This window comes from Diadema antillarum, unplaced genomic scaffold, assembly GCF_040938485.1.
Source record: "Diadema antillarum isolate AM-2024a unplaced genomic scaffold, OU_Dant_1.0 scf00000057, whole genome shotgun sequence".
Lineage (NCBI taxonomy): Eukaryota > Metazoa > Echinodermata > Echinoidea > Diadematoida > Diadematidae > Diadema > Diadema antillarum.
Genome location: NW_027270946.1, coordinates 2,625,585 through 2,697,673, shown reverse-complemented (window position 1 = coordinate 2,697,673; position 72,089 = coordinate 2,625,585). Strand labels below are relative to the sequence as shown.

The following is a 72,089-nucleotide window of genomic DNA, read 5'->3' as shown; positions in this document are numbered from 1 at the left end:
CATGCGTGCGTACACAGGCTCGGCACATTGATTCATTTACACTTGAGAGTGAGAAAATGCCTATTGGAGGCTGGGAATTATTGTATTGGTTATACTTATATTTCGAGGCCGTGAAAGGGGAAAATTATATATAATATACATATATCTACAGGTTTGCAATTAGCGATGGATCGCAATGACTGGTATACGGTATATAACAATCTGCGTACAAAGTGAGTCAATAATTGCCTTATATAAGATCTCCATAACGGTCCTCTTACTATACCATGACCTCCAAATTGGTACACACTTCCAAACCTGTATGACAAGTGGACGAGGAGTAGTTCTATCGCGTGGGATTCGAAGTTAAAATGTAAAGTTTTGAGGGTTCTGAGCATTATAATGTTTAAACTGTACCAAAAATTTGATTGTGAGTATCCCCATACATACATGTATACCGTACATGAGCAGAACATGATAAGACACAGTTTAACAATCCTGGTCCTCGTTCACGTGAAAGACAGACTACACAAGTTATAAGAGGGAGGGAAGTGCAGGCGAACTCTGCAGCTCCATTGAATTCGTGTAAGGATGTGTTCGCTTTGATGAGTCTTTCACAATAGGGCAGATAAAGCTCTTTCGAATACAAAACAAGAGAAAAAAAATCCATTTAATTTGTATAATGTTTTCACGTAAATTGCATGAATTTGTTGCAAGGCCTCGCATCTCACGCATGAATTCTTTGGTAAATAGCCTTTTTTTTTTCATCAGTCGCAAAAAGTCTTAGAAGTTCCCTGATAGGGGTGATACATACAAACAGTGGTACATTATGCATCAAAATTCCAGGAGTGCAAGACTTCATAATACATCATGCAAACAAAGATTCGCTATGAACGCTCTGTGTGCCGCATTAATTACCTGCACATAGGTTTGTGTGTGAAATTCGTGCACGTTTTACACTCAGTGGCACAGAAGGGGAGAAATGTTATTGCATTTTTACTTAACACAATATTGTTGGCTATTGATAAGGACGTTTAAAGTGTGTTTATTGCTTTAAGAGTCGGGTCGCGGCGCGGCGCGGCGCTTTCGACATTGTTCGATCGAAACTCCCCACCACCCCCCCCCCCCCCCCAAAAAAAAAACACCAACAACAACTGTATGGTGTTTTCAAGGCGACACATCGGAAAAGAGTCCATGTCTGAGGGTAAAAACCGATCGAAAGATACAAAGAGAACTTTGAAAGAGAGGACAACACGGAACATAATGGAATTGGAAGAGAAGAGATTGGAAGATTAAAGGGGAGCAAGATGGAAGAGGAAATGAAAGAAATTAGGGGTTAACATAATTTTATAACGAAGGAGGAACAGTGAAAATATGACAAGATAACATAAAATATAATGAGAGACATACATAAATAAAACGATAAGATAAAAAATATAACACAACTCTCTGTAGGCGTTCTGTTTATCCTACCTCTTCAAAATGACAACAAAATAAAAGTTTTTCAATTAAAGATAGAGGATTTTTCCGTTATTCTGCTTAATAATGGCATTCTTGAGATGTGAATTGTCTTCAATTTGTCTTCCTCTACAAATAAAAACTTTAAGATCGCAACTGCTGATCTGTTACTTAAAAATATGTCGGAGAGGGAAACAAATTGAAGAAAATTCACACCTCAACCTTCACCCCTCTGGTTAGTATTCTCTTGCTTTCATTAATGTCATCCTTATTGATGAATTTCATCATTCTGTAAAGTAATTCTACAATCCGCAAACTGGCCCAAATGGATTGGAGTCAAAATCAAAATCACATAAGAATGATAGAGAACAAAGATCAACAGTCGGGGAAGAAAATAAAGAGCTTTACATCAGCACGGATTGGACGCTAGTATCCCGAAAATGAATACAAAGAAGAGATTTTTTGTTTACAATAATTTATTGTTAAACATTTAAACTCATATTTGATACTGAGTTCAATATCAAAATAAATTCAATATCAAAAAAATTCATGTATTTGAGTTGCCAGGAAACCGATGAGAGAATTCAAAGAGACGTTATACTTTAATACAAGCATACACATCAGAAAAGTGGAATGCTAAAAGTACTGAAAAAATATTACAAAATGTCAGACAATCGAGTTACGAATATAAAGTACCGGGAAGCTCCTTTTGCGATCTTAATGTACAGAATGACAATGAATTCATTGTGTTGTATGATGCGTAATCGGATAGAGTATACCAACCATTTAAATTTTTTTCCACTCATTAATCCACGATCGAAATATATGAGCAATACCGATTCATTTCCTTAATTGAAATTCATTCTCACATGCCATTGTTTCTCTTCATGTTGTAATTTAAGGCCATGTTGTTATTTTTTCCTTTCCTTTTTCCTCTTGTGAGTCTAGAACAAGCTTATTATTGTGTTTATGCCTTTTCTGTGTTTTTTTGTTGTTGTTGTTGCATGTGTTGTAATACTGTATGTATAATGCTTGTATTTTTAATCTGTATGTGTGGACCCCTCTGACATGTCTGAAAACGTCCTTTGGCTGATGAGGGTAGATACACGGTCAATCCACTGTCGAAATATATCAGCAATACCGATTCATTTCCGTATTTGAAATTCATTCTCACATGCCCTTGTTTTTCTTAATGTTGTAATTTAAGGCCTTGATGTTATTTTTCCTTTCCTTTTTCTTCTTGTGAGTCTAAAACCAGCTTATTATGGTGTTTGTACCTTTTTTCTGTTTTTTTTTTTGTTGTTGCATATGTTATGTCTGTAATTTTGTAAGTTTAATGCTTGTATAACTTGTATATGTGGACCCCTCTGAAAACCAGCCTTTGCCTAATGAGGGTGTTCCACCCCACGAGTGGAAAGTAAAAATTGATATATTGATTGTTCACGAATTCAGCACCCTTTTTTTTTGTAATTTCTTTCATCTTCTTTCTGCTGTGTGATACACAAACCACTTTTATTTGAAAGGGTTAAATCATCTTTTACCAAAAGCATTTGGACAAGAATGTTTGGTAAATGGCGTGTGATTGTATAGAAGGTCGGTAATGGGTAATGAGTGAATGAGTAGTATGTTTCCAATAGAAATTAATCTATCAAGTTTTTCATTACAATGTAATATGTTTGGTGATTTTTCCCCCTGGAACTTGTAGATGGACAAGAATGAATGACGTCTAGTCTTTTACATTGATTTAGCTGTCGTGATTTTAGGAAGCAGAAGTGGGAATGACTACAAAGGTATATCAAAAATCAGTAATGACAAATCATAATATCAGTGTTATGTTAAAGGGGATGGCTAGTAACTATGATCAGTGGGATTTCAGTATGAATGCTGGGGATGATTGTTACAATCCTTGTGGAATTCATTGACGGGCCGTTAACGATCGTCCCGTCTCTGTACAAGTATGCTAACCTGTAAACATTAAACTGCACATTACTTGAATATGAGACCATTCTGAAGCAAACAATTTTCACACAAAAATAGATATATAATGTACTCTTAAATGAATCCCGCAAGGATTGGAACAATCATCCCCCAGCATTCCCACTGATTCCCACTGATCAGTTACTAGACATCCCCTTTAAATTATTATTTGATGTTTGTAAACAGAAGAACATTATGTATTATGTATACTTGCAATTATCTTAATGGATAATTTACCTGGTTGTTTATTTACCAATTTCTTGAATAAAGAAATGATTTAATCCCAAAAAACAACAACATAATAACAAATGAGAGCATACAGATATGCCTTTTCAGAAATTTATATAACCCCAAATGTCGTCCCCTCGGGAGTTACATCTCCAATGCGTAACACCTGATAAAAGCATTACCTGATTTAATAGTTAAAGTGGCACTCATTCATACCTTTGCGCTACATGTCATGTTTTGGTACCGTTTGAGTTTGGGTAATAGCCATACAAACTTGCAGTTGTGATCACAAATATCATGCTTCATGTGCATAGCTCATGGTCTAGTGCTACATTTCCAAGAAATCCTTTTGCTCTTGGTTTGTTTTAAAGAAAAAAAAATTCTAGCCGTATAGTACCCAGTTACATTTTTTATAGTAAGTCTATAAGCAACTATACATTCTGGTATTTTCTGTTCAGACTCATAAAGTCATACAAAAGTAGATGACAAAACAAGCGTACGGAAGGTCAGTCAAACCCTACACTGATTTGGACGAGGGTATTGTTATCATTTGATTTTTAAAGATTGTTCTAGTGTAAAAGCCTACAGCTAATGTGTGGCAGGATATGGACGTTTTTCATCCAAAGTTAACCACTTCAAATACACCTGATCTCTCATTAGCAATGGTCTTATATGACACACTAACTTTTCTCCATAGTCAGCGAACACATTTTTCCTATATTAGTCTTCGAACGACTGTGCATCCTGTATCCTGGTCAAATATGCCTAGTATTTTGTTATACTGTTCTTGGGTGACACACTCTCAATAACCAGATTAAATTGGCCAAATCATTGTTTACTTCTTAACTACAACACTCTCATCAAAAACTTTTATGCAATAATTATGTAATAGCGTATGGAAGCACTTGTTATACCAAAATCAATTGGTCAGTCTGGTACCTTTAGGATAACTCCAACTTCATTTGACATGTGGATTGAGTGAATGCAGCAATAGTAATAGAATGCATCAGTGAGAGTTTAAGTTTACGCTTAAGCTTTTTCTGCTGATGTTCCCATGAAACTTTGTTATACACTATGTTACTCCGTTAAAGGGGACCTCCAGATGATTTTCAGACTTACATTTTAACAATTATGAATAAGTCATATCGAGTACAGAATCTCAGAATTTATAGTGATTGGGATGAGGAATAAGAATGTTTTTAAAATCTATAACGAATTGCAATCAACAATTAAGGATGATGACATGGCAGCCTTACCATAAGAACGCCTGAGTTGGGGCTCAGGGAAGTAGAACAAAAGAAGAAATCATGCGTAGATTCCACACAGGTGAACTTGTTAAGCAAGCGGTATTGTGAGAAAATTACACTGCTACATTTCTGAAATATGTGAGGCTCCTATGTCTTCAGCACTATTCAGTGTAATTTGTTTATGATTTTTCAGAGTATTGGTTTCTCTGCTCAAGGGCCACATTAAATTCCACTAATCTATACATGGAGTTGTCTATTTATGTACTACATGACGTGAAATTATAAAATCGTCTGGACTGCCACATTATCACACTGTTTACTGATGGAAGTCTCCTCCAACTGTCTATCTTTGAACACCTTAATTTATACGTATAAAACCTTATTTCTGTAATTTACCTGTATAGTTTGAGTAAATTTAGATATCGACGATTGGAGAAACTGTTGTCTCTCTGGGGAAATATTACTCGCAAGGGAACTTTAACTTTTTGATGACTAATCCCCAGTATATTCGGCGTTCGGGCAGCCGCAGGCGTCTACTGGAAATGCGTGTTATACTAACTTTATAAAATGGGTTCAAGAATGTAGCCAATTGGAAGCGCTGAAATGAGTCACGTGTGCGTGCATTAATTTCTTACTAACATGCACGGCCTGACGTCACAATGTTTACACTAGCAGTGCGCACTCAATCAGTTGTTACAAGTGCGTCGCGCGCTACTATACGCGCTGCCAATCCTGTAAACAACTTCTAGTTCGGGCTGCCGGCCGGCCTTTCTTGTGTGCATAACATGTGTGGCGTACGTATACTCTTATACGTACTTATATGTGCGGGATTTCCGAGTGCGACGTGCGTAAATGTTTGGGACGAACATCTTCGGACATCGATTCTTGAGCGAGTGCTACATGTAGCTGACTGGTATTGACCCACAAAGGTACGTGAAAATGCTGTTAGTTTTCGACCCATTTTATAAAACAAATGATGCACAGGAATTTTTCGTGGCGTTAGTGGAGATGTAGCGCACTCGAGGGTATTTACAATTGTGAAACATGCACGAGGCGAACGCACTCTATTCTGTGCATCATTTGTATAATAAACTCAGCTCAACTCCTTAACAGGTTAAATGTTGTATTACTATATACGACAGACAAGGCAACATACTATACTCTATGGTCTACATAGATAAACATCACTGCATTCCAGCATGCCTTCGGAATCCAGTGAATTGCCTGAATTGATTACAAAGTGTGCACTTAAAATCATTATGACGTCACTGCACGTATTATGACGATTTCAAGTCTCCCTGCATTAGTCACGTATTGCACGATGAAAAATCACTGACCAGTATCTCGTATGTAGACCCCTCCGTTGAATTGCGTCCCCCTCCATAAGTTTGAGGATGTATCCCCATCCCCCTATCCACCCACCTTCCCCCATCCCCTCCCAATCCAGCAACGCCATGGTGCCCATGTTTTAGGGAGATAATGCACACGCTTAAGTGTATCGGGCTTGCTGCGTGTAGGGATTTTCCAGCATGCAGAACAATTTCTGCAGGCGAACAAGGTTTTGGACCAGTTTTAGCTGCCGTCTTACCTGCCGGACGCGTGCTACTTACATTCTACTTGCCTACATTTCGTGTGATTTGCGTGTTGGGTACGTGGGTGGCTCTGTGAGGGCCGTACTATCAGACTATGCCCGCAGATTCAACGCGTGTTCGGTGCATAGGCAGAGATCCAAGTTCAACCTACGTACTTACTGCGGCACCTTCGGCCTCCTACTGGTATTCTGCGTGGACCTCTGCTAGCAATCCCCGCTCCTCACAAGTTTTGAGCGTTTAAAACTTGGATGCGGGTAAATCGGACTTGCCTGCGCACCTCCGAGCAACTACTTGCAACGACGTTTTTATGTTTTTATGTGTGTGAGGATGAAGTCGGACTCTAAGACTCAGTGAGAGAATGAAGGAGGCATGACTGCTTTGCTCTGGAGTCAAAACGCAAGTGTGCTTTATTCATTGTTCTCCAATATATCAATCCAACACATGTACATTTGATGTATCACTGTACACTATATCTACAAAACATGACCTGGTGACTTTCCGGTGTTGTTTACGATATATTGCTGATACGGTGTGATGAGGTGATGATGAATGACGGGGAGAGCGGAAAGGAAGTAGGAACAGAAAGTAGCTGTCGGCGTATCAAAGATCATGAAGAGAGAAAGAAACCAGAGAACGATAAGAACTTAACAGTGGACAAGTGTGGTGGAAGGGTGGCGGTGAGATGGCTGATTATGGAATGAATGAAACATGCTGTTTACTGCTACACCATAGATAGTCACAATATGTCTCGTGCAGACACAATATCCCTTCCCTTCTTGGAAAAGAAACACATCACTAATGATGTCTGTGAGTGAAAGGATAGCCAAGAGTTAAGGAAGAGCAATAGACATAGGAATATACGGAATACAGTTACGAGTGATTTTCAAGCAAAATACGGTCATGATAAACTGGAACAAATTATGTTTTGCATGTCAAACTTCAGTGGAATATGAATCCATGCACTGTTGTGTTATGCACTTTAACATATCAACTCGTGAAGGTAGAAATTAATACATTAAAATGTACTTTATGATCTTGATATGTGTACTCTGCAAGCTTGAATTTTGGTTTACCAACAAAGTTGTATCGCAAACATGAATATACATCGTATTTTAACCATAGAAACAGGAGATAGGTTATAGAGAGTAAAAGGAAGACAGAAGTACTGTAAGGCAAATCTGATGTCTGTTATTCACCATGAATGCAAATATTTTTTTTTTCACATTTGTGAATACTTCTGATAATACGACAATACACGAATGAAATGTCGTACAAGCAATGTAATGTGAATTTCATTACAAGTATATAATCAGGGTTCATAATGAGTTGTCTTAACTTAGTCTGCGAATACACATCTTATAAACATGGATAAACATGGTAAAGGGTTACATTTCGATCACACATCATGATTGAACAGTCAGACTTCTCATTCATATATATTTACAGTTATTTACAGTTATTTACAGTTCGTGTGACACTGATAGTTCTCCGCTGAGTGTTCTTCACTTTTTTTTTTTTTTTTTTTTTTAACGACTCAGGAATTCACTACGGTTTACATGAGTGTTCACATGATTACACCTGACCTGAAGTATGTAAGTCTGTCTGGTGGTCGCGATTGTCTGTGCGATCGTCGAAGCTCTGATCCGTTCTGCTGCGGAGCGGTCTGACGGTCACGCTGCGTGTCATCGTGAAGGTCGAAGCCGGTGTGGTCGTCGCGTTCTCGCGAATCTGGCTTTTGTGGAGCGGGGATTTGGCGTATTTGCGACATGTATCTCATCGCTGTCTCGTTTCCCCTGCGAAGTTTTACACTTCCACCTTTTCTCGCGATAACTACCCACGGTTTGGGGTCGAATCGCGAGGAGAATTTGTCTCGCTTTCTCTGCGTGATGATAACATGATCCCCCGGGTTGACATTCCGTGGTCGCGAGCGTTTCTTGTTGTCGTGATACGCCTTCATGTTCGCTTTGTATCGCTGATCGTGTCGTCTCGCACTGGCGTACGATCTGCGAGTTGGCGTTGGCGTTGACGGCAACTTCGTGCGAAGCTCTCGATTGTATAGGAGCTTTGCCGGTGTCGCCAGTGTTGCCGGATGAGGCGTTGAGCGATAGATGAGCAGAAAAGCTAGCATAGCTCGATGCCAATCACGGTTGCTATTCCTCGCTGTTCTGATCGCTTTCATGAGAGTAGCGTTGAATCTCTCAACTTCCGCGTTTGCTTGTGGATGGTAGGTTGTGACGCGGCGGTGTTCGACAGCGATCGCTTTCATGTATTCCGCGAACTCCTGCGAAATAAACTGCGGTCCGTTGTCCGTCACGATTTCGTCTGGAAATCCATGCTGCGCGAAGATTTTATCTAGCCGCGACGTGATCACTTGCGATGTCGTTGATCTGAGGATTTCAACTTCTGGCCACCGCGTAGCTGCATCTACGACGACTAGAAGCGTTTCTCCAGTCGGTAGAGGTCCACACAAGTCGATGTGGAGTCTGCTCCACGGAGCGCGAGGCATGGGCGATGGCTGGAGAGGCACAGAGGGAGGAGCTGGCATCTCAGCTTGGCAGGCTGAGCAGTTTCGAACTAGTGTCTCTGCATCGACATCGATTCTCGGCCACCAAACTTTTGTGCGTAGGGCCTGCTTCAGTCTCACAATGCCCTGATGCGGCTCGTGTGCGATGTCGAGCGTTTGCTTTCGCAGCACAGTAGGGATGACGATGCGAGTTCCGCGAAGAAGAAGACCATTCTTCGTTGATAGCTCGTCGCGAACTCGTTGATACGCGGAGTAATCGCGGGTTGTCGGGCCACTTGCCTGTATTCACCGCATCGATCACCTGTTGGATTTCGGAGTCGGCTAGGGAGGCTGCGGGTGATTTGTTGTCGCGAAAGTGCTCGTGGTATTGCGTGCGTCAGAATTGCGTCAATGTACTCTTCTGCGATATTTCGATCGCGATGAGGTTGATCAATCGGTAGACGTGACAAAACATCAGCTGGATTTGTCTTCCCTGGCATATGCCTAATCGTGAAGCGATATTGCTGTAGGCGTAGGGCCCATCGTTCAATGCGTGCGTGTGGTCGACCATGCGGGTCCGTAGATGTATAGGAGCGGCTTGTGGTCGGTGTGGAGAACAAACTCAGTTCCGTACAAGTAGAGATGAAATCTCTCACAACCCCACACGACAGCTAACGCTTCTCGTTCGATATTGCGAATACCGACGTTCCCACATCAGAGAGCGTGCGACTAGCATACGCGACTGGGCGTGTTTTCCCGTTGATCGTCTGCGTAAGAACAGCACCGAGACGCGACGGGGCTGGCATCCGACTCGTAGCTCGGTCGGTGCTCTCGTGACGAAATGTGCCATGACTTCCTCGCTTGTCAGGGCATGTCGAAGTCCGGTCGAATGATTGCTGCTGCTCAGGACCCCAAATCCATGGCTGGTCCGCGCGAGTGAGTCGGCGAAGGGGCTCGGCAATGGTGGCAAGATTTGGGATCAGTCGCGCACAATAGTTCACTAATCCCAAGAACGAGCGAACTTCTGAGGAGTTTGTCGGCTGTCGAGCTTCTTTGATGGCCGCTATTCGAGCGTCATCGGCTGCGATGCCGTCTCTCGAAATCACGAAGCCGAAGAATTTGATTTTCGCACCCGGAAGATGCACTTCTCCGGATTCACGGTGAGGTGACGGTCGCTGAGTCGTCTCAGCACGGCGTGGAGGCGGGCATCGTGCTCGGCGATGTCCCTCCCGAACACCACGATGTCGTCCGAGATGTTCTTTACGCCTTCCAGTCCTTGCAATGCGGTCTGTATGGCATACTGATATGCCTCGCTTGCTGATGACAATCCGAAAATCAGTCTCTTATAACGCATCACACCACGATGCGTCACGAATGTCGTTATATCTCGTGAGGTCTCTTCGAGTTCAATTTGGTGGTATCCCCACTTTAGATCCAGCTTAGAGAATACCGCGGCACCGTTGAGTGCGGTAAGGGTCTCGTCTAGGGTGGGGATCGGGTGGCGCTCTCTTTTCACCGCTAGATTGGCTTTTTCGCATATCTACACAGACTCGTATGTCCCCATTTGGTTTTGGAAACTACCACAAGCGGGCTCGCCCACGATGTCGGGCCTGACACAGGCTCGATGATGTCCATGTCGATTAGCTCTTGAAGTTTTTGGTCCACCTTTTCACGGAGATGAAACGGTATCCGACGGCTGGCTGAGCAATAGGGGCTATGTCCGGATCAACATGTACACGCACTTTGTATTCGGTGAGCTTGCCGAAACCGGCAAAAAACTTCTGGATATTGACGCTGGAGGTCATCGACGTGGTGGCTGGCAAGATGAGCGTCAATGTGAACGGCGCTGGCGTTGTGATTTGTCTCTTGTACACTCTCGTCTGCGACTCGAATTAGCTGTAGCGCTGCGGCTGTGTCTCGCCAAGAAGACATCCACTGCTTCCGTGCACGACAACGAATCGTGCTGTCGTGGAAAGTTGAGTCGAGCACGAAGTCCTAGCGCTGAATTCCCCAATCACTGGCAATGGGGTTGTAGCACCGTACGGAAACAGGCGAATATGAGTGGGGGTCAACCGCAGATCAGTCGGTGATGCGCGGCCTCTCATCCACTCATATGTGCGGGCGTCTATTATATTTACCGACGCTCCGGTGTCGACCAGCATGTCGATTTCGATGTCCGCTATTTTGACGCGGGTCTTGTTTCGCGACTGCCCAATGGTGAAGAGACGGTGGGTGTCCGTGGCAGGCGGTTTCACCAGTCTCACTGCCGTTGTCGTGGTGGCTGGCGATCTCGTCGTCGAATGGCTGGAAATTACCGAGTTCTTCAGCCACTGAATTCACGCCTTTCGAGCTGCTGCCCGCGACAAACTCGAGAATAGTGTCCGATTTTATGACACTTTCTGCACTCCTGTCCTCTAGCTGGGCACTGTTGATCTGGAGGTTGATGTCCGTTGATCCCACAGTTAGAACACGGTCCAAAGTTAGATTGGCGCGAGTATTGTGGCGCGTATAATCCTCTTCCTCCTCCTTTGCGGTGTCGACCGCGATTTGAGAACCGCCGACCACGCCTGTCATTAGGCGCTCGATAGCTCTGTCTAGTAGTCACTTCGTCTACGTGTTCAGTGGAGGGGGTCGAGTTCTTCATCTCCATCGCCGAGGCTTGGCGATCGGCTGCTTCCGCAGCACGAGCGATAGAGAGAAGACCAGTCAGCTTAAGGTCCGGCTCTCTCAGCAGTCGACGGCGTAGCGACTTGGAGTTGCATTTGTCAATGAACTGATCTCGAATGTGGTCGTCCTCGTTGGCACCGAATTCGCACGTGGAGGAGAGCGTCTTAAGCCTCATGTAGTACTCATCAACAGACTCGCTGTCACGTTGCTCACATTGGCGGAATGAGTGTCTCTCGAATGCAACGTTTTTCTTTGGCACAAAATAGCCAGTCAAGGCTGACATAGCAGAGTTGTAAGATGTTCCCCCATTCAGCGTGGCAAAAAGCTGCTGCACATCTGGTCCGACGCAGTGAAGAAGAATTGCCCGTTTTGCTGCATCTTCTGTGACTCCCGTAGCGGCAATGTAGTACTCGAATGCCATCTTCCACTTCGACCAAGCATGCGATGCTCTGGCCGAAATATCGAAGGGAGCAGGCGGAGTAAGCATCCTCGTCGCCATTTTTTATGTTTTTATGTGTGCTGAGGATGAAGTCGGACTCTAAGACTCAGTGAGAGAATGAAGGAGGCATGACTGCTTTGCTCTGGAGTCAAAACGCAAGTGTGCTTTATTCATTGTTCTCCAATATATCAATCCAACACATGTACATTTGATGTATCACTGTACACTATAATCTACAAAACATGACCTGGTGACTTTCCGGTGTTGTTTACAATATATTGCTGATACGGTGTGATGAGGTGATGATGAATGACGGGGAGAGCGGAAAGGAAGTAGGAACAGAAAGTAGCTGTCGGCGTATCAAAGATCATGAAGAGAGAAAGAAACCAGAGAACGATAAGAACTTAACAGTGGACAAGTGTGGTGGAAGGGTGGCGGTGAGATGGCTGATTATGGAATGAATGAAACATGCTGTTTACTGCTACACCATAGATAGTCACAATATGTCTCGTGCAGACACAATATCCGTGCTACGAACTATCAGGTGTCAAAATCTGTTGTGAGTGAGTGGCGAGGATATCCCGCAGAGGTCCACGCAGAACACTGTAGGACATCCGCAGCGGCAGCACCTCGCGGGCAACTTTCACGCAAGTAACACGGAGCTTTAAAGCAGGTACTTTACTGTTCCCCTTATGTCGCCCGTTACTAGAACATAAGTACAAAGTAGCACGCGTCCAGCAGGTGAGACGCATGCGAAATTCGCCCAAATCATTTCCTCCCCACAGAAAATAATCATGTATGCTGGAAAATATCTACACGCAACAAGCCCGCGTAGCTTGCACAGAAAGGTGTGACAGAGCAGAGTGAATAGCATCGCGTTCCCCATTGTGCACTTGTGTGTCAAGGGGATTTCCCATGTGATGACTGTCTCTTACTTCTTTGACAATCTTGTGTATTGTCCTTAAAATGTTCAATGACTTGCGTTAGCATTGTTTAGAAAAATATTGGTTGAGCATACAGAAAATGTTTACGCATTCATCATACACATCAGGAAAAAAAAAAAACACTTGTTAAAAATTGTGGGGATTTTTCTTTTGTCTTTTTTTTTTATTTCATACATGGCTGATAGACTAGAAAGAGGTAGTGTTACGAACATTTTTTTTTTCAGGTAGATTTAAAAAAAAAAAAAAAAAAAACCTGCTCACGGTTTTTGAGAGTTGTTTGTGTTTTTCTCTCAGAGCAAAGACTTCTTCTGCACCGGTAAACATGAACAGCATTATTTCTTATGCATAACGTGGCAAGAGTTTAATTTGGACAGATTCGTGTTTGTTTTGGCGCTATCTGCCCACCCCCGTTTGCAAACCCACGAAATAACACAATTTGCTGACAATATTAGTATGCACGAAAGCACTGATCGGACGGTTTACATATTCAATGCAGTTTTATTAACATGGCCCGTCAATGCGGAATTTCTTCTTCTTCTTCTTCCTCTTCTTCTCCTTCTTCTTCTGTTCTTCTTCTTCTTCTTCTTCTTTTCTTCTTCTTCTTTACTTTATTGTTCTTCTCCCCCCCCCCCCCCCCCCATTTAAGGGGTCACAAACCGTCTTGTAGGGGTTCGAGACTGCCCCTCAAGGGGGAGAGGATTGAAGTGTCAATACTACTATATCATCATTCTATCTTACATAAGATAGGTGATATACAAGAGTAAATTTTGTTTGAAGGTTTTGACGTCCAGATCATTGCAGATTGTGAATTGCTTGCAAATGCCAGATCTCATTAATTTATACAAAACTATTTCAAACTTACTAGTAAGGTCGCTTTAAACGTCAGATATTGAGATCACTGTTACATGGCAGATATAAGCACCAAATATGGACAGACGACCCCCTCAGGACCTACTCATTGATATTAGAGTAGGAGCCCTCTGGAAAAAAAAAGATCTTATGGTATAAATGCTACATTTTATTTTGCAGAAAATTTCGCGCGCATAAAGCCAAGATTCTCGAAAGCAAAATGCGAGTGATTCTAAACAATGCGTTGAATGCTAGTGGCAAATCGCGGAAGTTTCATGCAGCGAAAAAGACTGTCGGCTACAATTTGCGAAAATGTTTATGTCGCGAAAATAAAACTGTATGTATGTATGTGAGGATGGATAGTAACAAAAAAAAACTGTAAACATATGCAATTCAGCCTTTGGCTACATGTGTTTTAATAAAAACCTGTTCAATTCAATTCAATTCAATTTGGTGCTTTTATCCGCCTAACGTGTAACGGTTTAGGCCTACAGTGTGTTCAATTATACAGGTTACGACGACTTGTGTTACTATCGATGAAGAATTGGAAAATGATATTCAATAGAAAGTGAATGGAGGGGGATTCTTTTCGTAAATGCAATTGAAATCTTTGAAGAGGCGGAATATAAAAGAGAGAAGACGCTTCCGTATTACACTGAAGTCTATGTGGCCTTACAACAGTTTGTTTTAGCTTGCATAGCACAACACGGGCATAAAGCAATGCTTTGTATTAGTACAGAACTATGATAATACGTTTTGTCGCGATCTGTTTGGAGATGTTCTTCAGTGGTTGTTGTTGTTGTTTGCTTTTTATGTATGACTGTTTTGGGTTTTGTTTGTTTTGTTAATTTTTTTTTTGTTTTGCGTTTTGATACTTAATCGTTCAATGCTGGCTGATACAATGTGGATATGACACTGCAGAGCCCATTGCAATAGTTACAGGAGCAATTTTCACTCACCGTGTGGCTATGTAGAGCTGCCGAGAAGCCGCCGTGAAAGCTTCCCTGATCTCGTCCAGAAGCTGCGGGAAGTAGGACTCACTCACCCCGGGTTGATGGCAATCAACAGATCCTGGTAACCACGATCGGTCACGTTCAGGTATACCCGAGATGATGATTCCAACGAGGACACAGACGAGATGGCAAAGAGCACAGTGAGGCTGAATACAGTAATTGTTGCCATTTCCTTTTTGTATTAGTGAGTTGTTTTCTTTTGTTTTGCTTTGTTTTTGAAGTTGTTGTTGCTGTTCTTATTTTGCGAACGAATAGATTTGACAACTCCAGAGCTAATGATATTTTCGTTGATTGGAAAACAGTCTTTGACTTCAAACGCCGGACACGCAGACAATGGTACCCAATGCAAGATCACCTTCTTTCACCATGCGTCTTCTGATGTAGGCCTAATCATACCTAGTTTCCACAAGGAGTTTTTAAGAAGCTAAGAAAGGCCTACCAGGTATCTCGGATACAGGTTGTTGCTTCCACGTAAATCGTGAAATGAGTGCCCACGAGTGCCGTTAATCGTGCAATGTCTAGAAGCAGAACACAGCTTGAATGCAGTATTGAACTCGATGGAGCGTCATGACATTCAAGATTGGTGGAATGCCGTATATGGTACTGATTTTTTTTTTTATGCTTTTCTTCTCATGTTTGCTCCGTGCTTGATCTGCTTGAATGATTGTAGAGTATGTCGCCGAAATAATACATATTGTGTAACAAACACTGGGAATTTCCATTCTTCAATACATTATAAAACATGTAAACACGCGAGTCGTACATCGTAGCTGTGCCCCACTTCAGACGAAGACCCCATTCACATCCTCGCTCAACTCACTCCACATGGGTAAATCATACCGTAACATCCTAATGCTGATTGTGAAGACACCAAGCAAAAATGATTAAACGTTTGTGTCTCACCTCTTCTTCAAGAATCGATCGCGTTCTGACGAATCCATTGCATTTGGGGTTGTTTTATTATCAATTTTAATCTCATTCTATTGTCATGAATATGCATTTTGTACAAATCACTACCACCAATGAAATTAAACTGAAAGTAACGAAAACTTTATTCTTCCCTCGCCTCACACGGCATCGTCCCAGTCTCGATGCATCTTTTTTCATGTGTGCCAAACAGGTCACTCCCACTTTTTACAAAATGCATATTCATGACAACACTATTCTTCACGGTTTTTTTTTTCTTTTTTTCTCTCCACTTCTTCAATCCGTGTCACTCGTTCGAACCTTTGTCCCATCCTTGATCTATGTTAGCTCCATACATGGTCCTTCTGAATGAGTTGCTTGAAACAGGGTCCTTATGTAAACTCATGAAGTTTCTTTAGATCGTTTTAAAAACCACCGTCGTATAGCCAAGGGAGGAGGAGCGAAGGAAGTGGTCCCCCCCCCCCGATTTGAAAGGCGAAAAAAAAATTAAGTTGCGTTTATATACATGTGAAGGTGAAAAAAAATAAGTTGCGTTTATATACATGTGAAGGTGCTCCCTTTCAATCTTTTCTAAAGTAAGATTATACTGTCCAAATATTTCACCAAAAAAAGTGTGCACCAGATCGTAAAATAAGATTCTGAAAATGCAAAATCTCTCTTGCTTTAGAGGGGGATACGCTCTCCCACATCATCCCCCTTTGTCCACCTTTCCCTACCCTTAGTACATTTCAAATTGACCAAAAAAAAAAAAAGGTTGCAAATTCATAGACATCGACCGAAGGTGGGCTTCATTTCCTCGTGATATCTGGTTCAAATAGTAATTTGATAGTATCGGTGAGGAGTTCAGTGATAATTATTAAGTTTGCACTTTTGCAGTGAATGAAATTTCTAGTATGATGTCAAGGTTACTCACACCATTATGATAGTTTTCGAGCTATCAATTTTCCTCCTCACTATAACTGTACTGTTTTTTGCAAGTGAATGACGCGAAATATCAGGTAGATTCATTTTTATTTGCTTTGTTTTTCCAAATTGATTAAATTCTTCAGTCGAGTTATTTTGTCATTGCTACTATTAAAGCACTGATCAATGTAGTGCTTACTTATTATGTTATCAATCAATTGCAATAACAGCAACTCGACACAAGATTTCCATTCATTTGAATAATTACGCAGTACCCGCTGCATGCAGTAAGGATTAATAAGAACAGCACTGCATGGCTGTGGGGCCGAAGCTGGGTAATCTAGTGGATGATACCCCTTTTCCGGTGATTGGGAGGTCGTGGGTTCGAATCCTGCTCGAATGTGTATCACACACACATACACACACACACACATACACACACACAAAGGCCATTGGCATTTGATATATGAAACACTGAAGACATTTGATGCTGACAAATAAGTACATGTATCATTGTTCCATATTATAATCTTCCTTTCCGTCAGTGTCGGTATTATTTCCAGGTTGAAAGCAATTCCCTCAATGGAACGGAATATCGGTACTGTGGACAATTGCTTCAGAAGATATTCTCTTTGCTCCCTCATCAACCAAGGGTTATTTGAAGCAATGTCATTAAAGTTGGATGTTCGTGTGTGGCATTGTTGAAATTGGAGCCATTTTACAACCATTATCATACTGTCTCAAAACGAAAGGCTGTAGTTGGTTATTTGGAGGAAGTCGGGACACTCTTAATAAAAAAAAAATACATTATTTTATACGTCTGTTTAAACCAAATAGTTGGAACTCTTCTGAATAAACAGCACTACGAAACAACAATCATTCAAAATTCATGCCATTTCTGATTCATGCAACCTCCCAGACAGCCTGATCATAATCAAGCATACAACATGTATATTTCTATCTCTCTCTCCCTCTCTCTCTCTCTCTCCACAAATATTATGTATGATATGTATTATATATATTTATTTATTTTATCTACTTATTGTGAATCTTTATACAGAGTGGCCTGATTAAACAGCATAAGATGGACAAACAAATTTCAAAACGACATAAATTACACACACACCAAGTATTCAAAATAAAATAAATTTTAAATCATGCAGATTTAAGATAGACTAGCTTCCGGTCTTCCTCAGGGCTCTGTTTTTGGCTAAAATCCATTGAACATGAACAACAACAGCAGCAGCAACAACAACAACAACAAGAAATCAATTTGTTTAAAAATAGATATTCGTGGCAAATTAACAACGGGACACATATTAAAAAGTGAACGTACATGTACAAGTATCTTGAAATACGATAAAACAAAATAAATGAACATAGAAACATCTAGAAAAAATAAAAGAAATGATTCAAAATCACGTATGGCGACTGCACTCGAGCGATTGTCACGCTGTTCAAACCGCGAGAAAGTGAGGGTGTCTTATGAACAGAGGGATCCCCTTAATTGTTAGTGCAATGATTTGCCTTCAACACATTTTAGAATCCGTTCATTACATCGTGCAACATCTGCTCCTTACAGAGATAATATGTTTGCTTTCTTTCGAAATTGTGGCCGAAGCACGTGTGCTTTAGAGAAGAGATGGGAGAAGAGAGGTGATGAGATACTCAAAAAGTGGGTGCTCGACAATAGATCAGAGACAGGGATTAAGCAACCCCTTTATGTGTGTTTAAGGTAGTATCTAAATGACCCTATGCTGTTTCTAAAGCAGGAAGGTTCAGGGATCTTGTTCCAGTTTTCTGAGACTGTATAAACAAACGATTTTTTATAAAAGGCTGTACGACACTTTGGAAGTCTTACAAGGAGTCTATATCTGTGCTACTGGTTGCTCTTGTCGATACATTGTCAACAAATGAGAATGTCTAATAAAGTATAGCACGAGACAGTTTAGAAACACATTTGTACATCAAACAACAGGAGGACCTGTGAAAAATTTGGTGTAACTGGGGTCAAAGTCTTATAAAGACCTCCTCAGAGCGGGTTTCCCATGAACAGTTCGCTATCACGTATGCTGCTCTTTTGTGCAGCCTGTTTAAGATATCACAGTTAGATTCTGATCTGCCAGACCATACATTGCATCAATATAATATAGGGGTATTATTTAACCCCACTATAGTCTCATCAATTTAGAATCATTAAAACAGTGTTTAATTCTGCCGATAAGCCCTAGATTTTGTTTCATTGTTTTGGCTAAAAACTCAATATGTTTCTTAAAATCTAAATAATGATCAATTACCACACCACGACATTTGACTTCATTTAGGCATTCCAATGCATGCCCATGCATGTCCATTGATAAATACTGATCAGGGATAGAATTCAATCTTTGCCTTGACGCAAGTAACATTGCTTTCGGTGGTTTTTGTTTGTTTGTTTGTTTGTTTGTTGTTTGTGTGTTGAAGTTCAAAATTAACCTGTTTCTTTTTATCCATACTTGGGTTTCATTTAATGCCCGGGTGAGTTTACTCTCCACTTCTTCCTTAGATTTGCCTGCGATACTGACAGTGGTTGTGTCATCGGCATACATGAAAATTGAGGCACTTGGGACATGATGTGGAAGGTCATTTATAGTGAGAACAAAGTGGGGGCTAGAATGGAGCCCTGTGGGACAGCTATGTTTGTTTCCTTTGTTGAGGATTTTTCTATACCAACTGAGACGAACTGTTTGCGGTTTCTTAAATACGATGCAAACCATTTAATATTGTGTGTAGTGCAACCACATGCTTTCAAGTTTAAAGCCCCCTCACACCTGAGCGAATGTAGGGGGACGAAGGGGGACGAATGGGAAAAACGCACGAAATGCGCACGAATTCAACGATTTCAAATCATCCGATTATAAACTAAAGTCAAATATGATTAACGAACGGTAAGCGAAGGATAAATATTACATGCGAAGGATAACGATTTTTCGGTTCACTTCTTTGAGTGAATTGCGGCCGAAGGCGAGCGTAGGGTTGATATGACCCGATAAGACGAACGAACAATGAGCAATCGTTTGATATGGCGTGCGATTGGAAACGAAGACGAAAGAATAGATCAGGCGTTCTAGTACGTGTGTGTGCGCTCCTCGGGGGGTATAAAAGCGACCAGGTCCGTCCAGATTTCAGTGCGGCCAGAGAAATCATCCATGCAACATTTACATTTAAAGGAAGACAAAGATAAACGGTAAAATCAGCCGGAAGATTCCAGTATTGTTGGCACTGTAAACATTGATGTTTTTTTCGCAAAAATTGTGCGAGTACGTGGAAGGTGATAGTCATCACGATGACGAGTTGGGTAGATTATGAAGAGAGTTATTTCTTATGAACATAGCATATTATGTGCAAAAATGTCAGGAAGCTCATCAATTGAAAATTTATACATAAAAATACCAACATTATCATGAAACAAATCAATCAATTTCAGATTTTTGCTTCTACACAAAATATCATTTGTGTGAAATAAATATCCAATATTATTAATTATACTTAAAGCACGTTTTTGAAGAAGAAAAAGGGTATCAAGCAAAAACTGAGATGAATTGCACCAATTGCTATCATTTTAGCAAAAAAAAATAAATATTGAAACAGTAACAATGGAGGTGAGGTGGTAACAAATCTGACGTACCCCTAAATTGACTCGACCTACCCCCTTTCCCCTATTGTATCATACCTACCACCAACATGTACCAGATAAATTTGTAGTCACAGTCCACTATAACCAACGGGATTATACTGAAAAAGCCCTTGTAGTTGCAGCATAGCGAGCCGGGCAGAGGAGGCTTTCTGATGGCCATTCATGCTTGCTATCAATAGCTGCCACACAGTGGGGAAAATTCCACCGCTTGTAGAATCCACCAGCAAGTTGTTTCCATCCATCAGGGGTTGAAGGGGCTGTCATGACTTCATCTGCATACTCGCCACATACGGCCTGACACACTTCCCTGGCCACTACAGATAGGGTGTTTTCAGGCACCCTCCACCCATACTGCATGTCGGAGTACTTGGTGCCAAACACAAGATGACGGAGAGTAGCTGCCAACTTGAGACCTTCTTCCAGCGGCTCCCTGTACTAGGTGTACTGCCTCCTGATTCTTCCTCTGACCCTCTCCAGGATTTCATCGTAGAGTTCAGGGAGCATGCAGAGAAATTTCTTGAAAGACGAAGGGTCTTCTCTTCGGAGCTCAACCAACAGCTGGTCGTAGATTCCAAAAGCCCTTCTTCTGGCAGGGTTCAGGCACGTCCTTCTCCAGATACGACGTCGTCTGAAGCCTCGTCTCCATCTGAATCGGCCTCTGATGAACTGGTGTAGGTTCAGCTGCTGATGTATAGGGCCTAATATAATTCTGAGCCATTGCCAGTAAATACTGGACTCTGAGGCGGGCTGCATCTTCCATTTTTCTGAAGAAACTTTGAAACTTTCAGGTGGAATGTTTATATATGAGTAGCATGGTGAGTGGCTGGTCACAGGGAGCAGCTCAGCATTCGCCAATTATTTCGTCAGGTCATTCGCTCGTATTCGTACCACTTCGCAATCCATAGTTTGTCATGATATCTCTTAGACTTGCCTTCGTGTATGCATCGCCTTTCAAATTTAGTAAAAGTCAATCTTAGTTTCCCTTCGCATAGAAGATGGCAAGCGAAACTACGTTTGTCATAGTATCTTCGTTTCTATGCGCAAGTCATATTTAGTCATCGTGTTGCTTCGTTTAGGGTTCTTTCGAGATCGGTCCACCTTGGCAAAAGCGCGATGAGGGACTATGCGTGACGATAGCATACGAACGATAAACGAACGATTACCGCAGACTAAATAAGAGATGCAAATGACAGACGATTTTTCAATTCGTCGGGAAATTTTAAACATGTTCAAAAATCCCGTGCGAATTTGAATGATCGCAACTGTTAGTTCAGAAGGTGTACGAACCCAAACACGAAGGGTAAATATGACTTACTATCAATTACCATTGAAAACGATTTTTCCAAAAATGCCTTTCGCCAGCCATCGCAAGTCATATTTCAGGCAATTCGCTCAGGTGTGAGGGGGCCTTTAGCTAACAAACTAGAGTGATCTACGGTGTCAAATGCACGGCGTAAATCAATGAAAGCAATTCCGTTCATGTTCCGTTGGTCTACCTGGCGAGACCATTTGTCAACCATACAAAGTAACGCTATCTCACAGGAGTGGTTTGGACGAAACCCAAACTGATTTGGTGATAATATATCATGTTTTATCAAATATTTAAGAAAGCTCGAAGTAACAGCTTTTTCAATAATTTTTGAGAGCAGAGAAAGAATTGCTATCGGTCTATAGTTTTCCACACAATGTTGATCAGCTGAGTTTGGAATGGGTTGAACTCTTGCTATTTTCCAGTCTGATGGAGTCAATAAAATGATAATTGAAACATTCTTCAACATCGTTGGGCTCGGAGAGATCTTTTCCATTTACCGTCATAACTTTGCTTCCTTGTTTATTGGTGATACTCTTAAACGATTTCCACATTGTATTAGAATTTCACTGATCATCATTTATAGGAGCTTCCATATAATGAAATTTTGCTTTTTTGAGTTCACGTTTCACTGCTTTTTTCAGTCATTTGTACTCAATCCAGTGAGATGGGAAGATGTTCCCCTAGCCTTTCTATGAAAATGATCACGACGGTTCATTAAGGCAGTGATTTCTACGGTAATCCAGGGGCATGGATTGTTTCTCAATTGTGTCCTCTTATGGGATGTGCTTATTAACAGTTTTCATGAGTAAGGCATACCAGAGTTTCCATGCTTCGTTTGTTTCACACATACTATGAATAGTACTGAAGTTTTCCTCAGACAGAGTCTTATAAAATTCTTTACTGTTTAAGTTTTTGTAATCTCTCCATACAATGGTATTTTCAACTGATTTGGGGCTCTCGTCCCCATACACAGTGAACACAAGGTAATGATCACTAAATGACGTAGTAAATACTCCTGAAGTACTGTGATTATCTGGATCAGTACAAAATATCAAATCAATAATAGATTTAAAGGAATGTGTTATTCGAGTTGGGATATCAACTTAACTAATTGATAAAACAAAAATCCTGACATTATCAACTGCAGATTATTTGAGGTATTATCATTCCTGGATGGGGTCATATCACAGTTGAAGTCACCAACTATGATAACATCATTATGCATTTGAGTTACAATATTGCCTACTATATCACTTAATGAGTCAATTTGGCGGTCTATAGACAACACATACAGCCAGTGGTTTACTACCTTTTATTACCCTTTGTATGCAGATTGCTTCAATATCACTTTCAACGTTGTTAACGCTTTTAATAACCAATGTATCGCTGACGTATATGGCTACTCCTCCGCCATGTCTGTTGCGGTCTTGAAATCATTTATACCAAGCTCAAAGTCAACAAGGAAAAGTAGAAATTACGCGGTGCGTAACATATGTCCCCGCCGGAAGTAGCATTTTGTAACAAAATGTGCAATATAGGTAAAAAATCAAGGTCAAAGGTCAAAGAAGTCAAAGGTCAAAATTCTGTGTAGAAGTTTTGAAGCCCTCACCTAGTGCCATCACATAAAGCAAATGGAATCGAAATTGGGTTAGAAATGGCGGAGTAGCATTTTGTAGCCAATGTACAATATAGGTCAAAAATCAAGGTCAAAGGTCAAAGAAGACAAAGGTCAAAATTCTGTGTAGAAGTTTTGAAGCCCTCACCTAGTGCTATCACATAAAGCAAACGGAATCGAAATCGGGTTAGAAATGGCGCAGGAGTAGCATTCTGTAGCAAAATGCACAATATAGGTCAAAAATCAAGGTCAAAGGTCAAAGAAGTCAAAGGTCAAAATTCTGTGTAGAAGTTTTGAAGCCCTTAACTAGTGCCATCATATAAAGCAAATGGAATCGAAATCGGGTTAAAAATGGCGAAGGAGTAGCATTTCGTAGCAAAATGTACAATATAGGTCAAAAATCAAGGTCAAAGGTCAAAGAAGTCAAAGGTCAAAATTCTGTGTAGAAGTTTTGAAGCCCTCACCTAGTGCCATCACATAAAGCAAACGGAATCGAAATCGGGTTAGAAATGGCGAAGGAGTAGCATTTTGTAGCAAAATGTACAATATAGGTCAAAAAATCAAGGTCAAAGGTCAAAGAAGTCAAAGGTCAAAATTCTGTCTACAAGTTTTGAAGCCCTCACCTAGTGCCATCACATAAAGCAAACGGAATCGAAATCGGGTTAGAAATGGCGAAGGAGTAGCATTTTGTAGCAAAATGTACAATATAGGTCAAAGGTCAAGGTCAAAGGTCACGACTGAAATTCTGTGTAGAAGTTTCAAAGCTCCCATGTAGTGCTATCATATAAAGCAAACAGAATCAAAATTGGCTCATAAATGACAGAGAAGTAGCAAATTGAAGATTTTGATCACACACGGACGCACACACGGACACACGGACACACGGACGGACGGACACACGGACGGACACACGGACACACACACGTACGGAGCCCGTTTCATAGTCCCCTGCTCGAACTCGTTCGGCGGGGACAACAATTGTACTATTATATTTGGACTCACTTATAGCAATAATATCAAATGGTTTATTTTTTAGATTGAATCTTAATTCATCAATTCAATTCAATTCAATTCAATTCGTTTATTCATCTCATTTTCGTATAAAACAATACAACAGTATTGGATTTTACAATACACAAAAGGATAATCAATCATTTACATATAACAGTGAAAATGAAAAAAGAGAACTTGAGAAAAGCCAAAAGGCCTTGTGAAGTAAGTTCCCTTACGATTATGCACAAAATAATTGATTTTTAAGGTACAAAGTGTAGACATGGACAGAAAACCAACAAATACACCAAAACATAACATAACAAAACAAAACAAAAACATAAGACAAATGATATTATAAATTGACTATGACTATGTGTGATTTGCTAGAAGGTACATTTTCAAAAATTTCTTAAATGAGGACAGGCTATTGCGTGAACAAATATCTCTAGGAATTGAATACCAGATTAACGGAAATTGGTGACGTACGGAGTTTGAAACCAGATTTGTTTTTACTACCCACATATGAAATCTATTGCAATTTCGTGTATTGTATTTATGAATTGCATTATTAGTTGAAAACATACATGAAATATTATGAGGTAACATATCTTTGAAATAATAAAATCCCAAAACAGCGGTATTATAAGTATACAAATCAAATATATTCAAAGTATTAAATTTACGAAAAAGAGGAGCCGAATGAGCAAGATAATCACTACCAGAGCATATTCGTAATGCTTTTTTCTGCAATTTATGTAAAACTTCTATCTTGGTTTTATTATATTTGCCCCATACAGATACACAATAATTAAGATACGGAAGAATAAATGTATTATACAGCAAAAAAAAGTGCAAACTCTGGAAGAATATTGTTCAATCTATATAATATACCTATACATTTAGATACCTTATTTGCTACATTCGTTATATGTACATCCCAATGCATATTACTCTGAATATAAACACCAAGAAAATTTACCGAATCAACTTTCTTTAGAGGAACAGAATCAATAGAACATAACACATCATCAAAAATATAATTATCATCACAAACATTACGGTGAAATATAACATAATTTGTCTTAACAAAATTAACAATTAATTTATTTACTTTAAACCAATTACGAACTTTATCTAACTCCTGATTAACTTTAATCTCAATATCAATCAAACTTGGATGAGTATAAAACAAAGTAGTATCATCAGCATACATCACATACTTAAACATAGTAGAACTTTGAACAATATCATTAATATAAATCAAAAACAATAAAGGACCTAAAATAGAACCTTGCGGAACACCACGGGTTATTAATGAATAATTTGAGGAACAATTCTTAAATGATGTATATTGAAATCTATCAGACAAATAATTTTTAAACCAGAGTAAAGGTGTCCCACGTACCCCATAATGTTCTAACTTATATAAAAGAATAGTATGATCAACAACATCAAAAGCTTTTGACAAATCCATAAATATTCCAATAGCATATTTGTTAAGGGTTAGAGCAGAAATAATCTTGTCTTGTAAATCTATAACAGCATGAGTGGTTGAATGATTTCGTCTGAAGCCATATTGACAATTAGAAAGTATATCAAATTTTATTAGAAAAGAATACAGACGGTTATATATACACTTTTCAAGTAGTTTTGATATGACAGGGAGAACTGATATAGGTCTATAGTTTTGTAATAAATGCGGGTCATCTTTCTTGTATATTGGAATAATTTTTGCAATTTTCAATTTTGTTGGGACATCACCAGAACTTAAAGACAAATTAAATATATAAACAAGAGGTTTAACAATGGAAAATATTATTTGTTTCAAAATATTACAACTTAGATTATCAAAACCACAAGAATACGTTGTTTTTAAAACATTACAAATTTCCAAGAGTTCACTCTCTGTGGTAGGGTTAAAAAATAAAGAATGGAAAAAATCACATTGGAGATAATCTTTAAAATGCATATCAGAACTAGGTTTTGATAAAGATAATAATGTTTCATTACAAATATTTGTAAAATATGAATTAAAATTGTTTGCAATTATTTGAGAACCTGTTATTTTTTCGTCATTTCGTAGAAAAAAATGTAGGCATTTCATTTGGTGATTTATTAAGCAGTGAATTTATAACAGACCAAGTTTTATTCACATTATTTCTATTTTCATTTAATTTACTACAATAAAAATTTTTCTTGGCGTGTCGTAATAGATTATTTACTTTATTCCTATAGTCTTTATATTTCTTTTCATTTGTTAAAGATCTATTACATAAAAAATTCTTATATAATTTATGCTTCTTATTTATACACCGAAGATGAAAAGGAGTTATCCACGGTTTGCGAATCTTTTTCTTTTTTACTTTCATTAAGGGAAATATATCATCATATAAAAAATTCAATTTCGCAATGAATATATCATATGCTGCAGTTGCATTGGAAGTATCATATACTGCTGACCAATCTGCACTAATCAGTTTCTCACTCAATAAACAAATTCCTTCATCTGTTATTTTACGGGAATAATTCTGATTAATGTTTTTATTTTTCCTTATCTTATTCAACATTAGAAATATAGGTAAATGGTCTGTAATATCATTACTAAATGTACCACAACATAATTGACAATTCATAACATTTGTGAAAAAATTATCCAAAAGAGTTGCACTGTTTAAAGTAACGCGAGTTGCACTCTTTATAAGGGGTTCAAACCCAAACGAAAAATTAGCAATTAAAAACTTATAAGCACCTTGATTTTCTAAATACTTAAGGAGGTCTACGTTAAAATCACCTGTTATAAATATATTTCTATGTTCCTTCGTTACAGTACATAGGGCTTCAGAATAAAATTCTATGAAATCGTCAACATTTGAGTCCGGTTTTCTATAAATGACACCAACAGTGTACTTGGAGTTATCATGTACAAAATCAATATACAAATACTCACAAATACCTTTATCAATTTCACTTGAAAGCAAAATATCTGATCGAATTTGAAAAAAAAATATCATTCTTTATAAAGAGACCAACACCTCCTCCACGACCAAAAACTCTATCTGAATGAATGAAAGTATAACCGGGTAAATTAAATGGAATCACAGGGTCTTTACATATCCACGTTTCTGATATTGCAATTATACTAAAAGAGTGCTTCAGTGAGGACAAAAATATGGATATATCTTCAAAATTCTTCAGGAGACTACGGGCATTAAAATGAATCATACTAAGTTCTGAGATATATTTGCAATGCACATTAAATTCATCAGAGGTAAAACAATTAAATGAACTGTGGGTATTAAACAAGTGAAAATCAGGATCGATGCTAGTGAATGGATTATTCATGTCGCACAAGATTGAGTTGGTATATCTCCAATGAGCGGAAATAAACATACGACAGCATTGTTGTTCTGGCAATAAACTGAAAAAGCATAGTACAATTTGTATTGATACACTTTACGTTATATACCGATTCAAGAATCATAACACAAACAACACATCTACCATCCTCAACGTGAACAAACATGGAAGAAAACACACACATAAAAAAGGAAATCATACAAAAGAAATCTTACAGAAAAAACAAAACAAAAAACAAAAAACAAAAACAGGAGAGCGAGTGAAACGTGCAAAGAGAGATGTTGGAGTCATTACACATTTTGAAATTATTAACTCTGTAATCCATATCCATTTGAATTTTCAAAAGTAATACCTATATGTCATTATAAAAGAGCTTTTATCTTGTGTAGGTATACATCATGTGTGTTCAGTTTCAACAGGCTGACTGGTCTTCAGTTCAAGAGACAGGTAAGTTATAGGTAGCTTAAGTCTTCAGTGCAGTTGATGATTTTCTTCCTTGTTTTCTGGCCATTCCCATGCAGTATGACGAAGATGCGTCCATCCACAGACCATGCAGCCTGAACCTTCACATGTTGCTGTGCCGCCTTCAGGAGTTTGCTGTTGTACTCGGTGAGGTCTTCCTGTATTCCCATGCCGGTATTCTTCAGCGACTTCCTTTTTGTGATCAGCATCTGACGATACCTGTAGCTCGTGAGCTTCACGATGACAGGCCGTGGAGGAGCGGGTCCACCCGAATCCTTGGGATTCCTCTGCTTTCCGATCCGGTGGCTGCGATCTATGTGATGTGGTTGGAGATCAACACTGAGTTTTTCCCTCGCCATCTGACACACTAGGGAGTCAGTGTCTTCGTGCGGGCTCTCCTTGATTCCATAGACCCTCACGCAGTTCCGACGGGAGTACTGCTCCTGCTTGTTGAGATCAAAGGAGAGTTTCCTGGTGTTGTTAGTGCTGGACTGCAGTTGAGTCTCAAGCTTTTTTACCTGCTGTTGGGCAGCATCGAGCTCGCACTGGATGTCATGAATGACGCCATCTGTAATTGTTTTTCAATGTTTGACCTCAATTCAGCTAGTCTGGTATCAATAGCATTTGACACCAAGCCAGCAACAGCATTCAGGAACTCGTCATCCTCAAGTAATTCCCTGATCAGCTTTTTGTTCGACCTGGCAGTCATTTTCAGTGGTCTCTGTAAGCATACACGTAGGCAAAGCAACCAGTTTCACAGTCAAGTCCAGAGGTACACAGAAAAAAGTGTTTGGGACTGAGCTATCCTCGGGCTACCAGAGATATACTCACAGTTCAGATTTCAGCATCACAAATTCAGGTACTATAAACACACAAACTGGTGTACATGACTCCCAAGTAGATCCTTGTTGTGTTATCCCATGATAACTGTAGTCAAGTGTTCACAAGAGACAGTAAATGTCAGCAAATTGGAGTCAAATTACACAATTTATACCACCTTCGTGCTGCTCTCCCTCTATCACAAAATTTCAGAATATATATCAATCTTTGCCGGAAAAGAGTAAATATTAATATGTCCTATTTTAAGACCACGACCGGGGATACTAGGGACAGATTCTTCCTCAAGATCATAATATTTACATAAAGACCCAGATTTTTTTTTTTTTTTCAGTGAAAGAAATTCGATGGATATTTTCTATATGGTCTCTGGTTCAGCAGCCTGTGAGTGGTTATATACACGTATATACTGCAATATATATATATATATATATATATATATATATATATATATGTTTCTAATTAACATTAAATATTTAACATACTATTTTTACTGTTCTAGATACGCAAGATAACACTGATTGGCACAAACAAACTGGAGTTGTCTTGCCAATCTCATATTAGCCGGGCAGCCCAGATGCTTTTGATTAGACGAACGAGGTACCAATATCTGAGTAGTGGGGCTGCTGGACCATGGGATCATCATCGGAGAATTGGACAAGATTAGATATCAAAAGTATCATACCACGTCAAACCGGTTAGAAATAAAAGAGCTTATTTTGTAAAGTTAAGAACAATTTCTACAAGATAACAGGACTGAAATTTGGGCCTCGATCCGACAAATGTTTCATGGATAATGCAAGTTTCTCAATAATACAAAAGACAAAGAAATAGTAAGACAATAGAAATAGTAAAGAAACAGTAGCAATAACGTCTCCCTCATCCCCCCTTTTTTTCTCTCTCTCTTTTGAATCACCCTCCCTAATTCCCACTATTAAGTTTGGAAACATATCTTTCTATCCATACCTTTTCGACCCTTTCACTTATTCTCTTCTAGCCATGCTTTGCAACACTAATGCTACTGCCATTATCGACACAAGCCTTGTACAAAGCGATCTATTGTTTCTAATAATTTATGCGCAGATCTTCCTGTAATGTCAGGCTCCATGTTTAAATGGATGTTTTCAAAGTCACACACATGTGCACTCACAGTTCGACACATGTCGTGCAGGACAAGACTTTGACAACTCCTTTTGAATATGTTCATTTGAGAGCCCAGATTATTAATTTACGTTAAGATATCTGAAAGGGACTAGACATCACAAGTATTATTAGACACTTGTCAGGAGTACAGAATTTCTTCTCTGGATCATGGTTGTACAAGGTGTATTCAATGATGTCAGATATCGCATCCACTATGGCTGATCAAAATCCAACTACAAGTACAACCAAAGTAAACATTAATTGTTTTCTAATGTCTACTATGAACCAAAGTAAACATCAATTGTTTTCTAGTGTCTACTATGAATGACTTTTGATCACTATCTAGATTTGAATACGCCTTATCCATCTACTGTTTTTTTATATCTTTAGCATTTTAGCAAAGTAAAACTGTACTTTTGATTTTGAGTCATAAGCTACAATAATCATTAAGAAAGTATAGACGATAGAATCGTTATAATATTAGAATTTTAGACAATTCAGGTATTTTTGCATAAACTGTCCATAAATGGTGCAATAAGATAAAAGGATATTTCTACATTATAATGAAATTGATAAAAGATATGAGCCATGCTCAGATTTTATGATATTACGGGGGGAGGGTTCCCTGACCCATACCTGCCTATTGATGGTGATGTCTCCAGAGAAAGAAATCAAGGGTCTTAGATAATGGAGAAAAAGTGTATGTGCAAGAAGCACCTCTCTCATACTTCTCGGTAGAATGCATTATGAGTCTTATTGGACACTATTTGTCAGGTTCTTGATATTCTATTTTCACAGAAAATATCAAACCTAAATTTAGATATGAAATTCAAATATGCTGGTGCGTTTCTGTTTGGTGGAAACATACATATGCACCATCAAATACTATTCAACTTATCAGACTTCAAACACACAAGTACCTGATGGGGACAACCCCTGTGACAATAATCACTGCAGTGTTATTGTAGCTTTTCATCCCCTCAATGAAAGGGATATGACTTCTAAAATTTCGCAAAGTGTTAAATGACGATTCTGTTCTGGTGACTTTACGGACAGAACTTAAGAATACTGTTTTTCTGTATGCTTGTGACATTTGAAGCTATATCTTCATTTCATATTCAGAAATCACACGTTAGTTTTGAAAATGTTATCGTGTGTGTTAAAAACTTGGATATCACAAAGTGTAGACAAGAACATTAGCATATTAATGTTTCATCCTAATCATACTTGTAACATTCAGATCGTAAGAGTGAACAAAATTCTTGGCAATTAGAATCACAGATTAAGTAGGTGTCAGATCACTTCTATGATGTTCAAGAGTTTAAGCCAAGCACAGTAGACATATCAATAACCTGACATTTTCTATTTTAAATGATTCATATGCAAAGTTTCATACCGATGATCAAAAGATTGACAATGCTTTTGTTTTCCCGGTTTCACCTTTTTTTTTCATTCAGAGAATAAAGGTAACTTATTTCAACACATGTGTAATGTACTTTTATTACATTTGTCCACCATTTTTTTTTTATTCCTTTAGGTTATTCTTTTGCAGGTATCAGATTCGTTACAATTTGATGGAGTCAAGATGATTGATATATAGCTTATATAGCTCTCTCTATGGAAAGACTGTGTTCATACATTCATTTCTCATGGAGAGTAGATCCATGCTACTATTGTTATAAGGAGAAATTTCTTATGCTTGAACCATTTAAGTGTTCAATATGTAATATACATATATACTGCATATGCGTGTGTGCAGGTACAATGTGTATACACGTATAGCTGTTACATAAATGTATGTTTACCTATTCTCCTTTTGAATGAATTCCACCCTAACCTTACTATAGTGCTGTCATGTAAAAATATGATTTTTATGTAATATTAGTAGTTACGCTTTGTTCATCTGAATTTTAAGATACGCGTGATTTTCGTCCATTTTGTCCTTTACTGTAATCGTCTATTATCATCCATAATGGTCAACGCGTTGACCTAATGCTGTTACTCAGTGGCAATATCCATTTTTGTTACAGCAAATTTAATGATCCTGGCAAATGATCTTTCAGTTGTTGTTTTTTTACATTCTGTCTGTACAGTACGCTAATATTTCATATGATTGTCATATGAGCTCATGTGCAAGTGAAGATGATTGCAGGATCTTAAGATTCTAAGATCTCAATATAAACTTTGAGAAACGACCTGGGAATTTTACATCTCGAATACGATAAAGACACCTAACAAAAAAAAAAGTGTAAATAGTTTTGCCCCCAGCTTTCCACGACAATCAGCTGACAACTCACAATGGGTTCATAGATTTTGGGTCAGCAGTATAAATGATTTACCGTGTATGAAACGTTGCGAAAGACATTTCCATTAACATTATTGTTTTTCGTCTTTCAGGGACAAGCTAGAGATCTGAGTACAGCAACTGGAATAATTTATTAAGACATTATCACAATGCTGTAAGCGAGGAAAGTTATACGACATATGTTGGGTTTTGCTCTCCAGATGCATTGGCAGGGGTACCTCCGGACGTTCGCCGGCACCTGCAAGCGATAATTGTGATCAGTATCATTGCCAACACGAGACCTGCAACAACTCCAGCGATGATATACACCAAGAAGTCTTCCACGGATGATGGGATAAGAAGCGATCCGGAAGATACAACGAGATTTGATCGCTCGTTGCGATTCCCGGCGTCGTCGAACGCGACCACTGCAAACGTGTATGTGATCGACCCTGGTGATCATAAACAAAACGAATGTTTTAAAGGTTAAAACACACTGTAGTCATAAAAAAATTATGTAAGAAAGTAACTATTCATTGCTTATTGTAGTATTGTATTGTAGATATTACAGGGCTGAGAAGAAATATTCAGGTTTATCGGTTGACATTCATGGCAAATCTGGAGGCAGTATCTCATAGAGATCTGACTCATTTCTACATACAACGAACACATAGAATAGCAGGAATGATTTAATTTGTCCCCGGATGTAAGCATCGGTTTTTATCTCCCATCACTAGGAAAGTTTCTGCTTGGTATTAAAATATTCAGGTTCATCGGTTGACATTCATGGCAAATCTGGAGGCAGTATCTCATAGAGATCTGACTCATTTCTACATACAACGAACACATAGGAATGATTTAATTTGTCCCCGGATGTAAGCATCGGTTTTTATCTCCCATCACTAGGAAAGTTTCTGCTTGGTATTAAAACAGTCGTGCTTTCACGTGATTGACTGCGTCGCGCGGCCGCAAAGTAGATTCGCTTACACACAGTTCTCCAGCCTTTACGCAACACACGAATGCGGCATTTTTTTTTTCTTTTTCACGTAGAGCAGTAGATTTATTTTTGAGTATTCCCAACATTTTCGAAGTGTTTTGTTTCCACATTTTTTACTTCATATGACTACTTATCTACTTTTTATTGCACAGTTTTAAGGATTATACCGTCAGTGGTATCTGTCTTGCTGTGTACCTCACTTTTCCATAATAGTACGACATATTTTATGGATTGGAAATAAAATTTGTTGAAAAGAAGAAAAAAATCGATTGAAAAATGAAAACGACCTCGAAGGAGGCATTAATGTATAATATTATATAGGGCAGATGAAAGATATAAGCCTGTACAACCAATTATGCACTTACAACGATCATAAATATGTCCATATTTCCATATGCAAGTTAAAACACACTTTCATATGCATGTGTACGCTCACCTGAGGACAGACAAACAATGATGAATAAAAGTTCTTACACGGTACACAAGTAAACATTTGACCAATGAAAGTAAGTTTCATTACCCGTTTGATTGACGCGGATAACGAAGAGTTCCACATGACCAGCCGGAGAGGGCGCGAATACGTCACCGAAGACAAACCAGTTATCGGGCACTGTTGGACTCTCTTCAAAGTTCTGACGCAGGTCCGTGAAATTTGTGGAATATCTTATTTCATAATGCGAAACTGCAAAGGGATAATCAATAAACAAGCTGATCGGTATGCTCGTAGCAACTTAAGGAGATATTTTCCCCAATGCACATGTGAACTGAGTGAATTAAGAAATCATAAGTAAAATACAGTAATACGTCAGTGTGAAGTTTGAGAAAAATCGGACGATCCGTTCAGAGGTTATGAATCTTTATAATGTTGGTGCCCTCATTCCTGAATGAGATGGCTACCGTAGCCCTGACATCATGGAAGAACAACGATACAAAACAACCCCTCCCCCCCCCCCAAAAAAAAAAAAAATGAAGAGAATTCCACAAATTGTCACGTCTCCGAAAAGGACACATTCCGTTTGCTTGTTACTGGCGTACTTATGATAAGGGTATTCTGCTCTACTTTAGCAAAAGGAGGAAGTGAAATCGAGTACAAATGAAGAAAATATGTTTTTGGGTAGGCCCTTCAACATGAAAATTTGTGATGAGAAATAATGTCGGTATTCGTGCAAGTCATATAGTGATGCATTTATGAAAATTCGAAGAATTTTGATAGTCCCCCAGAAACTCATTATTATGTAACTTGTTTCTTTTTGCCAAAGTGTTATAAATTAGAAGCAAACATAAAGAATTTGCAAAAGGAAGCAAGTGACAATCATTTCATAAGGCTGTTACTTGCTCCCTTTTGCCGAAGTATTCTAGATTGTGTGCAAGTACACTGTATAAATGACTTGGCTAAAGGAAGCAAATGACAGCCATAATCATGAGTGCTTCCTTTTGCCAAAGTATTTCAGATTTTTAGTAAACATGAAAAATCTGGCAAAAGGAAGCAAGTGACTATCGATTATCATGAGAATGTTACTTACTTCTTTTTGCCAAAGTATTATAGATTTGCAGCAAACATGAAAAATGGCAAAAGGAAGCAAGACACATTCATATCATGAATACCACTGCATACCACTGATTCTTGAATATCATATGTGGCTCCAAAGGACAAGAAACTTGAAGTAAAACCTAAGCAGATTTGCCGATGTCCATACCATTTCCGACTGAGAGGTCATCTCCAGGAGCAGTGAAAGTCAAGTTGACCGTCTGCGTCACTGGGTCAACATGGGTTCCTGAGAGGTCAACAATTCGTGCTGGCGGGTAGAGATCGACCGCATCTATTAAAGTTATAAAAGTGCAGATGTTTACATTTTTCCACTTTCTGTGAAATCCGAGTTTAATTCCACTTATAATTTAGTATGAGTTATAACCGTACTATTATTTTTTTCTTCGGATAAATCTCTTTATATAAATTCTAGGAAACAGTTTTCCGACTGAATAGTGCCGATGATGAAGAGAACATGATCTAGCCTTGATTGTGAAAGACGAGGTGTCCCCTTTATTGAATAATTAGGGTCAGTTTTCAAACCTCAGACTTCAGTTGAGACTGTTGGCATGAATATGTATTTATGTAAATTAGAGTAACATGTTGAGCCCACGTGGAGCAGAAAATCAGAGAGGATTTTCGGACAGACATGGCGCTCGAGGGCAAGAATAAAGTTGAGTTGCTGTTACTCAAAGAAAGTCTCGTGGGGATCTGTTTCGTGTCATTGATGATACGTGTGACGTGTTGATTTGCCACCTTCTTTTCCTCGGGCCCATAACACTGTGGACACCTGAGTTTCTCTCCATATGGATATTGGAGAATAGAATCATACCTGCGTCACACGTGGCTGCGTTCCGGCACTCAAAGCTACCGCCAATCGTTTCTCTGTTGAAATTTCCAGTCTGCTCGTACAAGATTTCCAGTGGTTGATAGACGCCGCCTACAGCGGGATTTGCAGGTGCCGGTGCTCCGGTTGTCACCCCTACCAAGACTCGTGTGCCGTCTTTAGCCTCGACTTCAATCTGTGAAGAGAACATGTGGCAGTTATAAGCACACACGCGACCTCCATTTTATATCCTATCCGAGGGGAAGAGTGTTTTGCCTCTTGCTAGAGAGGACGGTATGATTACACACAACATTCAGCTGACATATAGCTCAGTGAGACTCGGGTATCGAACTCGGGTCGCTTGTTTCGAAGGCAGAATCTTGAATGTATCTTTGTTATTTTTGCAGTCCGAAGAGACCGTTACCTGAATTCTTTTTGATGCTTCTTCATAATGTTATGAACTCGAAGGGGTGACGTTTTTAAAATGCCCCTTTTTTGTGTTAGGCTTTCCAATAGCCAATAAATGAAATTATATCTCTTTGAGATCTCCAAGACACTTGTCTTCGATTAACATTATAATGCGTGCGCACACAAACCTCGACGCCGTAACGCCCCGATCCGCTAAATTCAGTGAAGTACGCGGAGTAGGTCCCGTCATTCATTCTAGAATCGGGCTCGGCGCCGTTATCTAAGGGTCGCAGGACTGTTTTCCCGACGCCACCGGCCAAAGAGTTAAGGGTGACAGTTGCTGTGACGTCAGCTACAATGACAGGTGCCGAACCTTCATGGGACAAACCATAAAGCCATGTGTGATAATACGCTGTATTAAATGGAAATATTTACATAACATTGACTGGCCTCGAGGGAGATACCAGAAAATAATTATTGCCCAAACTGAAAGAATATCTATCTGGTATTTCCCTCAAGGCCAGTCAATATCATAATTATTACCTATCCCCTAGGTAAATTAGGAAAATATGTGATTACGGCTATACGCTATGATATAGATCAAGCCACATTTGACTACCTGTACATCATCACCAACATGTCGAATAATTGACAAATTGTTCATCAATGTATGTCATTCAACTCCAACTTCAAAGATACATATGTAGTTGTAACAGGCGAACTTCAAACATCTGAACTCTTTTACACTTTATTTTTGCTTCTGTTTCAATTTGGAGAGTTGTAATAACTGATGGTCACTGTTATTGAGCACAAATGGACTAGTGCCGCTGGAAGTGGTCGACCTTGTATGAGTTGATTTATCGGCGTTCTTCTGCAGTGCGTGTAATCGACACGCAGCGACCTCCTTGAATGTTTTCTCTCCGCGGTCGATCGGAATGTTTACATGTAAAGCAGGGAGGTTAGATTCCACTCCTTCTCTTCCCACCTCCCTGTTTTGTAGTGCACTCCCGTTATAACGAACACGGTTATAACAAAATTCTGGTTCTAACGAAGTAAAAATTGGGGCTGCAATGTCATCCACTCTATGTATTTCTGTTGTTTATTTGCTCGGTTATAACAAAATTCCGATATAACGAAATAAAACTGCCGGTCCCGAGGATTTCGTTATAATGGGAGTCCACTGAATATGTAAAAACCCGGATGCTCGTGATATGCTCTAATGTCGCCCGCTGAACTCCACGACCCTGCAAAATACCAACTGTAATTGCCTCGCAAAACTACCTCGTATAGGTAATAATAAGGATTGTTTTTTGATGGGGACGTTGTGAGAAAAAAAACTGATCTGCGCATGCGCAAAACCGCTTATCAAAATCGATCTCGGGTCCTCTGACTCTTCACGTCGGTTCTGGGCCATTTTAGCGTCCGCTCAAATTCAAGACGCAGAGAACTACTTGATGGAAGACAATATTGAGGGGTGCCATTTTACTTTGCATAAGTTCCGTCTTCGCGAATCTAAGGCACGAACATAAGGCTACTTTGCAGCAGGACGCAGGGAGAGAGGAGACAGGCCTACTTCGCAAATCGAAAGCTCCCTATTCAGGTCAAGTTGTGCAATTGACTCTATTAGTACATGAGTTTGTAAATTGCCAGTTTTGTTTTTTGTTTTCCATGTGACAAGATGGCTGAATGGTTGGTGTTTGTTACGCAAATAAATAAATAAATAAATAAATGAAAAGTAATGTCTCTGTATATCGCCGCGTAACGGAGTTTGATTGGCAAAGCTAGCATTATAATGGTTGCTACTTGATTTCACGAACCCATTACGAATATCATTAACTTACAGAGACTGCGTTTATCGCCTCAGTTCAGAGATGATCATGACATATTGCATGGGAGCTGCTTATCTTTAAAGGCAGATTTATAGAGGAATATTGTTGTGTTTAACATTTTCTCACTTATTTGCTTCTGAAGTTTATTTTACCGAAATTATTTCTCACGATCGCATGTCCATTCTCTCCCTGTGAATACTTCCTCTAGCATTCGTTTCATCTCGCACCATTTGGTTCGAAACGATAAACGCACCGTACATTCAATCTGTAGCTCTAGATATTTAGGCCGATTGACAGATCTTTATCATCTGCATTGATATTTTTTTCAGGTTGATATCATGTCATCCTCCTTGTAAGAATAAACTATGATTATTAACATCACTGAAACATTGCATATGCTTCAGTCGTACCTCTGAACACCATCACGTAGAGAACCTGCTTCTCAGGCGGTGAGACAAACGGTAATGCCCACGCGCTGGTGACTTCAATGGGGGTGGCACCCTCTAGAACTTTCGGCTGGAAGATCACGCTGAAATCCCTGGTGTCTTCGTCGTCGTTAGTAACTTCCAATTCCCACTGTCCGGACTACAGTTATGAAAGTAAGTTCAATAATTTGAAATGGAGTGGAACATAGTCAAAAGATTTTGTCACAGTACTCGATTGATGAAGCATAATGGACAATTATGATACCAGTAACAACGATCCGTGATCTGTTTTGATCTCACCAGGCTCAAAAGAAAGTGAGACCATCTTAACAGCTGATACTATTCTAATTTGCAAATAAAATCGTGATATTAGAGAAGGTGCCAAGAAGTTTATTGAGATGAGAATGTTAAGGGTTTTATTCTTGTTGTAGGAAACACATTCCCGTCAATCCCCCGATTTGGTACTGATATATGTTCAAGGTAGTATTAGTCCCCCTGCATGCTATCTGAAAGATTTAAATTAAGTGCTCTTTCGTTATGCTACAGTGGTTTTCTGGATATCACTGTCCTGTGATGACGTCGCGAATTCCTGTTGTCGTCTCCTCCAGCGCGATTGGCACCGAAACTTTAATAATTCGTAACTTTTGAATGGAATGCCCAATTTTCCTCAAAATTAACTTACGGAGTTCTACTGACAACGCTGCATTAACTTAATCTACATAATATTGCTTGTTATTACTCCCCTCTACGTGATGACGATACAAATCTTGAAAATGTAACACTGACATTATATACAATTAACAAACTTTCACTATTCCCAAAGACTCTACGAAGAAGGCTCGACAAACCCAAAATTGCAGGAAAAGATTTTAAGTTGTAATATGTTATAAAGTCATATGACAAAAAGTCGATAAGAGACAAGAGGTTGATGTGTTGTATTTGCATATCACATAAATATTCAGAGACATAGGTATACAACTTATGCAAATGTGTTCATGTGTGACGTATGTGTACAAGAGAATGGGGGCGTCACTGTCCGGAAATTGAACAGAGATGGGCACACAATAAAGGAAACTTTCACATTCGAATCTGATCATAATTACAGGCTTCCTGATATTCGTGAGGGTACCTTATGTCATCGTTTGACTTAAGTTTTCTCGGCTTCGGCAGCAGCTTTGTATTGGGAGGCAAAATCTTTTGCAGGCCAAAAATAGCAGGAAAACCTTGCAAAGCTTCATCTGAAAGATCCACATCTTCATGTAAGCTTCTAGTATGGTCCGGGTGTCATCGTGTGGCCTTTTATAGGCATCGTAATCACTCCGGCTCTTAATTGGCTATTGACCAAGTTCAGAGCCAACTTAATACGAAATTGACAATTTTATATTTTTCCGTCCCTCTTCTGTCAATTTCGGGACAGTCCGAAAGAGTGGCTTCGTGTACATCGCAGTTAGAAAATGATTCAATACCACAGGAATAAGTTTTCTTGAGTCACTGATATTGTCTGGATAATTCCTTACTGTTGTGTCCTCTTCTTGGATGTCAAACTGAATTTGTGTGAAGGATGGATTTGCTGTGATGACATCCGAAGAGCTGTTATACATTACTCCTGACGGACTGGTGAGGATCACGTCGTCGGGATTCAATTCTCCGGTAGTAGAGCTTACAACAGCTGTTAATCCGCCAGTCAGAGCAGGCTCCACGTACGACACTGTTTTGTGGCTCTCTCCACCAGGGATTCCCACGAACTCGGAGCTCGTCGTAACAGCAGTCGGCGTAGCTTGATGGACATAAAGTGAATACGTAGATATAAATTTTCACGTCGGGGACGTTCAGAGGAAAAAAAATGGTCTGAGCATGCGCAGAATCGCGTATCAGACGCGATCTATTTATAGCTCGCGCGCCTGAGTTTTCACTATGCGTTCAGGGCTATTTTTACGTCCGCTCAGTTCACGACGTAGAGAGCTACTTGATGCACCGATCAATGGGGGCGCCATTTTCTTTTTTATACGTTGCGTCTCAGCGTAATCTAAAGCCCGCCGCACACTACACGATTTTGCCCCGATTCACCGGTCTTAAGACGCACGACGCAGGGAAGAGGATTGAGAACGTCCAGCTCAAGCGTTGTCTCAAACGTCCGCGCTGCAAATCTAAAGCTCGTGTCATGCACGGAATCATTGATATAACTAAGTGTTGCTTCCTTAAAGTGAGGCAGTCCTCACGAATTTCAAAAAAAATATGTTGTTGTTGGTACCTCCAATGAACTACTTTCACCAAAAACAAACTTTCAAATCATCAAATAAGCTCGTAAATTTTGATTGAAAAAGTGTGAATCTGCATGATGAATACGCTAATGAGCAAGTCTTGGCGGAGAGTCAGACGTCACCGAGGCACAACTCTTCCCAGCCGTGTTCTGCTCGTCATGCGTACGCTCCCTAGTTATTTATGAATACATGTTTACTATTTATTTTTATATTAATTGTATATATAAATAAGCTTGAAATATTTTGTTTGAAATAATAAAACCACATATTGTCACATTTCATTAAAAAATCAGATATGATCATTTTGAACACTTAAACTGGTTTTCTGAGGCACAGCTGTCAACTTGAGAGTAGGGCATCAATGACGTTGCATCTTTTGGCAGGCTCTTACACGATCGCTTGCAGGAATTTTTTTTTTTAAATCGCGTACAAAGACAGTGTTTGCTTTCCACGTGTATAAATTGGTGAAAGGTTCTATTTTTTACTCTTCTTAATCATCATACAGTGAAAATTCTCAGGACTACCTCCCTTTAAGTAGAAATTTGTTGTCATTGTATTGTATAAGAAGAAGACATATGGTACACTGACTATAGCTGAAAGTATATTCATCACCATCACCCCTACACCTTGGCTAGTAAAGGCCCTCGATCGCTGCAGGATGGCTATAATGGGCGAGCGAAGCGAACTTAGCCGAGAGCGACGCCCACTAGGCTGGGCTCTCTTCATTAAACAGAAGGTCGCTACAAAAGAGTACACCTTGCCTCGAGGAGGTGTGGGGAATAGATACTTTCACCTTTTTTCTTGAGCTTACGGGGGATTTCACTCCTCATATGGGAATTCAGCTAAATCAAAAATGTATAATGTATAAGTTTCGTGAAACAGACTATGAACCTCAAAAGACAGAGTATTACAATAGTGTATAGTCATCCTGAACTGTACTTATACTTAACCCAAAATATCAATTTTAATGAAAGATTTGTAATTGATAACAGAGCATCAAGAGGTAAACACCGAAACTATGCATGCATCATGATAGCGGTTTACTAGGACAGGTTTGGGTCGTCAAACAGTTGGCACTGGTTAGTCGTTTACTCTTATATATCAACACACAAACACACACTCACACACACACACACACTATATATATATATATATATATATATATATATATATAATTATGTGTACATATAAACTCGGTTTCATAAAGATTGACGAGGATGTATGTTAGTGCAGTAGAGGGACACACAACAGGCAGGGCACAAGGCTTAGAAATTCGAGGTCAACCTGAAAATGGAATGAGGATTTGTAAATCAATGATTAGGTACACAGTGAAATTGTGATTGAACTTGTGCTTGAGTACCGTTACTAAATATTGGAGCTTACCTCCGATGTCTGACGCGCACTCAATGAACGACAGAAGGATGCCACTGGAACTATCCAAGTGAGAGAAATGTTTCCCATTTGTCGCTGTTGCCAACTCTTCCAAATCTGCGTCCGCATTTGGACCAACGGCAACAGTGCACACGCGCACGTTGGCAGCCAGAACCTGGACATAGATCAAGAAATCGACTTTACCGTTACCACGTCAAACAAGCTTGCGTTTCTATTTTGATTTCGCATGCACTTCCAATTCGTCCAAGAGCTCGAGCTAGTCAGACATGAATCAATCAATTTAAGTGTGTGGCGTGTTTTAAATTTTTCAGAATCACGTGTAAACTTCATATAACTTTTCTTTTCGGACTAAAGGGAGAGCAAGGCCATTAAACTTGCGAATTCATCACTTTAGAGCATGGCCACAAAATGTGCAAAGACTGGTCGCCGATCTCCAGCAGCCACAAATTTCTGGCGACCATCAACAAGCAATGGAAGACTAAACCCCAAAAGTGTTGATCGGCGACTAGTTCCTCACCAATTAGCGATGAGCGTTTTGCTAACGTTTTGCGGGGGAAAATAATGTGACTATTTGCAGAAAGGTTGTAAATGGTCCCCAATGGTGGGCTACCTATGAACACCACTAAACATTGGCGGTCGATCGGTTGATGATTTTCGTGCAACCTAGCAGGGGAAGTTAAGGAATAGAAAAAGCACCCAAGCTCAAGTTTGAGTCCGAGAATTGGAAATCTAGTGATGTTGCACTTAAGCTTACCAGTTCTTGGATTAAATTGTGACGAATTATAACAGGGAATCATTGCTAATGACATTGCTGTCATTACCTCATCCATGGCGTGTGCAATAGTGACACTACCGGTCTGTTCGCCGTCGGTTATCAAAAAGAATCTTCTTCTAGAGGGCACGTCATCTTCTAGGAGATCAGTTGCTTCCCTTATTCCTTTACAAAAAAAAAGAAGTTACAATGCTATCAGCTTGCAGTCACATTTTCTTTTCAGATTGTCAATTTTCAGAAATGGTATACATATTCATATTTAACATAAATAATAAAAATATGCAGCATATCAGCTGCTATTTCTCTTTTGAATGCTATATCAGTTGCATTACGGTACAAAACTTCGTGTTTCTTATTGCCGAAGATTCGAGTTATCATTTTCTGCATTATGGTACTATTTCAGCACGAAATGGACTTGTAAAAATCTACGCTGTTATCGGAGAATGAATCTTATTCACATTCACAATCGATGGGACATTTCTGGAACTGGCTTGTTTATTTGCTACTTACATCTAATATTTGGGGAATATGGTTGAACTGTACACATTTTCTTGGGTTTACATATATATGTATATATGTATGTATAATACATATATATACATGTATATATATATATATATATATATATATATATTTACATGATATTGATGCATTTTTATCAGTAATATCATAAACAATCTGCTTAAGATTGCTCAACTAGCTTTTTAAGAATTTTAAAAGTAACTCTACGAATTCTATATTGAATTGTAACGATGGATACAACAAAGGAAGTTATTGTGGGATTTGGCAAGCGTATGTGCACTCCTACCCACGCAGTTCAGTAGGAGAGTCTCATTATTATCACGCTAGAATCATTTTTGTCATCATTTCCATTCGCTGCTACACCACCAATGCGAGAAACAAGATGTGAGCAAATCAAGAGCCCTGTTCCTTTTTGTCCAGTTTATTTCGTAGGAGTTCTCGCTGCCTTTGCTCTTTAACCAACGTTCCATAAATGCGAAGTAAAGTACATCCATCTCATTTTCAGGTTAAGTGCGTCTACCACTTTCCTTTGACTGGGGACACCATATGCAAAGTCTGTAGGCCTATTATGACTTATCTGTAAAAATCTTATGAAAGGAAATCTTAACTTATGATCATATTATAAGTATGGCTAGAATAATCTATGAAGTGTTGCCAGTGCTGTGCTCAATACCCAGACTCAGCTGTTTTACACTTAATTCTTATTTTCAAATACACTTTATTTGAAAAGTTCTATGTACAATTTCAAAACAAAACAGAATGGAAGAACAGCGAATGATCTGCAAGTTGCAGGTACAGAGTTGTAGTCCTTGCGTAATTACAACTCGAGATTTTTTTCTCCAGGACAGATCGATTCATGATTATCTTAAATTAATGAATTATAAATTTTAGTAGTGCTAGACACGTATAGCTCACCTGCTCCAATATTGGTGCCACCTGACGCTCTGGAAGGGAGAGCATTCTCGAGAGATGTTCTGGTTTCGGTAGAGTCAATCACAGTAATGGGCTTCAACACCGAGGCGCCCACAGCAAACCTGACTATACCTACTCTGGATCCATCGGGAAGCACATTTCTGATGAGGTATGAGGACGACTGGCAACAGAAAAAAAAAATAATGATAACACATACTGTGCTCAACCTGCAGGCTAAGGCCTCCCTTCCACATGGTTACCACGAATAACTGCAGTCCTACAATCGACGAATTCTTTTATGTCATGCACCTCTTCCCCCGTCTGTATTTAAGGAACATAAAACTATATAAGCATTCGTCAAAAGTGACAATGAACCATCCGTAGGACAGTTTGTTATTCACGTGCCGGGCATTCATGCTGATTTACGCACTGTGAGCTCTCATCTTCTGTACGATTGCTGAGTCAATAACCACTGCATGCCAGTACTGATCGTTTCATCAAAAAAACCAGTGTTGACGCATCGCTACGCTCCATTTTGTCAAAACATATATTCTGTGGTCTATTATGTACTTCCTGATGAAAACTGATTCGTATTATTCGTGGTTTATACCCAAGTACGGATTACAACTGTCAGTCACCATTTTTCCAGTATGTGTGGGACCTTTACACGGAGTTTTGCACCTCCTCATTGTTCTGACTCGTATAGGCCTATGTATCTTTCTTAGTAGACGTCAGCCGTACCTGTCTCAGAAGTTCTAGTCTCTCCGGATTATTACTCATTGAACCTGATGTATCCAAGATTAAGATCGTCGTGGTTTGTGGGCTGTCTTTCAAAACGATGAATTCAGGTGTGGTGTCATCTCGTAATACAGGGGCAATATCGTTGGCTCCTTCGAAATCCTTGTGTTCCATGATAACCTTTCGAAGTAGTTTGAAATGAGGTGAGGTGAGGAAAATAGATATCTCATTAACGTGTGAAGGTCAGGTGATTGTGCTTGCAAGTAACGGTTATGTAAGCCCTATTAGTACTTACGTAGGGGCCTAATATATAGTATCACCCGATTAAGTGGGATTGCATTTGTCATTGTCATTACCATACGTTATTGTCCCCGCCGAGCGAGTTCGAGCAGGGGACTATGAAACGGGCTCCGTACGTGTGTGTGTCCGTGTGTCCGTCTGTCCGTCTGTCTGTCCGTGTGTGCGTCCGTGTGTGATCAAAATCTTCAATTTGCTACTTCTCTGTCATTTATGAGCCAATTTTGATTTTGTTTGCTTTATATGATAGCACTAAATGGGAGCTTTGAAATTCCTACACAGAATTTCAGTTGTGACCTTTGACCTATATTGTACATTTCGCTACAAAATGCTACTCCTTCGCCATTTCTAACCCGATTTCGATTCCGTTTGCTTTATGTGATGGCACTAGGAGAGGGCTTCAAAACTTCTACACAGAATTTTGACCTTTGGCTTCTTTGACCTTTGACCTTGATTTTTGACCTATATTGTACATTGGTTACAAAATGCTGCTCCTTCGCCATTTCTAACCCGATTTCGATTCCGTTTGCTTTATGTGATGGCACTAGTTGAGGGCTTCAAAACTTCTACACAGAATTTTGACCTTTGACTTCTTGACCTTTGACCTTGATTTTTGACCTGTATTGTACATTTTGCTACAAAATGCTACTCCTTCGCCATTTCTAACCCGATTTCGATTCCGTTTGCTGTATGTGATGGCACTAGGTGAGGGCTTCAAAACTTCTACACAGAATTTTGACCTTTGGCTTCTTTGACCTTTGACCTTGATTTTTGACCTATATTGTACATTGGTTACAAAATGCTGCTCCTTCGCCATTTCTAACCCGATTTCGATTCCGTTTGCTTTATGTGATGGCACTAGGTGAGGGCTTCAAAACTTCTACACATAATTTTGACCTTTGACTTCTTTTGACCTTTGACCTTGATTTTTGACCTACATTTTATTGTACATTGGCTACAAAATGCTACTCCTTCGCCATTTCGAACCCGATTTCGATTCCGTTTGCTTTATGTGATGGCACTCGGTGAGGGCTTCAAAACTTGTACCCAGAATTTTGACCTTTGACTTCTTTGACCTTTGAACTTGATTTTTTACCTATATTGTACATTGGTTACAAAATGCTGCTCCTTCGCCATTTCTAACCCGATTTCGATTCCGTTTGCTTTATGTGATGGCACTAGGTGAGGGCTTCAAAACTTCTACACATAATTTTGACCTTTGACTTCTTTTGACCTTTGACCTTGATTTTTGACCTACATTTTATTGTACATTGGCTACAAAATGCTACTCCTTCGCCATTTCGAACCCGATTTCGATTCCGTTTGCTTTATGTGATGGCACTCGGTGAGGGCTTCAAAACTTGTACCCAGAATTTTGACCTTTGACTTCTTTGACCTTTGAACTTGATTTTTTACCTATATTGTACATTTTGCCACAAAATGCTACTTCTGGCGGGGACATATATTACGTTAAAACTTTTCCTGGCCCGACTATCCTTATCTCAATCAAAACTATACCATCCCTTTAACAAGTATTGGACGAGGCCCTGGCCCGACTATGTGTATTGCTTGATACTACAGATACTAGGAATCCCTGTAAGAGCTTTCTCTCAAGTCTTTGGTGCTACTCCAATCTCTTCCGTAGCAAAGTCGACAAATAATGTCATCAATGCATTCCATCGCAGTTTTCCTTGATTCAATGAATCCGCGGCCACACCATTCCTTCCTGTATAGTTAGCACTGCAGCGTTGAGCTACATCAGATGTAGCCCTGTGGTAGCAGAATTTCCCCGTTCCCATTCAGCTTCTGCTACACTTCAATTTGATGCTTGCACAAGTTTGTTGAGCAAAATATTCCCTTAGCGAAGTGAAAACTTTGAGAATTGAAACGAAAAACTCCACATGTAATTAACTTTGAGCGAATGTGTTCGCCGTCACTGGTGTAAATATCAGGGTGTCACAATCCTGTTCATGCCCAGAAAGGGCAGAGTTAGATCAATTGGGCAATGCCGACATAGGGAGACTTTTATTCCGTATTTGAAGCTTTGTATGGACTCAAGGTAATTTTGTTTCTTTCTTTCTTCTTTTGCCTATAGAGGATACGTGTTTGAGAACAGAAGATAACAATATCAAATAATTAGACATATCTAAAATTCTAGTAAGTATAATTCGTTTCACAGGGAAGAGAATGGCATTTTCGTCAATATGCGATGGATCATCGCTTACCTCCCAAACGCTTTTTTCCATGCACAGCCTATTCTGCCGGTTAGGTGCAAAAGCGTTGTGCTGGAACTCGTCGACGTCACTGTTGTCACAGAAGTGAACATTCTGCTCGGAGGGTATTTCAACATAGAATAAAAGAGAGAGAAAAGCGGTGGTAAAGATGCGAAATAGTGATATAATATCATTAGCTGATGAGATAGTGTGTAAGCTGTATTGATTGACCTCGATTTAAACACACCTCCTCTATAGCTAAAATAGTGGCCTTAGTTTCAAAGATTGCACTAGTTTCTAACCAAGTTCACAACCTTTCGACTGGTAGTGCTTCATTCATGAATATTGAAAACATAACAATTATACAAGTTAAATCTGCTAAAACATTTTATAAGCATTCTTCGAAGCTTCCAATTTGAATGATTAGATGCCGTAATAGCAAGCCAAACGAAATAGCAAAAACTTCTCTTACTATTAAATGGTTGTATCAACAGCAACAACAATACCCCCCCCCCCCACAAAAACACACACACAAACAAACAAACAAACAAAATTTTCAACATGACACAAAGTATGGTCAGGACGAATATAAATGCGAAGTGTAAAATTATTGAGATATTCTGTACGTCGTCGGGCAACATTCTAACGGCGAAATTGTCGTAATATATAGGCATTTCAATAGCTCTGTTGAACTTTGAAAACTTTCTTTTCGAAGTTGTAGGGAATTTTGATAAAAATAACGGTAATGATACAACAGTAATAATAACGATAATGATGATAATAAAAGTAATATTGATGATGATAATAATAATCGAATAGGAGTCTAAACTAAGGTAAGGAAAGACAAAATAATCCCACATATAAATCAACTTTACCGAAACAAATGGATGATAAGACAAAAACACTTTAAAATACACCGGAAGTGGAATTTATCAAAATTTCATTTCATCGATTCCCCCCCCCCCCCAAAAAAAATGACTTGCAAATTTTGAAAACTTGCCCTTCTGTCTTTTATGTGTGCTCACTCGTGCATTATCTAATAAATCGTGCTCACATTCACACCTGTGAGGTTAGTCAGTAAAGGCAGGACACACATTCACCTGTGAAATTATTCTACTCAAAACTTCTTTGAAAACTTACATATGTTAGATTTGGGGATGCTTTTCTCATTTTATACAGCTGTTTTGAAATGATTAAAGATGAAGCTAATACGAGTCGAAAATTACGTTACTCACCCTTGGTAGATATGCTTTGTACATGAGAGAACCCTGATCTCGGGTAGCTGCGTCTTCGACAAACCTGCAAAGCGATGGATCGGGTAACCCATCGGATCCCACCGAGTTGCAATCCCGGCCATTGAAAACATTTTGTATACGTCCTGGATAACAGATAAATCACTTATCATTACTACTCATAATACGGGTTGTTGAGACTGGTTGATAAGACGGGTTGATATTTATGGCATAAGAAAGTTGCACTTGTCAAAACTATTTCCGATGGCACTGAATATGTACAGTGTCTCTTGATTGCTTACACGCAAACGCACACATGAACTAATTTCAATCTTGCTGAATGATAATGCCTTGATTGATCATTGATTGATCCTATCTTGAGTTTAGATTTACCAATCACATCACCAGTAACTAGGAACAACAAAATAAAAGTCATCAAGTTCACATTCATGTTAGCAACAATGTAAAACTGTTCTTGTTGGTGTTCCCCAACACTATACAAAAGATGCAGCTGGATTAGTACTTTGTCTAACAGTAATAACGTATTTCTCGGAACAAGATGCCTGAATCTAGAAAAAGAATATCTACTCCCGAGCAAATTATTTTCCCAAAGTTTGATGTGTCTGTACATGTGGTGTGATTATCAATCATCTTTCCGACAAAAGATATGTCTTATCCTTCTTAAGTAATTTATACATCCCGATATCTCAAGGGTATCTCACATGACTATGGGAAAAACCGTATTTGCTTCTTTTTTTAACCACGCCATTAGTTTAGGAAGAAACGGTATAGAGAGGTACGATGGAACCTACTTAAAAGCAAGCTTGTTGTGTGTAGGTCCCATGCAACAGAAGCTTAGTATGAAGTATGGGATTAGGAGCGCAGGTACAACTTCCCAGCAAACACATAACGTTTTCAGAACGTTTCCTCAACTTTTTTTTGAAGATTTCGTACGTCTTCGTAAAAAACGGACATTTCTATAAAATACATATATAACATTATAGTTTGGACTTAGCGTTTACCGCAAAGCACAGTTTTATTTTTATTTTTATTTTTATTTTTTTTTTTTGGGGGGGGAACGTTTTAGAAATGTCAATAGAGGTTAAAAAATGTTTTCATCGTGTCTGTTACGTCTTCGTCATTCGTTTTTGGTTTGTTTTGTCTTTTTCTTTTGCACAAAAAAATTAGGTCTGCAACGTCTCTGCCTTTCATGAACATTAAAAAGAAAAACGTTTTTTTTTTTTTTATTTTTTTATACGTCTTCGTAAATGTTTCGATGTATATCCATGGGCGTCACGGGGGCGGGGGGATGGTGCTCGGGTTGAACGCACCCCTCCTCCCCCCCCCCCCCCCCCCTTCAGACCCTTTAAAAAAAACAAACTTCAGTCTGCGAGCGACCTCAACGCTGGACTCTAAATGATTGTTCTTCTTTATTATCTTTATTATTATCATTATTATTATTATTATTTTGCACCAGGGACAAAAAGAAATCGCATCCCGGGCTCTGGCAGCACTGATGTTACTTTACTGTGTTTACTCTCTATCGACCGTACTGTATCCGTACGGTAATTCACTCACTGTGCAACGGATTATTGAATTTCAATTCTGAAAATGCAAAAGCTCCTTCGCGTGGGAGGGGGATACCCCTCCCACACCCTCCCCCGTTAGGTCTCCAACCATACACTTAGCAAACTTGGGGGATTGACAAATTTCAGAATATTTCATCAAAAAGCATGTTTTGCATGATACTTGAATTCAAATATATTCAAAAGTTCCCTCATCCTCTTTGATTTATGTTTCCCCCGCTCGGTTCCTACCCACAGATTAACAAGACTCGACACATTATATTATTATTACAATCATATTTACTGGACCCAGATATTGGCATGACCTCCCTCAAGATATTACTTCTTCCTTATCTCTATTCACTTTTAAACGCAAATTAAAACAGTTATTACTTAGTGGATATACACTACCAAGTTTTTAGCAACGTTTATTTTTTATACTCCCAGTCTTTTGTCCTTGTCCGCAGCACCAAGTTATCTAAGTTATTTAATGGTACCGATACATTTTTAAATATATAGCATTCTTTTTCAAACACCGCGAGATCCGCATACAGTCTGGTTGTGCGATATCTATACATGTGGTTCATTAGTTTATTCTTTATCGATATTTGTACTGGTATAATTTTATTTGGTCATACAAACATATCCGTTCTCCGTATAATTATATGCCTACAGAACCTACAGTTTAACAAGCGTTAAAGCTTTTATGTAGGCCCCATCATATTTCCGATACTTACTTGTGACTTCTTCATATGATATGACCAGGTACATTTGTGTATATGATCGTATATATTTTGTATTCTTGTTTTATTGTCAATAATTTTGTAATTTCATCATTGAGAAAGTGGAAATATGAAATAGATTTGAACTGAACTGAAATTTGGGGACTGTCAATTTTTCGGAGTACTTCAAAGAAGTGTGCATCAGATTGTTCTATTTCAATTCTAAAAATGCAAAAGCTTCGCCGTCTGGGAAGGGGCTATACCCCTCCAACACCCTCCCCCTGTCAACTTCTATGTATTACTAATGCCTACATAGTCATGTTCCACACGTGGAAACAAGGGCTGAAATGCCGCGAGTTATTAAAGCACTTATTTTTTTCCTCTCTTTTTTGATAGAAAAAAAAAAACTTCACCAGAAGTGTGCACTAGAACGTTGAATTTCAGGTCTGAAAATGAAAAATCTTCCCCTCCCACACCCTCCCCCGCCCGGTCGCTCCGCTCCCTCGGGCTGATGCTATATTCTACCTTCACGTTTTTGCCTCCCCCCCCCCCCCCCCCCCCCCCATCATGAAAACGGATCGACGCCGTTGGAGTGGATTATGCAGAGAAAGTCATGTGCTAAAATGTGTTAGAATGAAAGGTTCATCATTGATTATTGTGACAATAATCATTATTAGGAGAAATAACATTTAAAGAGCGATCCTTATTCACTAAAAAATCACGATACCAATTAGCAGCCACTTATACTCTGTGTCTGGAAACATCATCAATGATTTCTTGTTTAAATAGTCAATAATTTGTAAGGGCAGTATGCATGATATGGGGTGCCCTTTACATTAGCGTATCCATCTTGCCCCCAGAACCTCCACGGTTAAGAAAAAAAAATCATATTGATGTGTTTTGTTTTGTTTCTTCGTTGTATATATTCGTTCAAAAGTCGAATTCCCTTAAATCTCCCTCCAGTTTGTGTGTGTGTGTGGGTGTGTTTGGAAGCGCATGGGGGGGGGGGGGCAGAAGGGGCACTTGCCCCCTCCCAATATTTTTTGTGCCCCTGTAACTAATAATTGATTGATTATTTAAAGACCAAAATGAACAATAAAGGCACTTTTCTCGTCTAAAAGTTGTCAATTTCATAACTGAAAATGCAAATTTTTTCGCACATAACAGGGCGAATAATACACTAACACTATACATTATTACATCTATACACTAATATTTAATTGAGTGTTCTATGGTAGCCTCGCGTCCTCGAGTGTGCCCCCTGAAACATACCTTTAGTAAACCTTAAATTTTCCTTTCCTTCTATGCTTCTATGCTCATATAAGAACAAATGGTATTGCTCGAACAATACGATCAAGTTTAAGCTTTTAATGAATACATTTCAGACGAATGGCAAAGTAAAAGTAGCTCGCTCCCCCTGCCCGTACTTAGTAAAATGAAAAGTTTTCAAAAGTTATGATCATAGTGCTTCGCAATGACTTTTTACTATGTTTTATTCCCTAGAAATTTGATTTTAAATGCTCTATAAACGCGACTTTTACACTCTGTTTTACTAAAAGTCCCTACCGTGGGAGGGGATATCCCCCCTCCCACACCCTCCCCTGCTCGGTCGCTTCGCTCCCTCGCCGAGGATCTCACACCGTCACATAATGTACCCCCCGTATATTATAATCATATAGTCCTTCACAGCGATTTGTTTTTACTGTGTTTAATTCCCTAGAAATTTGATCTAAAATGCTCTATAAACGCGACTTTTACACTCTTGTTTTTACAAAAAGTCCCACCGTGGGAGGGGGTATCCCCCTCCCACACCCTCGCCGAGGATCTCACACCGTCACATAATGTACCCCCGTATAGTCCTTCATAGCGATTCTTTTTTTAACTACGTTTAATTCCCTAGAAATTTAATTTACAAGTGCTCTGTAAACGCGACTTTTATACTCTGTTTTTACAAAAAGTCCCTACAGTGGGAGGGGGTATCCCCTTCCCACACCCTCCCCCGCTCGGTCGCTTTGATCCCTCGCCGAGGATCTCACACCGTCACATAATGTACCCCCGTGTGTTACAATCATAGTCCTTCACAGTGATTTTTCCACTATGTAAAATGAATAGTTTTCATAAGTTATGATCATAGTCCAAGTTATTCATTCATTCATTCACTCATTCATTCATTCATTCATTCTTTATTGGTCTATGTCAGACATAGAAATTTGGCTTCCATTGACATTACATTGTACCAAAATGAACATGACAATACAAACACATTTTGCATAACAAAAATAATTACGTCTATAATAAGCACAATGAATACAAACAACACCCTACAATATAGGGCCTACATCTATATACAATATATCAGTTCTTTATAACCCCATATAACTCAAACTACTTCAACCCTTCTCAGCAACAATTTTCATAACAACCAGCAATGTCAAACATATCATAACTAAATAAAACCCCCTGAGGTTTCCTATAGAATTAAATAAGTACATCAAATCACTTATGATCATAGTCCTTCGCAGTGATTTGTTTTACGTTGTTTAATTCCTTAGAAATCTGATTTAAAATGCTCTATAAACGCGAATTTACACCTTTGTTTTGACAAAAAGTCCCTACCGTGGGAGGGGGTATCCCCCTCCCACACCCTCCCCCGCTCGCTCGCTCGCTCTCTCGCCGAGGATCTCACACCGTCACACAATGTACCCCCGTATAGTCCTTCATAGCAAAGATTCGTGTATATTAGTATACAATCACATGTATAATATGTACAATGTATAGCGTATATGTAAATGTACATGATGATGCAGGAGTCAATAAACAAAATATAAAAAACACTCACAGGTTACATTTAGTGTCAAAACGCACCCCCCCCCCCCCTCCCCTTGGAAAAAAAAAAAGGTAATGACGCCCCTGATATCATGTTGTGCATTTTTATAAATGTTCAAGAAAGAAAATCTAAAATTTGAAAACTAGTGAAAATAGGTAAAATACACGAAAATTTCAAGTATCTATGCTGGGTTCAAACTTTGCTACTGTGTTAATGATTGTACTTGCGTTATGTTCAGCTATTCACAATTTCAAATTAAGTTACGAAGAGGTGTTTTCATATTTTAATTGTTCTAACTAATATGTGTGATTCAATTTCAGCAACCGTCTGTTAATTCATTACAACATTTTGCCCGGTATATAAAAGAATGTGATACATAAACATTAGTGGGAATAGAATAGGATTATATATAGGATTAGAATTAGGATTAAGATACATAAATCCCAGATTGTGCCTATGTTTTGTCTTAACTATATTTTTTCTAATGCACAATACAAATCCACATTAGGCATTCTTAAAACGTTTTTGGACATTCTAGAATCTAGACGGTTTTTAAAGGCAATCTGGACGTCCACAGAACGTCCATAGAACGTCCACATAACGGTTTAAACATTCTTAAAAGGTCTTCTGACCTTTATAACGTCCAAAAGGTTTTCAGCAGGTCCTTAAAAATTGTGAAAGGTTTTGTGTGTTTTTTTACGATAAAAAAAAACTTTTTAACGTTCATTTGAAATGCTTTGAAGACGTCGAAAACATTCCATAAAAAGACGTTCTGACAAAGATTTGACAAAACGTCCAAATAACGAAGTTGTAATGTTTCAAGAATGTTCAGAAAACGTCCAATTGTTAGCTAGGTTAAGACCAAACTATGTAAAATAAAAAATACTACTCTGAATACAAAAGATCCTTCTTAAATACAATCAATGGACTTTCAAAGAAGATGCAACCCAAGAACAACAACAAAACACAACAAACAACAAACAACAAACATCGTACAAACAAAAAAGAAAAGATATAGAAACCCGCACGTAGTTTTGATAGCCTCAATATTCGGCGCACGAGTTTTACGACAAAAAGCTTAACATTAATAACAACAACAACAATCAAAGGAGAACAGTAACTAATAACCACATCCTGCACACACATAAGCGGTTGGTATGATAGCAGTATCAGTAATAGAAGTCACAGAGGTGTAATATAATGTGATAGTGACATGAACTATACCATTCAGGCTCCTGTCGAAAATACAAGGGAAGTGTTGGAAAATGAAAAACATTTACCACCAGTTCCTATGTATGATCTTCCAACCAACTGCATGCAGCGAGAAAAAGAAAGAAGGAGAAATAATGACAGCATAATGCCGCGCCCCGAAATCTTCAAGTGGAAGGGAAACACTAGCGGGCTGGAAGAAGAAAGTGCAAGCAACTGCATATGTATGCTCAAGCCTGTTCGCATGGCAACAACCGAGCAGTGCAGCAGAACATGCTTAAGCATAACAGAAAAGAATATGAATGCACTTGTGTGGTGTAAATGTGCCGTAAATGTTGCCTGAGTTTACACTTTAATGATGGTGATGACAAACAACTTGTAACTTCTGTGGGGAGAATTTTCCAGTATGTTTCAGTCCTGTACACATAATTGTTTTTAGCGAAAATTGTTCGAATGCGTGGAAAGTAATAGGCGTCATGTTGGCATGGATAGTGGGTTGGATAATGATGGACAGAATTGTTTTCTGTGAATGTTTGTAGAAAAATATCAGGAAGATAATTCAAGGAAAATTTATACATAAAAATACCAATCTTATAGTTAAAGAAGTCTGTCATTTTGACCATTTTTGAGGATTTTTTTCGGAAAAAGGTAATGTGGAAACTACCATATCTTGTACCCCACCTGATATGCCTATGGCACACCTCGTAGCTTCCACTTCATCAGTAATAGGATTAGTGTAGAATTCGTGATCGTTGCTGTCGTCGGCATATGCGTGCTCGTCAAACACGCCATATCGTAGATGAGCCCATTCGTGTACTATGACCTCCAAAATAAAAATATGAATGTATCTTTTCAACACATGATAGTGCTGTGATCAAATTCCTTAACTTGGATAATCAATTTGGCACCCCTTATGTTGACAAGAGAAACGAAAGTGACCAAACGAAATAGATGAGATCAGTCATGTTGCTCCGAAATGAAGAGAGCTACAACTATTAAGAAATTTAAACAACTAAAAGAGTATAAACAGATGAAATACATAATTATGGTAAATCTCTAAATTTGTACACTTTATAAAATGAAAAGTGAAATATATAAATTTCAATGAGTATTGTTGTATCATATAAACCAAAGATGAGGATTTTGCTGATGAGAGAAAAAGGTGCAAAGGATCATTTATTATAACTAAAAAACAACAACATGTGACCGAAATAATAGTCCTGTACGTGCATATAATTTGCAATAGGATGAAATTTGTCGAATGAATACTTTGCACTATGTATAAAGCCCTATCCGGAAATTAAATGAAAGGAAATAAAGCATACGATTATATTAAATTGAATTGAATTATATATCATACTCGTATATTCATGTACCTGTCCAGGAGATCCATATCTGTTAGTGACCTCTGAATTTGTTAGATAAGATGGTGACAGGCGCATGTACATGCCTGGTTCCCCGCACTGGCCAGGTTGCTGTGTCTCGGGCTGGTCATTGCCATCACTATTAATTCTGACATCACTGGTGTCGTAGGTCTCCCACGTGACCTGTTGGTATTCGGCTGAGTCTGCCCAATCAGCAGGAACTAGGATCCGAATTGTCTTGAAATAAGCAAGTCGCCTGTTTCAAAAGAGGTCAGTGAGCTTTCATCGTGACGAATTTTTCAGATGTACAAAAATATTGACCAAATTGATTATTAGAAATAGACCACGCCCTCAAGCATGAACTTGATTGTGAAACAATGATTGCAAATCATTGTCGGCTGAATCAAAGACGTGGTATGGTAATAGAAATTGTGATTAGAGTATAGTGTGAGTAGAAAATAAATGGTTCAGCAAAAAGTGCGTATATGTGCGTGAGTATGCATGTGTGTGCGTCTTATACTCCATGTGTGTGCGTGCGCATGCGTGCGTACACAGGCTCGGCACATTGATTCATTTACACTTGAGAGTGAGAAAATGCCTATTGGAGGCTGGGAATTATTGTATTGGTTATACTTATATTTCGAGGCCGTGAAAGGGGAAAATTATATATAATATACATATATCTACAGGTTTGCAATTAGCGATGGATCGCAATGACTGGTATACGGTATATAACAATCTGCGTACAAAGTGAGTCAATAATTGCCTTATATAAGATCTCCATAACGGTCCTCTTACTATACCATGACCTCCAAATTGGTACACACTTCCAAACCTGTATGACAAGTGGACCAGGAGTAGTTCTATCGCGTGGGATTCGAAGTTAAAATTTAAAGTTTTGAGGGTTCTGAGCATTATAATGTTTAAACTGTACCAAAAATTTGATTGTGAGTATCCCCATACATACATGTATACCGTACATGAGCAGAACATGATAAGACACAGTTTAACAATCCTGGTCCTCGTTCACGTGAAAGACAGACTACACAAGTTATAAGAGGGAGGGAAGTGCAGGCGAACTCTGCAGCTCCATTGAATTCATGTAAGGGTGTGTTCGCTTTGATGAGTCTTTCACAATAGGGCAGATAAAGCTCTTTCGAATACAAAACAAGAGAAAAAAAATCCATTTAATTTGTATAATGTTTTCACGTAAATTCCATGAATTTGTTGCAAGGCCTCGCATCTCACGCATGAATTCTTTGGTAAATAGCCTTTTTTTTTTTTCATCAGTCGCAAAAAGTCTTAGAAGTTCCCTGATAGGGGTGATACATACAAACAGTGGCACATTATGCATCAAAATTCCAGGAGTGCAAGACTTCATAATACATCATGCAAACAAAGATTCGCTATGAACGCTCTGTGTGCCGCATTAATTACCTGCACATAGGTTTGTGTGTGAAATTCGTGCACGTTTTACACTCAGTGGCACAGAAGGGGAGAAATGTTATTGCATTTTTACTTAACACAATATTGTTGGCTATTGATAAGGACGTTTAAAGTGTGTTTATTGCTTTAAGAGTCGGGTCGCGGCGCGGCGCGGCGCTTTCGACATTGTTCGATCGAAACTCCCCACCACCCCCCCCCCCCCCCCCCAAAAAAAAAACACCAACAACAACTGTATGGTGTTTTCAAGGCGACACATCGGAAAAGAGTCCATGTCTGAGGGTAAAAACCGATCGAAAGATACAAAGAGAACTTTGAAAGAGAGGACAACACGGAACATAATGGAATTGGAAGAGAAGAGATTGGAAGATTAAAGGGGAGCAAGATGGAAGAGGAAATGAAAGAAATTAGGGGTTAACATAATTTTATAACGAAGGAGGAACAGTGAAAATATGACAAGATAACATAAAATATAATGAGAGACATACATAAATAAAACGATAAGATAAAAAATATAACACAACTCTCTGTAGGCGTTCTGTTTATCCTACCTCTTCAAAATGACAACAAAATAAAAGTTTTTCAATTAAAGATAGAGGATTTTTCCGTTATTCTGCTTAATAATGGCATTCTTGAGATGTGAATTGTCTTCAATTTGTCTCCCTCTACAAATAAAAACTTTAAGATCGCAACTGCTGATCTGTTACTTAAAAACATGTCGGAGAGGGAAACAAATTGAAGAAAATTCACACCTCAACCTTCACCCCTCTGGTTAGTATTCTCTTGCTTTCATTAATGCCATCCTTATTGATGAATTTCATCATTCTGTAAAGTAATTCTACAATCCGCAAACTGGCCCAAATGGATTGGAGTCAAAATCAAAATCACATAAGAATGATAGAGAACAAAGATCAACAGTCGGGGAAGAAAAAGAAAGAGCTTTACATCAGCACGGATTGGACGCTAGTATCCCGAAAATGAATACAAAGAAGAGATTTTTTGTTTACAATAATTTATTGTTAAACATTTAAACTCATATTTGATACTGAGTTCAATATCAAAATAAATTCAATATCAAAATAAATTCATGTATTTGAGTTGCCAGAAAACCGATGAGAGAATTCAAAGAGACGTTATACTTTAATACAAGCATACACATCAGAAAAGTGGAATGCTAAAAGTACTGAAAAAATATTACAAAATGTCAGACAATCGAGTTACGAATATAAAGTACCGGGAAGCTCCTTTTGCGATCTTAATGTACAGAATGACAATGAATTCATTGTGTTGTATGATGCGTAATCGGATAGAGTATACCAACCATTTAAATTTTTTTCCACTCATTAATCCACGATCGAAATATATGAGCAATACCGATTCATTTCCTTAATTGAAATTCATTCTCACATGCCATTGTTTCTCTTCATGTTGTAATTTAAGGCCATGTTGTTATTTTTTCCTTTCTTTTTTCCTCTTGTGAGTCTAGAACAAGCTTATTATTGTGTTTATGCCTTTTCTGTGTTTTTTTTTTTTGTTGTTGTTGCATGTGTTGTAATACTGTATGTATAATGCTTGTATTTTTAATCTGTATGTGTGGACCCCTCTGACATGTCTGAAAACGTCCTTTGGCTGATGAGGGTAGATCCACGGTCAATCCACTGTCGAAATATATCAGCAATACCGATTCATTTCCGTATTTGAAATTCATTCTCACATGCCCTTGTTTTTCTTCATGTTGTAATTTAAGGCCTTGATGTTATTTTTCCTTTCCTTTTTCTTCTTGTGAGTCTAAAACCAGCTTATTATGGTGTTTGTACCTTTTTTCTGTTTTTTTTTTTGTTGTTGCATATGTTATGTCTGTAATTTTGTAAGTTTAATGCTTGTATAACTTGTATATGTGGACCCCTCTGAAAACCAGCCTTTGCCTAATGAGGGTGTTCCACCCCACGAGTGGAAAGTAAAAATTGATATATTGATTGTTCACGAATTCAGCACTCTTTTTTTTTGTAATTTCTTTCATCTTCTTTCTGCTGTGTGATACACAAACCACTTTTATTTGAAAGGGTTAAATCATCTTTTACCAAAAGCATTTGGACAAGAATGTTTGGTAAATGGCGTGTGATTGTATAGAAGGTCGGTAATGGGTAATGAGTTAATGAGTAGTATGTTTCCAATAGAAATTAATCTATCAAGTTTTTCATTACAATGTAATATGTTTGGTGATTTTTCCCCCTGGAACTTGTAGATGGACAAGAATGAATGACGTCTAGTCTTTTACATTGATTTAGCTGTCGTGATTTTAGGAAGCAGAAGTGGGAATGACTACAAAGGTATATCAAAAATGAGTAATGACAAATCATAATATCAGTGTTATGTTAAAGGGGATGGCTAGTAACTATGATCAGTGGGATTTCAGTATGAATGCTGGGGATGATTGTTACAATCCTTGTGGAATTCATTGACGGGCCGTTAACGATCGTCCCGTCTCTGTACAAGTATGCTAACCTGTAAACATTAAACTGCACGTTACTTGAATATGAGACCATTCTGAAGCAAACAATTTTCACACAAAAATAGATATATAATGTACTCTTAAATGAATCCCGCAAGGATTGGAACAATCATCCCCCAGCATTCCCACTGATTCCCACTGATCAGTTACTAGACATCCCCTTTAAATTATTATTTGATGTTTGTAAACAGAAGAACATTATGTATTATGTATACTTGCAATTATCTTAATGGATAATTGACCTGGTTGTTTATTTACCAATTTCTTGAATAAAGAAATGATTTAATCCCAAAAAACAACAACATAATAACAAATGAGAGCATACAGATATGCTTTTTCAGAAATTTATATAACCCCAAATGTCGTCCCCTCGGGAGTTACATCTCCAATGCGTAACACCTGATAAAAGCATTACCTGATTTAATAGTTAAAGTGGCACTCATTCATACCTTTGCGCTACATGTCATGTTTTGGTACCGTTTGAGTTTGGGTAATAGCCATACAAACTTGCAGTTGTGATCACAAATATCATGCTTCATGTGCATAGCTCATGGTCTAGTGCTACATTTCCAAGAAATCCTTTTGCTCTTGGTTTGTTTTTAAAAAAAAAAATTCTAGCCGTATAGTACCCAGTTACATTTTTTATAGTAAGTCTATAAACAACTATACATTCTGGTATTTTCTGTTCCGACTCATAAAGTCATACAAAAGTAGGTGACAAAATAAGCGTACGGAAGGTCAGTCAAACCCTACACTGATTTGGACGAGGGTATTGTTATCATTTGATTTTTAAAGATTGTTCTACTGTAAAAGCCTACAGCTAATGTGTGGCAGGATATGGACGTTTTTCATCCAAAGTTAACCACTTCAAATACACCTGATCTCTCATTAGCAATGGTCTTATATGACACACTAACTTTTCTCCATAGTCAGCGAACACATTTTTCCTATATTAGTCTTCGAACGACTGTGCATCCTGTATCCTGGTCAAATATGCCTAGTATTTTGTTATACTGTTCTTGGGTGACACACTCTCAATAACCAGATTAAATTGGCCAAATCATTGTTTACTTCTTAACTACAACACTCTCATCAAAAACTTTTATGCAATAATTATGTAATAGCGTATGGAAGCACTTTGTTATACCAAAATCAATTGGTCAGTCTGGTACCTTTAGGATAACTCCAACTTCATTTGACATGTGGATTGAGTGAATGCAGCAATAGTAATAGAATGCATCAGTGAGAGTTTAAGTTTACGCTTAAGCTTTTTCTGCTGATGTTCCCATGAAACTTTGTTATACACTATGTTACTCCGTTAAAGGGGACCTCCAGATGATTTTCAGACTTACATTTTAACAATTATGAATAAGTCATATCGAGTACAGAATCTCAGAATTTATAGTGATTGGGATGAGGAATAAGAATGTTTTTAAAATCTATAACGAATTGCAATCAACAATTAAGGATGATGACATGGCAGCCTTACCATAAGAACGCCTGAGTTGGGGCTCAGGGAAGTAGAACAAAAGAAGAAATCATGCGTAGATTCCACACAGGTGAACTTGTTAAGCAAGCGGTATTGTGAGAAAATTACACTGCTACATTTCTGAAATATGTGAGGCTCCTATGTCTTCAGCACTATTCAGTGTAATTTGTTTATGATTTTTCAGAGTATTGGTTTCTCTGCTCAAGGGCCACATTAAATTCCACTAATCTATACATGGAGTTGTCTATTTATGTACTACATGACGTGAAATTATAAAATCGTCTGGACTGCCACATTATCACACTGTTTACTGATGGAAGTCTCCTCCAACTGTCTATCTTTGAACACCTTAATTTATACGTATAAAACCTTATTTCTGTAATTTACCTGTATAGTTTGAGTAAATTTAGATATCGACGATTGGAGAAACTGTTGTCTCTCTGGGGAAATATTACTCGCAAGGGAACTTTAACTTTTTGATGACTAATCCCCAGTATATTCGGCGTTCGGGCAGCCGCAGGCGTCTACTGGAAATGCGTGTTATACTAACTTTATAAAATGGGTTCAAGAATGTAGCCAATTGGAAGCGCTGAAATGAGTCACGTGTGCGTGCATTAATTTCTTACTAACATGCACGGCCTGACGTCACAATGTTTACACTAGCAGTGCGCACTCAATCAGTTGTTACAAGTGCGTCGCGCGCTACTATACGCGCTGTCAATCCTGTAAACAACTTCTAGTTCGGGCTGCCGGCCGGCCTTTCTTGTGTGCATAACATGTGTGGCGTACGTATACTCTTATACGTACTTATATGTGCGGGATTTCCGAGTGCGACGTGCGTAAATGTTTGGGACGAACATCTTCGGACATCGATTCTTGAGCGAGTGCTACATGTAGCTGACTGGTATTGACCCACAAAGGTACGTGAAAATGCTGTTAGTTTTCGACCCATTTTATAAAACAAATGATGCACAGGAATTTTTCGTGGCGTTAGTGGAGATGTAGCGCACTCGAGGGTATTTACAATTGTGAAACATGCACGAGGCGAACGCACTCTATTCTGTGCATCATTTGTATAATAAACTCAGCTCAACTCCTTAACAGGTTAAATGTTGTATTACTATATACGACAGACAAGGCAACATACTATACTCTATGGTCTACATAGATAAACATCACTGCATTCCAGCATGCCTTCGGAATCCAGTGAATTGCCTGAATTAGATTACAAAGTGTGCACTTAAAATCATTATGACGTCACTGCACGTATTATGACGATTTCAAGTCTCCCTGCATTAGTCACGTATTGCACGATGAAAAATCACTGACCAGTATCTCGTATGTAGACCCCTCCGTTGAATTGCGTCCCCCTCCATAAGTTTGAGGATGTATCCCCATCCCCCTATCCACCCACCTTCCCCCATCCCCTCCCAATCCAGCAACGCCATGGTGCCCATGTTTTAGGGAGATAATGCACACGCTTAAGTGTATCGGGCTTGCTGCGTGTAGGGATTTTTCCAGCATGCAGAACAATTTCTGCAGGCGAACAAGGTTTTGGACCAGTTTTAGCTGCCGTCTTACCTGCCGGACGCGTGCTACTTACATTCTACTTGCCTACATTTCGTGTGATTTGCGTGTTGGGTACGTGGGTGGCTCTGTGAGGGCCGTACTATCAGACTATGCCCGCAGATTAAACGCGTGTTCGGTGCATAGGCAGAGATCCAAGTTCAACCTACGTACTTACTGCGGCACCTTCGGCCTCCTGCTGGTATTCTGCGTGGACCTCTGCTAGCAATCCCCGCTCCTCACAAGTTTTGAGCGTTTAAAACTTGGATGCGGGTAAATCGGACTTGCCTGCGCACCTCCGAGCAACTACTTGCAACGACGTGCTACGAACTATCAGGTGTCAAAATCTGTTGTGAGTGAGTCGCGAGGATATCCCGCAGAGGTCCACGCAGAACACTGTAGGACATCCGCAGCGGCAGCACCTCGCGGGCAACTTTCACGCAAGTAACACGGAGCTTTAAAGCAGGTACTTTACTGTTCCCTTTATGTCGCCCGTTACTAGAACATAAGTACAAAGTAGCACGCGTCCAGCAGGTGAGACGCATGCGAAATTCGCCCAAATCATTCCCCCCCCCCCCCCCCACAGAAAATAATCATGTATGCTGGAAAATATCTACACGCAACAAGCCCGCGTAGCTTGCACAGAAAGGTGTGACAGAGCAGAGTGAATAGCATCGCGTTCCCATTGTGCACTTGTGTGTCAAGGGGATTTCCCATGTGATGACTGTCTCTTACTTCTTTGACAATCTTGTGTATTGGCCTTAAAATGTTCAATGACTTGCGTTAGCATTGTTTAGAAAAATATTGGTTGAGCATACAGAAAATGTTTACGCATTCATCATACACATCAGGAAAAAAAAACACTTGTTAAAAATTGTGGGGATTTTTCTTTTGTCTTTTTTTTTATTTCATACATGGCTGATAGACTAGAAAGAGGTAGTGTTACGAACATTTTTTTTTTTCAGGTAGATTTTGAAAAAAAAAAAAAAAAAAAAAAAAAAAAAACCTGCTCACGGTTTTTGAGAGTTGTTTGTGTTTTTCTCTCAGAGCAAAGACTTCTTCTGCACCGGTAAACATGAACAGCATTATTTCTTATGCATAACGTGGCAAGAGTTTAATTTGGACAGATTCGTGTTTGTTTTGGCGCTATCTGCCCACCCCCGTTTGCAAACCCACGAAATAACACAGTTTGCTGACAATATTAGTATGCACGAAAGCACTGATCGGACGGTTTACATATTCAATGCAGTTTTATTAACATGGCCCGTCAATGCGGAATTTCTTCTTCTTCTTCTTCCTCTTCTTCTCCTTCTTCTTCTGTTCTTCTTCTTCTTCTTCTTTTCTTCTTCTTCTTTACTTTATTGTTCTTCTCCCCCCCCCCCCCATTTAAGGGGTCACAAACCGTCTTGTAGGGGTTCGAGACTGCCCCTCAAGGGGGAGAGGATTGAAGTGTCAATACTACTATATCATCATTCTATTTTACATAAGATAGGTGATATACAAGAGTAAATTTTGTTTGAAGGTTTTGACGTCCAGATCATTGCAGATTGTGAATTGCTTGCAAATGCCAGATCTCATTAATTTATACAAAACTATTTCAAACTTACTAGTAAGGTCGCTTTAAACGTCAGATATTGAGATCACTGTTACATGGCAGATATAAGCACCAAATATGGACAGACGACCCCCTCAGGACCTACTCATTGATATTAGAGTAGGAGCCCTCTGGAAAAAAAAAAAAAGATCTTATGGTATAAATGCTACATTTTATTTTGCAGAAAATTTCGCGCGCATAAAGCCAAGATTCTCGAAAGCAAAATGCGAGTGATTCTAAACAATGCGTTGAATACTAGTGGCAAATCGCGGAAGTTTCATGCAGCGAAAAAGACTGTCGGCTACAATTTGCGAAAATGTTTATGTCGCGAAAATAAAACTGTATGTATGTATGTGAGGATGGATAGTAACAAAAAAAAACTGTAAACATATGCAATTCAGCCTTTGGCTTCATGTGTTTTAATAAAAACCTGTTCAATTCAATTCAATTCAATTTGGTGCTTTTATCCGCCTAACGTGTAACGGTACGGGCCTACAGTGTGTTCAATTATACAGGTTACGACGACTTGTGTTACTATCGATGAAGAATTGGAAAATGATATTCAATAGAAAGTGAATGGAGGGGGATTCTTTTCGTAAATGCAATTGAAATCTTTGAAGAGGCGGAATATAAAAGAGAGAAGACGCTTCCGTATTACACTGAAGTCTATGTGGCCTTACAACAGTTTGTTTTAGCTTGCATAGCACAACACGGGCATAAAGCAAATGCTTTGTATTAGTACAGAACTATGATAATACGTTTTGTCGCGATCTGTTTGGAGATGTTCTTCAGTGGGTTGTTGTTGTTGTTTGCTTTTTATGTATGACTGTTTTGGGTTTTGTTTGTTTTGTTTAATTTTTTTTTTTTTTTTTTGCGTTTTGATACTTAATCGTTCAATGCTAGCTGATACAATGTGGATATGACACTGCAGAGCCCATTGCAATAGTTACAGGAGCAATTTCACTCACCGTGTGGCTATGTAGAGCTGCCGAGAAGCCGCCGTGAAAGCTTCCTTGATCTCGTCCAGAAGCTGCGGGAAGTAGGACTCACTCACCCCGGGTTGGATGGCAATCAACAGATCCTGGTAACCACGATCGGTCACGTTCAGGTATACCCGAGATGATGATTCCAACGAGGACACAGACGAGATGGCAAAGAGCACAGTGAGGCTGAATACAAGTATTGTTGCCATTTCCTTTTTGTATTAGTGAGTTGTTTTCTTTTGTTTTGCTTTGTTTTTGAAGTTGTTGTTGCTGTTCTTATTTTGCGAACGAATAGATTTGACAACTCCAGAGCTAATGATATTTTCGTTGATTGGAAAACAGTCTTTGACTTCAAACGCCGGACACGCAGACAATGGTACCCAATGCAAGATCACCTTCTTTCACCATGCGTCTTCTGATGTAGGCCTAATCATACCTAGTTTCCACAAGGAGTTTTTAAGAAGCTAATGCTGATTGTGAAGACACCAAGCAAAAATGATTAAACGTTTGTGTCTCACCTCTTCTTCAAGAATCGATCGCGTTCTGACGAATCCATTGCATTTGGGGTTGTTTTTATTATCAATTTTAATCTCCATTCTATTGTCATGAATATGCATTTTGTACAAATCACTACCACCAATGAAATTAAACTCAAAGTAACGAAAACTTTATTCTTCCCTCGCCTCACACGGCATCGTCCCAGTCTCGATGCATCTTTTTTCATGTGTGCCGAACAGGTCACTCCCACTTTTTACAAAATGCATATTCATGACAACACTATTCTTCACGGTTTTTTTTTCTTTTTTTCTCTCCACTTCTTCAATCCGTGTCACTCGTTCGAACCTTTGTCCCATCCTTGATCTATGTTAGCTCCATACATGGTCCTTCTGAATGAGTTGCTTGAAACAGGGTCCTTATGTAAACTCATGAAGTTTCTTTAGATCGTTTTAAAAACCACCGTCGTATAGCCAAGGGAGGAGGAGCGAAGGAAGTGGTCACCCCCCCCCCCCCGATTTGAAAGGCGAAAAAAAAAAATTAAGTTGCGTTTATATACATGTGAAGGTGAAAAAAAAAAATAAGTTGCGTTTATATACATGTGAAGGTGCTCCCTTTCAATCTTTTCTAAAGTAAGATTATACTGTCCAAATATTTTCACCAAAAAAAGTGTGCACCAGATCGTAAAATAAGATTCTGAAAATGCAAAATCTCTCTTGCTTTAGAGGGGGATACGCTCTCCCACATCATCCCCCTTTGTCCACCTTTCCCTACCCTTAGTACATTTCAAATTGACCAAAAAAATTCATAGACATCGACCGAAGGTGGGCTTCATTTCCTCGTGATATCTGGTTCAAATAGTATTTTGATAGTATCGGTGAGGAGTTCAGTGATAATTATTAAGTTTGCACTTTTGCAGTGAATGAAATTTCTAGTATGATGTCAAGGTTACTCACACCATTATGATAGTTTTCGAGCTATCAATTTTCCTCCTCACTATAACTGTACTGTTTTTTGCAAGTGAATGACGCGAAATATCAGGTAGATTCATTTTTATTTGCTTTGTTTTTCCAAATTGATTAAATTCTTCAGTCGAGTTATTTTGTCATTGCTACTATTAAAGCACTGATCAATGTAGTGCTTACTTATTATGTTATCAATCAATTGCAATAACAGCAACTCGACACAAGACTTCCATTCATTTGAATAATTACGCAGTACCCGCTGCATGCAGTAAGGATTAATAAGAACAGCACTGCATGGCTGTGGGGCCGAAGCTGGGTAATCTAGTGGATGATACCCCTTTTCTGGTGATTGGGAGGTCGTGGGTTCGAATCCTGCTCGAATGTGTATCACACACGCATACACACACACACACATACACACACACAAAGGCCATTGGCATTTGATATATGAAACACTGAAGACATTTGATGCTGACAAATAAGTACATGTATCATTGTTCCATATTATAATCTTCCTTTCCGTCAGTGTCGGTATTATTTCCAGGTTGAAAGCAATTCCCTCAATGGAACAGAATATCGGTACTGTGGACAATTGCTTCAGAAGATATTCTCTTTGCTCCCTCATCAACCAAGGGTTATTTGAAGCAATGTCATTAAAGTTGGATGTTCGTGTGTGGCATTGTTTGAAATTGGAGCCATTTTACAACCATTATCATACTGTCTCAAAACGAAAGGCTGTAGTTGGTTATTTGGAGGAAGTCGGGACACTCTTAATAAAAAAAAATACATTATTTTATACGTCTGTTTAAACCAAATAGTTGGAACTCTTCTGAATAAACAGCACTACGAAACAACAATCATTCAAAATTCATGCCATTTTCTGATTCATGCAACCTCCCAGACAGCCTGATCATAATCAAGCATACAACATGTATATTTCTATCTCTCTCTCCCTCTCTCTCTCTCTCCACAAATATTATGTATGATATGTATTATATATATTTATTTATTTTATCTACTTATTGTGAATCTTTATACAGAGTGGCCTGATTAAACAGCATAAGATGGACAAACAAATTTCAAAACGACATAAATTACACACACACCAAGTATTCAAAATAAAATAAATTTTAAATCATGCAGATTTAAGATAGACTAGCTTCCGGTCTTCCTCAGGGCTCTGTTTTTGGCTAAAATCCATTGAACATGAACAACAACAGCAGCAGCAACAACAACAACAACAACAACAAGAAATCAATTTGTTTAAAAAATAGATATTCGTGGCAAATTAACAACGGGACACATATTAAAAAGTGAACGTACATGTACAAGTATCTTGAAATACGATAAAACAAAATAAATGAACATAGAAACATCTAGAAAAAATTAAAGAAATGATTCAAAATCACGTATGGCGACTGCACTCGAGCGATTGTCACGCTGTTCAAACCGCGTGAAAGTGAGGGTGTCTTATGAACAGAGGGATCCCCTTAATTGTTAGTGCAATGATTTGCCTTCAACACATTTTAGAATCCGTTCATTACATCGTGCAACATCTGCTCCTTACAGAGATAAATGTTTGCTTTCTTTCGAAATTGTGGCCGAAGCACGTGTGCTTTAGAGAAGAGATGGGAGAAGAGAGGTGATGAGATACTCAAAAAGTGGGTGCTCGACAATAGATCAGAGACAGGGATTAAGCAACCCCTTTATGTGTGTTTAAGGTAGTATCTAAATGACCCTATGCTGTTTCTAAAGCAGGAAGGTTCAGGGATCTTGTTCCAGTTTTCTGAGACTGTATAAACAAACGATTTTTTATAAAAGGCTGTACGACACTTTGGAAGTCTTACAAGGAGTCTATATCTGTGCTACTGGTTGCTCTTGTCGATACATTGTCAACAAATGAGAATGTCTAATAAAGTATAGCACGAGACAGTTTAGAAACACATTTGTACATCAAACAACAGGAGGACCTGTGAAAAATTTGGTGTAACTGGGGTCAATTAAGGCACCACAGAAAAACCTGACTGAGAGATATCTTCGTCGCGACGATGTCGCATTGTGCATGTTTGATGATTTGCATATGAACAGGCGTCACGTGCATATGAATAAGCAACCGTGCATATGAATACACGTACTTTCTTTTCATACCCTTGTTTATTCGTCCCGACGATAAGCGACGATAGAGAAAGGATTCCCTTTCACTAATCGTCGCTCTTCGTCCCGACTTACTAGCTATTTTCAAAGTTCGGCTTCTATTGTGCCTTGCGTTTCTTTTGTTAAAAAACGTCGCATATCGTTCCCGACGAATCATTGTTCAACCGTCGGGAAACGTCTCCTGACTATATGGCTTCGTTTTAATGCCGTTCGTGTTCAAGTTTATGTTTTGTTCAGCTTTACTTGTCACAGCATAAAGCCTGTTATCCGTGTGATCTAAAACGTCGCATATCGTCCCGACGAATTACCATTACTGTACCACCGAAATTCCGTCTCTGTTCCATCGTCGAGCAACGTCCAAAACGCGTGGCTACAGCTAATCCGCTGGGTGATATGATTCGCAATGCCGAGTACGATAATGAATGGGAAGTTTTGTGTTTTCACGAGAATAAAAAAATGTATTCTCGCTGCTATAAGTAATTGTGAATAACAGGCTGACTTTCCGTCTTTTGTGCAAATGGTAGTTACGGCGATGTGAAAGGAGACTTGACCGCAGTCGGTAGACATTGAATTTGTATTATCTTGTCTTTACGCGTAGGAAACACGGCGGAGAGATTTAGTCCGGTTTACAAACGAAAACTTGACCATCGTTGCAAAACTTATTTCATGGTCGCCGTTAGTTGTCAAACTCCGACAACTTCTGTCATATTTTTTTTTTACTGTAGAATACATTGATTTTTTTTTGTTATTTGACACAACATTGAATCAAATATTTATATTTTAACAACGTGTTTACCTATTTATTCTGTTGCGGCATTTACTTCAACTCGTCGTCGGCCTTCGCGTGGTTGTAATCATTGTTAACATTTATGTCGTCTTGTAAAATTTTAGAGCAGGCGGAGAGATTCTGTCCAGCGTTCAAACGGGAATTCCACTGCAGAACTTGTTTCAGCTGTCAATCCCTGCTGACTGTTCTCATTGTTTGTTATGCTAAAAAAGGGATATTGATTTCATGTTGTCAACATACCATAAAATGTCAGCTGCATTCGCCTTTTAACCTTACTGTAAAGGCGGATTTTTTTTCACCCACTTTGCGCAACCAGAAACTAGCGCAAAAAGAAAATTATGCGAATGTTTTCACTTGCCATTATGTTTCAGGAGATGATGTCTTGGTTTCGGTAAAATACGAAACTCTGTTTCACGGCCGAGTGCGAAGAATTGGTCACTAAGATGGTTGATGGTAGATACGACGACTTGTAAGGAAACTTGACTGTTGTCGAATTAATTGTTAAGCTGCAGGTGGAGAGATTTTGTCCGACTTCCAAACGGGAACTAGACTAACATTCTTATACTTATTTTCAGCTGGTTATCGTTCTTTGTTAAACTCCGTTGACTTCTGTCATTTTTGTAGCTGCATAGAATACATTGATTTCTGTGTTCTTTGACACATCATTGAATCAAATCTGTGTATTTTAATACCAGGTTTACCTTTTTACTTTGTTGCGGCATTTACTTCAACAGGTCGTCGGCCTTCGTCATGGTTGCAATATAATTGTTAAAATTTATGTCTTCCTGTAAAATTTTAGAGCGGGAGGAGAGATTCCGTCCAGCCTTCAAACGGGAATTCGACTGAAGAACTTGTTTCAGCTGTCCATCCCGCTTTTGTCGATCCCTGTTAACTGTTCTTATTGTTTGTTATTCTTAGAAAAAGAAACAAAACAAAGAAAAAAATTGATTTCATGTTGTCAACATACCACAGAATGTCATCTGCGTTCGCCTTTTAACTTAACTGTAAAGGCGGATTTTTTTTCGCCCACTTTCCGCAACCACAAACTAGCACCAAAGGAAAATTATGCAAATGTTTTCACTTGCCATTATGTTTCGGGAGATGATGTCTCGGTTTCGGGAACACACACACACACACACATACAAAATAAACCACACACACACACACACACACACACACACAAACACACACACACGGAACTCTTTTTTCACGGCCGAGTGCGAAGAATTGGTCGCTATAAGCCCCTTTTACACTTTCACGGATTGCATCACGGATGACCACGGATCGTCGGTCCGGGATCAATCGTACTATTTCCGACATGACCGTGTTGACTTCGTGAAGTCATCCGACATTATCCTTGATCATCCGGCATGTCCGCTGAAAAAAAAAATGAGCTTGCTTAATTTTTCATCCCGGACATCACGGATGGAAATCAATACAAACTCTTCCTTGTCGGCACCGTCTACTCCGTGTTGCATCCGTATTCCTTCCTTGTAGGCACCGGCTACTCCGTGTTGCCTCCGTGAAGACATCGGAACGTCCGTATTAGCATCGGCTCCATCCGGGATGAGAAATTCGTGTATATTTTGCCAATACAAGCTCAGAAAGTCAATGAAATTTGCTCACATCTTCACCCATCAGTACAGCCAATCGACTC

The 72,089-nt window shown here is 39.0% G+C and overlaps 1 protein-coding gene across 1 annotated transcript; it reads right to left on the bottom strand.

Moving 5' to 3' along the window:
* Positions 1-28,131: 28,131 nt before the first annotated feature.
* LOC139715926 (calcium-activated chloride channel regulator 1-like) lies at positions 28,132-66,240 on the bottom strand. The gene is made up of 15 exons (XM_071627479.1): positions 66,017-66,240; positions 56,457-56,700; positions 47,538-47,639; positions 45,019-45,195; positions 44,281-44,458; positions 42,893-43,008; positions 42,063-42,225; positions 39,936-40,195; positions 38,404-38,578; positions 36,353-36,537; positions 35,763-35,952; positions 35,100-35,222; positions 33,923-34,084; positions 32,708-32,857; positions 28,132-28,709 (listed from the first exon to the last, which is right to left on the bottom strand). The coding sequence occupies exons 1-15, from the start codon at positions 66,238-66,240 to the stop codon at positions 28,132-28,134; spliced, it is 3,027 nt and encodes a 1,008-aa protein (XP_071483580.1).
* Positions 66,241-72,089: the final 5,849 nt, after the last annotated feature.

Coding starts and splice junctions, on each gene's coding strand:
- LOC139715926 (XM_071627479.1), bottom strand. CDS start 66,240: ATGGCAACAATACTTGTATTCAGCCTCACTGTGCTCTTTGCCATCTCG. Junction 56,701..66,016: donor CAGCTCTACATAGCCACACG/GTGAGTGAAATT, acceptor CTTTTGAAACAG/GCGACTTGCTTATTTCAAGA. Junction 43,009..44,280: donor TGGCACCAATATTGGAGCAG/GTGAGCTATACG, acceptor TTTTTTGTAAAG/GAATAAGGGAAGCAACTGAT.